Genomic DNA, 63,093 nt, shown 5'->3' with positions numbered 1-63,093 from the left:
GCTGTGAGATTCTAAAACTATGTGTATTTCCTCTGGATGATTCCATTTAGTTATATAAAATTGTGCATACTAATCTAAAAAAAAGATTGCTCAAGGAAAAACAGCAAACAGCCTGTCTCCTACTTCCCAGTTGTTTTCCATTCCTGTTTTTCAGATGGGTCTTCTGCAGTCCAGAGGGGAAGGTAGTACTGTATTTCTGTTCTGTGGTGATGAGGCTGAAGTCTAGGAAGTGGTTTCCTCATAAAAGTTAGTCCAGAAATTCTAGACGGGGGAGAGGGAGGAAGAAGAGGGAGAAGAGGAGAGGAAAGAGTAGGGGTGTGGAGGAGAGGAGAGAAAAAGAAAAATTGTATGTACCAGAGACAGGCAGGGGAAAAGGTATAAAGGAGGATGGAAGGGAAATTGGAGACATCAGTGGTGGGAAATGTGCACTGGTAAAGGGTATTGTATATTGTATGACTTTAACTGTGGAAAAAAACAAATGTATTATGAACAATCTTATAGCCATGGTGTTTAAATAAAGTAATTAATAAAAAAGAAAATCAAAACAATTTTATACCACCACCAAATTGTCCCATCTTGAATACACTGTGGGCTTTGATCCCATCACCAAATTGGGGGCTCTAAACATAGCTGCCAAGAGGTGTCACTGCCGGGTCAGGTGGAAGCTGAATTTACGAGGTCCAAATTATCTTTTTTTCATTTGCTTTTGTCTCAAAACCATGTTCAGGGGTGGTGGGGGTACTGAGTGTATGTGCTGAGGATGGATTCTGGGACTCCTGCATGAGAAGGCTACTCTCCAGTTCACATTTTTGTTTTTGTTTTTGGGTCACACCCAGCGGTGCTCAGTGGTAACTCCTGGATCTAGGCTCAGAAGTTGCTCCTGGCAGGCTTGAGGGACCATATGGGATGCTGATAATTGAACCTGGGTCTGACCCAGGTTGGCCACATGCAAGGCAAATACCCTACCATTGTGCTATTGCTTGGGACCCTCCAAATTGCTTTTGAGGTGATGGGGGCACAAAACACTGCAGAACCCAGTGTCCCCATGGGATAAATGGTCCCAATGAGAGAGGATGTGTCTGCTCTGGTTCTAGGAAGAGAAAGAGAATTAGCGGAGATGGAGGAGGAAGAGGAACAGATGGTGGTGAAGTGAAAGCAGGAGGATGAGGAAGAGAAGGGGGGATGGGTAAAGGAAGATTAAGAGAAGGAAGATGGGGTGCCTGAAACTGTACTCCCCAATTTGCCAATCTAAGATGATCCCCCTCCCAAATGTTGTGATTTCATTTTCACCTCCTGGTGTTTTCCTGGTGGGTACAGGAGATATTAGAAAGTCCAGCTTAAGTGCTGACACTTGTGTGTGTTACCACTTGGGGTTTCTGGAAGATCCTCCTTTGGACACAGTAGGTTGATGTTCCAGGAAGACCCCACCTCCAGGGATCCAGTAATCCCTGCTGCTTCTGTGCTGGCTTTGACAATCTCCCAGACGAGGAAGGTTGTTCGCCATGGTCAGTCTGAGCTTAATTTTTGGGCTCTTCTGTACCTCACTGTGGTATTCCTTCCTCCAACTTCTTATTTATCCCACTTGAATGGTCAGAACTGCCCACACCTGGAAAGGGCGGGTAGAGAAGGCTGCATGGAGGAGAGAGAAGGGGATAAGAAAGAGAGTTAGAGAGAGAGAGAGAGGTAGGAGAGGCATCATCATCAGAGATTCAGCATTAGCAATTGAGCATCATCAAAGAAGCAGCAGCAGTCGCATCACCAAAGGGAGTCAGTCAGCGTTGAAGCCAGTTAGGAAGCCTGGAAAAAGCAGCTGAAAGGGAGACAGAGGCCAAGAGAGCCAGAGGGTGTAGAGAAGTAGCTGCTTGGAAAAGGCTTAGTATAGAGGCCATGTGAGGACCATGAAATAAAGCTGGCTGACTCCTGGCAATTCATCTGACTGCCTTGTGAATCTCTCCACCCTCACCCTGCAACCTTCAGACCTGCCAGACCATAGAGGCTGAGAGAGCCAGATTGAGCCCAGAAAGGCTTCACCATTCACCAACTCTAGGACTCTTTAATGTATATTAAGACAACAAGTGATGACCGAACCTTGGACTGACTTGAACCCTGGACCCAAGAAGAAGATTTAGCGATGGTGAGTGCTAATTGTGACTTGACCCTTTGGTGGATTATCACCATGACAGCCCCCTCAAGCTGGACTGAACTTGTTTTACCTCTCACTGAAACATCCGTGAACATGGCTCCTGTTCTGAATGGCTTCATGTTGCTCTGGTCCATCTATCTGCATTTCTTACTCTGAACTATGCGTGCCAGGCTCCCTAGAGATTCTCCTGCACACATGCCACAAGAGGGGAAGACTGCCTTCCCAGTGGTGATGAGTTCTTGATCTAAAGGCCTTCCCAGAACTAATAATTTATTGTTTACTACTGGCACTAAACCAGAGAGACCCCATATCCCAAGAATGATAAGCCAGCTCCCATCTCTACAGACTCAGAGTCCAAAAATGGCTCAACCAAGCACTGAGTCGGTAGACAAGCCAGTGCTAGCAATACAAGTCCTGGGCACTGTTAAATGGTTCAATATCCAGAATGGTTATGGATTTATCCACAGAAATGACACCAAAGAAGATGTCTTTGTTCACTGGACAGCTATTAGGAGAAACAATCCCAGGAAGTTTCTGTGTAGTGTTGGAGATGGGAGACTATGGCATTTGATGTTATCAAAAAAGAGAGGGGACCAAAAGCTGCTAATGTATCTGGACCTGGTGGAATACCAGTGAGAGGTAGCAGGTATGCTCCCAATCGACATAGGTTCTGTCAATTCAACCTCAGCTTCACTCAGCTGGCCCACCACCAGTGGTGGCAGAGGCCCCCTCAGGTCAGACAGAAGCAGGTAGTGAAGGGGAAAGAGTTGAAGACTCTGGGCAGCGTCCCAAATGCCACCATATACTCTTTTTCCTCTAAGAGGGGCACCTTTTGCGAGGATCTCGAACCCCTAACCTTTTTTTTATTTGAACACCTTGATTACATACATGATTGTGTTTGGGTTTCAGTCATGTAAAGAACACCACCCATCACCAGTGCAACATTCCCATCACCAATGTCCCAAATCTCCCTCCTCCCCACCCGACCCCTGCCTGTACTCTAAACAGGCTCTCCATTTCCCTCATACATTCTCAACCTTTAGCAGATTATTGAAGAGACCCCAGCAGCCTAACACAGAAGGTTATAATGGAGAAGATGGAGGATCCAAGACCAGCTGAAGACCAACAAAGAAGCTGCTTTTAGAGCTTCCTGCATCTGGGTTACCTCCAAAAAACCAACTTTTTTCTTGGCTAATCTTTTGACTATTTGTATGGGTCATTGCCTTACTACTTAAATTGTGCTTTAACTCTATGTATCATATTGTTTTGTTTTATGCCTTACTGCAGACAGAAAATTTTGTATCTAATTTTAATATTTGTTTACACAATTCTGTGGAAATGCATTTTAGAGTTTTCAAAGTTCTCAGCTATGATGGTGAATGTTTCCCAATTGCTATGTTATATTGTATATCTTACATAATAATTTTATACACACATACATCTCTGTTGTATCCCTGTTATAGACTTATCAATAGTGCTTCTGTAATAATACAAAAAAGGTGGAGAATGAGGGTATCCCCTCCCCCAACTTCTTATTTATCCCACCTGAATGATCAGAACTGCCCACACCTGGAAAGGGCGGGTAGAGAAGTCTACATGGAGGAGAGAGAAGGGGATAAGAAGGAGAGTTAGAGAGAGAAGGGTAGGAGAGGCATCATTATCAGAAATTGAGCATTAGCAATTGAGCATCATCAAAGCAGTAGCAGTCGCATCACCAAAGGGAGTCAGTCAGCCTGGAAGCCAGTTAGGAATTCTAGAAAAAGCAGCAGAAAGAGAGACAGAGGCCGAGAGAGCCAGAGGCTGTAGAGAAGTAGCTGCTAGGAAAAAGCTTCGCATAGAGGCCATGTGAAAAGGTACTATACATGGCGGTAGGGACTGTGAAATAAAGCTGGCTGACTTCTAGAACTTCATCTGACTGCTTTGGGAATTTCTCTGCCTTCACCCTGCAACCTTTAGACCGGCCAGGCTGTAGGGGCTGCGGGAGCTGGGTCGAGCCTAGAAAGGCCTCACCATCCCCAAACCAACTCTAGGACTCTTAATTTATATTAAGACAACATCTCACTGTGGATGTCTTCCTCTGTGGGTGTCCCCCACACCTCAACCTGTGCCTATACATTCATCATCTCCCCTCACTCCGACTCGGGGGACCCAGTCTCCTGGCTGCCCAAGGTGCTGATGGAGAATTTCCCGAGCCGAGTTTTAGCACCAAGGCCAGCGTCTGCGCGCTCACCCCAGGGCAGTTTTAAGAAACGCAGCTGCCCCCTCTCGGCCACCCGCGGGAGACAACGGGTGAACAAGATTCATTCCAGGAGGATCAGGGAACTGGAAAGTTTGCCTTGCACAGTCTCCCGGATTCCATCCTCGGCATCCCAAAAGGACTCCTGAGCCTGCCAGAAGTGATTTCTGAGCACAGAGCCACGAGTGACCCCTGAGAGTTGCTGTATGTAGCCCACAAACAAACAATAAACAGAAAGGATGAAAAGGGAAGAGTTGACAGGAATGGGAGTGTCACTGGACGCAGGGGCTCAACATCAAGCCCATGCTTGAGTTCCAGCCACTTGTCCATGTTTGGTGCCAGCACAGAAGGAAGATGGGGTTCTCCCACACCACCACCTGTGCAGGAACTCAGCAGGACCCAATTTGCAGCTGCTCTGAGCTTTGGGGGTGCTGAGCTGGAAGGAAGAAGTGTTTGCACAGAGTTAGTGGGGAGCTCTGAGACAGAACTGGGCTATTCTGAAAAGAGGGGAGATTGGCTGCAGAACATGCTAGCTGGAGGACTGTTAGGACCAGCCCTCTGTTGGTTCTCTCTCTCTCTCTCTCTCTCTCTCTCTCTCTCTCTCTCTCTCTCTCTCTCTCTCTCTCTCTCTCTCTCTCCTCTCTCTCCTCTCTCTCACTCTTGCTCTACCTATCTAACTTTATCTCTTACTCTACCCTTCTTTTATTGTTTTTTTTTTTTTTCAGAAAAGTTTTAAATGTAGGGGCCAGAGCGATGGCACAGTGGTAGGGCATTTACTTTGCATACTGCTGACCCAAATGGGCGGCAGTTCAAATCCTGGCCATCCCATATGGTCCCCCGAACCTGCCAGGAGCGATTTCTGAGTACAGAGCCAGGAGTAACCCCTTAGCATTGCCAGGTGTGGCCCAAAACGAAGAAGAAGAAAAAAATTTAAATGTAGGCACAGAGATTTACAAATGTGTTACAGTAAATTGAGGCATACAATGCCCCCCACCAAAGCCACCATCAGTCCCAGCTTCCTCCGGCCACTGTCTCAGGGTCCCTCCTACCCCTGTGGGGGTCCTCTTTCTGTCTCTCTGTCTCTGTATCTCTCTCACACACACATCTGAGTCAGCTTGTCTTTCTTCCCCTGCTAGCTTGTAAAATCACCCCATGCACCATATCTCCAAACCTAGGTGACCGAGTATGAATCAGGGTCATGCATGAAATAATCCAGGCCAGGCTGAGGGTGAAACACATACAGTCTCGCAGCCTTCTACCTCATATCTCCAGCAAACTGCCCCCCAGTACTTATTATTGAGTACAGAGACCACCCCTAGGTGGGACAGTAAGGGCATAGATAGCTCAGGCTAATCTGAGCCTGTGCTGCCCAGGTTTACATATAAAACAAATTTCGTTTTGGGTGAAACCAAGCTATAAACAAAAGGATGCAAAGAAACCAGGGGTGATCTTCGTTTTTGGTAAAATAAGGTGTCGCATAACAGTAGCTGACCCAAGCTTCAGGCCGACCTCTGCCCACACTCCCCTTACAAAGGTTCAGCCTAGAGGGGAACCCTCAGCAGCAACCACAACTCTGAGCACCTTCCACCATGGCTAAAACCTCCCCCAGCTCTGGGCCAGTCTGCAATGCCCCCAACCTGCTCTTTCCATTGCAACCAACTAAATGGCAAAGAGAAGCAAACATTTCCACAGGGGTGCTAGGGAGAGGCAAAGAAGGGACAGGTGCTGTGGGGTGAGAGGCCAGCAGGGATCATTGCCACCTTGTTAGGGCTGCCACGGTGGGGACCTGAAAAGGCCCCCAAAGCCTCCCTCTTTCCAGTTTCCTGGAAGTCTCTCTCCAAAGGACTGAGCGAGGTCTCTGTATCTTTGTGGGACTAAATAGCACCTTGTTGATTGTTGTGTATGTAAACATTTCCATGGGATTATTATGTTACTGACCCTACCCTGATTGGTGATTGTTCCTTACCCAAAGGGTGTGACCTGGCATTCTGCCCCCACCCTAGGGTGGTACCTGATTCTGCTTCCACCATTGGGTGGTATCTGATCCCACCATTGGGTGGTACCTGATTCTGGGGGATAAAAACAAAGGTCTGTGGAAGGCAGGGGCTTTTTTCAAGGGCTGATTTTGGGGCTTTTTGGCTTCAGCCATGATAGCTTCTGAAGCCTGACTGCCTGTTAGCTTTAAACCTGCTGCATTCACCTCAGAACCGCCAGCTGAACAGGGTGGCAGATGCATGGTCCGAGCTGGAGGAGAAAGATCTCATCCTCCTTTCCTCCATCAGTCAACCCCATCAAGGGCTGACTTGCAACAGTTGATAAATAAAAGAAATGGAGTGAAGGTGGCCCAGTCAGTGGAGTTTTTTTTTTTTTTTGGGGGGGGGGGTTAGGCCACACTCAGGAGCGCTCAGGGGTTATTCCTGGCTCTGCATTCAGAAATTGCTCCTGAAAAGGGATATGAATGAGTTAAAAAGTTTAAAAAGTCTCTGCATAGGCCCGGAGAGCCCCCAAAAGGTTAAGGTGACTGAACTGAAAATTCACTGAACCTGTACAACCTGTTATTGTATGTGATAAATGTCCCAAATCTTCCCTGAAATGTAAAAGTCACTAAACTTCCTGAAATTGACCGTCATGCTGTGTTCTGTAAAGTTTCCATTGTACTGGAGTATTATAAAATAATTGCTGGATTTGGGATCAGGGCTCTCAGCCTCTAGCCACATGCCCATGCTGGGTGCCCAAGCGTGTCTGTTTGCACAATAAACCCCTTGCTTTTGCATGAACTTCGAGTCGTGGTGTCATTGAACAGCTCTCCAGTCCTTTCACTCCTGGCAGGCTCGGGAAACCATATGGGTTCTGGGGATCGAACCCAGGTCCTTCCCGAGTTGGCTGCGTGCAAGGCAAATGCCCTACCTCTATCACTCTGGCCCAATCACAGAGGGCAAGTCCTGTGACAGCTCGAACAGCCCAGCCCAGCCCCTCCGGCCTCCACCACGCTCCTCCAGGTCACAAAGCATGTCGTGTCTCTGCTCGTCTTACATCCCTCAAACCTCCTCTCCTGCCCCCTCCTTTCCCTTCCTCTCTTTCCTTCTCCTCTCCTCCCCTCCCCACCTTCCTGTCCCCTCTTCTCATCTTCCCTCCTCTGCTCAGGGATTCCCAGGGTGTCAGTCCCATCACCCCACCATTCCATCACGAGGAAGCCAGACCATATTCTTGTTCTCTATCAACCCATCTCTACCCCTTTTCCCCACCTCATTCCTCCCTATTGAACCAGTCTCCCCTGGTCTCTGCACCCCTCAGCCTCTCCCGCACACACCTTCGGGCTCTTCCTGATGTTCACTTCTCAGCACGTCATCACACATCCCCAGCTTGGTGTTTCAGAGGGATTTATGTGCGTGTGTGTGTGTGTGTGTGTGTGTGTGTGTGTGTGTGAGAGAGAGAGAGAGAGAGAGAGAGAGAGAGAGAGAGAGAGAGAGAGAGAGAGAAAGAGAGAGAGAGCGCTGCAGGGGACACTCCCACAGCAATGCATACAAACATACATGTACATATAGACATATTCATGCATACATACATATCTACACAGACATAGGCACATACAGACAGGTACATGGAGACATACGCATGCATGCAGAAGCACACACAAACATGTGGGTGTACGTGTGTGAAGACAGGAGAAACAGGCACACATGCCTTTATACACAGAGACACGTGGACACACACACACACACACACAAACACACACGCACACGCACACACACGCACCCTGGCTTCGTTCTGGGGCCAGCTGCAAATCTGGAAGAAATCCCTCCTCCTCTGACAGCGCTTTCAGGAAATTCCAGGCCAGCAGGGGGAGGAGGGGGAGCAGGGGGAGGGAGGGCCCGCCCCCCTCCAGGCCCCTCTAGGCCCCTCCAGGCCCCTCCAGGCTCTCAGCCACCAAAGGGGCCCTCCACTCTGCCCCTCGCCTCCTCCTCAGTCCTGCGGACCCCAGGGGCAAACAACTGGGGACAACAGACAGTTTAGGGGTGGGGCAGGAGCCTCAACACCCCAGACTGGGCTGGGCTGTGCAGGGACCGCCACCTGGCACCGCCATGAAGAGGAGCTGACGCCGGCCCTGTGTGCTCGGGTGTAGGTGAGGAGACCTGGGCACTGAAGGGGCTGGAGGTGGATCCTGGGTCTGAGGGAGGAAGGGCTTCTTGGGATGGACCCCAGTGTTGAGAGGGGAGGAGGCTGAAGACTAGATCCCAGGGCTTGGGGAAAGGGGTGACCAGACTGAATCCCTAAATTTGAGGGAGGAGGCTGAGGGCTTGAACCCCTGTCTGAGGGAGGATGCTCGCTGGGGCCTGGAGCCCTGGGTCTGAGGGCGGAAGCTGGAGCTCCAGGCCCTATGGGTGCGGCCCGCACCCCTCCAACTCCTATGATAGGTGCTCCGGTTCTGCCTGCGCGGGAGGAAGAGGAGGAAGAAGGAAGCTGGAAGAGCACCGAAGAGGACGGGGGTCCCCCACCAGCAGAGCAGATCCACCAGTCGGGGCTCTTAGTGGATGCACAAGGTAGGTAAGGGCAGCGGTGGGACCATGCAGAGGGAGTCCAGGAAAAGGGGTGGCAGCCACGTGGCCCTGTGTCTTGGGTGCTGGAGGAAGGTCTCCTGGCAGGGGCACCCCCATCAAAGGCCTGGAACTGGTTGAACTGAATCCTGAGCCTGTGGTTCTGCGCCTGTCACAGCCAGAGGGGACTGAGGGGGACAGGGAGGACAGAGGGGATGGTGGCAGGGGGGCTTCATGCTGGCGCTGCTAGACCCCACCCTCTGCTCAGGCCACCATCCTTGCCACCCTCCACCCAGAGCAGTCAAAACATGCTTCTGTCCAGATGCCACGATGGGCTCCAGAGCCCCCTGACCCTGTCACCCACCTCCTGAGCAAACACATAGGGGGCATGAGCAGGGAGAACAGCCTAAGGGGATAGTTCCTGGGACCCCTTCAAAGTGGGGGTTAAACTGAGGCTGGGGGTAAACTGAACAACTCTGGGCACCTGGAAGGAGCAGAGAAGCTCAGGTGTTGGGGAAAGCTGGACCTTCCGGGTAACCAGGGGCAGGAACAGGACAGGGATGGGGAGGGGGAAGTATCTATTATAGGGTCTCACACTGTAGGTTTGGGTTCCTGAGCGAGTCTCGCTCCCCCTGGGGTCACTGGAGGCTGCCGAAGCCCCTCCTTGCATGTCTCGGGTTTGCTTTCAGCCTGGTGCAGGGCTGGGAGGCCCAGGGAGCCCCCAAGTTCCCGAAGACACCCTGCCCTACCTGGGCACCGCCTCATTATTTCCCAGATGCTCCCCCCAGGTTAGGACTGTTGGGGTGCAAGGCCAGACCACACAGCTGCCACTGTCTGTCTCAGTCTTGTCCCTGTCCCTTCTTCTCTGGGGGGAATCGTGGGGCCCTGTGCTTGTCCAGGGGACCCCTGTGTCAGAAGCCAAGACCCCTTTGTCAAAGGCCAGCTAGATCTGGGTGCAAACCGCTCTTCACAGAGAGGTGCCCTTTGATCTGTTCAGGGCTGAGGCTGAACAGGCTGCCAGGGGCCTGAATCCAGGCCTGAAAGGTACTGAGGGGAGCTGGGCCTTAGCTCCTCTGCACCCCAGAGTCTGTAGGGAGCCCTGTGTGGACATGGCTTGAGTCCCCCAGGCAGGGAATCGTGCTTTGAATTCTTTTAGCTTTAATCTTTATCTGCATGCAAGGCAAACACCATTTTGGTGGGGGGGGGGTGGGTCACACCCAGCAGCACTCAGGGGTTCCTTCTGGTTCTATGCTCAGAAATCGCTCCTGGCAGGCTCGGGGGACCATTTGGGATGCCGGGGTTCGAACCACGGTCCTTCTGTATGCAAGGCAAAAGCCCTACCTCCATACTATCTCTCTGGCCCCCTACTCTTTCCTTTTATTTTTGTTTTTGTTTTTGTTTTTGAGTCGACCCCCAAGGGTGCTCTGGGGTTACTCCTGGCTTTGCACTCAGGGGTCATTCCTAGTGGTGGTCGTCTTGGTACCCTAAGGGATGTTGGGGATCGAACCCTGGATGGTCGTGTGCAAGGCAAACAAATACCCTCCCTGCCCTGCTCTCGCTCCAGCCCCCTGGCTTTAAATTTTCAACCACTGACATTCCTCAGCGAATGTGGCTGCTTTCGCTCCTTTGTCGTGTCTTCTCCAACCTCAGTTTTCTTCCTTCCCCCACCCCTCACACCTCACCCACTGGGTGGGGAGATATTTTCCCCACACCCGCCCCAGATCCCAGTCGTAGGCCATGGCTGCTGGCGTGGCGACATGTGGACTTCGAGCTTTTTTATGTGCCTTTCCAGGCAGGTTCTGGGGTTAATCCCCACCCCACCCCCACTCCCACCAAAGCTGTTTGAAAGATAGGAGAAGAGAATGTTCCAGAGCATTCATTCCATCTCTCACAGCTGGCTAAGGGTGGGGCTTCCACGCAAATAGAAAGAAGAATTTTCTTTGTACTAACTCTGAGTCTTAAAACAACAAATACAAAGTCAACCAACGTCCCCTCCCCAAAGATTCTTGGAAACAGCCATGTTCCAGGACATGGTCATAACATCCCTTTCACCCCTCCCCACTTTATAGCACATGGGCCACTAATGCACTTATTGCATTCTCAACAACTCTTATTTTTTAAACTGTCTGTTCCTATTTTATGTATTTATTTTTGGTTTTGGGGCCCACACCCAACAGCATTCAGGGGCTAACTCCTGGCTCTGAGCTCAGAAATAACTATTGGTGGTGTTGGGGGACCATCTGGGATGCCAGGAATTGAACTTGGTCAGCGAGTGCAAAGCAAATGCCCTGCCGGCTATGCTATCACTTTGGCCCCTGTTTTTAATTTTATTTTTTTAACTTTTTGTTTTAATTTTAAACTTTACTGATTGATTAATTGATTGATTGATTGGTTTTTTGGCCACACCTGATGGTGCTCAGGGCTTTCTCCTGGCTCTGCACTCAGAATTTGACCCTGGCAGGCTGGGGGACTATATGGGATGCTGGGAATTGTCTTGCGTCCCTCCCAGGTCGGCCACATGCAAGACAAAAGCCCTACTGGTGTGCTATCCCTCCGGCCCCTATTTTTTTTGTTAGTTTGTTTGTTTTTGGGTCACACCCGGCAGCACTCAGAGGTTCCTCCTGGCTCTCTACACTCAGTAATTGCTCCTGGAAGGCTCGGGGGACCATATGGAATGCCGGGTGGAAACACTGTCCTTCTGCATACAAGGCAACGCCTTACCTCCATTCTATCTCTCTGGGTCTCGGCCCTATTTTTAATTTTGTTTACTGTAACACTGTGACTTGCTAAGTTGCTCATAATACAGTCATTTCAGGCATTCAATTTCCAACACCAATCCCACCACCAGTGAAATCTAGATAGATATGTTTTCACATTCTTGGGGCCTCCAATATTGTCCACAGTTCCAGACGGTCACAGTCCGCCTCATCCAAGATGGACTGTCTGGCCTAATCTGGGGCACACAGAGCAGGGGCTGGTGGTTCTTGCTTTGGTTTTTGTTGTTTTTGGCAGTTGGTCCACACCCAGCGGTGCTCAGGGGTTATTCCTGCCTCTGCACTCAGGGATCACTCTTGGCAGGCTATGAGGACCCTATGGGATGCCTGGGATTCAACCTGGGTAGGCTGCATGCAAGGCAAATGCTCTCCTAGCTGTGCTACTGCTCGGGTTCACTAGAGGGTCTATTGTTATTATTATTATTGCTTTTAGGGCCATACCCAGTGGCAGCTCAGGTCTTAACTCCTGGACCTATGCGCAGGAATCACTCCTGGCAGGCTTTGGGGAACCTGTGTGATACCAGGAATCCAACCCTGGTAGGCTGTGTGCAAGGCAAATGCTCTCCCCACTGTGCTGTCGTTTAGGCTTTGGTACCAGCCTTTTGAAAGCCCCATGTCCTTTCCTTTAGTGAATCCACAGGACAAACTGTTGGCTTGACTTTGAGCATTAAATCAGGAAGCTGTGAGCTCAAAAACAGACCATTAAGAAAACCTACAATTCTGAGGCTGGAGAGATAGCATAGTGGTAGGGCATTTGCCTTGCACACAGCTGATCCAGGATGAACACGGGTTCAATCCCCGGCATCCCACATAGTCTCCTGAGTCTGCCAGGAGCGATTTCTGAGTGCAGAGCCAGGAGTAACCTGAGTACCACCGGGCGTGACCCAAAGAAAACCCACAATTCTGCAAGCCTCGGGTTCCCCCCTGGCTGTAAAGTGGGTCTGGGCACAGAGAGGGATCTGAGAAGGATGGGGGGATGCAGGGCGTGCACTTGAGGTGTCGGGAAGTCACTCGTCCACCCTCAACCCACAGATGCCGGGGCTGAAGCAGCTGGGCCCGGTGCCACAGCAGCCCAAGAAGCGACTGGAGCGTGGGGCCCTGTCCAGCGCGTCCATCTCGGCCCCCCTAGGCGACTTTCGCCACACGCTGCACGTGGGGCGCGGCGGTGACACCTTTGGGGACACCTCCTTCCTGGGCCACCACCAGGCCAGGGGGTCGCCCCCCGAGGCCCAGCCTCAGCCCGGGGAGCCCCTGGCCGCTCCCCCGCCACCATCCGCCGCCGACCCACTACTGACCTTCCACCTGGACCTTGGGCCCTCCATGCTGGACGCTGTGCTGGGCGTCATGGACACGGGGCACCAGGGGGTCACGGCCCAGCCCCAAGGGGACCCCAGAACCGGCCTGCCACCTTCCCAGGCCTGCAGCCAGCAGCGGGAGCCGGAGCTGGAGCCCCACCAGCACAGCGTGACCAGCCTGTAGCATCCCGGATCCTATTCATAAATGCCCAGATCTGCGTCCCGATGACATCTCACTCTACACTGGGCTGCGGGGCTGTGGACACTCGGGGTGTCTCCTGCAGTCGTGGCAGCCCCCAGGAGGGCCTCGTGGTCCTGGCTAGTCTGCAGAGGCCCAGTTGGGCCCGACTGAACGTGCCCACCTGCAGCCTGTTCCCAGTCTCTTAGTGGTGGGATGTTTCCTGCATGCCCTGGAGCTCGAAGGACGCTGGAGGTATCAAAGGATGCTTTGCCCTGCTGGTTCTGTCCCCTGCATCTTCTTCCGCTCCCCTGAGCACCGCCAGGAGTGATTTCTATGTGCAGAGCCAGGAGGAACCCCTGGGCATGTGGCCCCCAAAAGAAAAGAACCACCACCACCACCAACAACAACAAGAAAAAACAAAACAAAATGAAGAATGCAGCCTGGAGGGCCAGTGGGCTGCAGGATGGCTGCTGGTCCCTTCCCTGACCAGCTCAAGGCCCAGCGAAGGCGGGGCTTCGCATGCAAACAGCTTCCGGGAGGCGGGGCTACACTTGCAAAGCCCCAACCAGGACTACAGGTGCAGCTACTCCGTTGGGGGCGGGGCTGGACATGCAAGTAACCAACCAGGAAGCGGGAATCTTGATGGGCTTAACACGGGCGCTTGGAGGCGGGGTTTGCATGCAAATTATTATCCGGGGACGTGGCTTAGTAAAAAAACAAAACAAAACGAGGAAGCGGGATCTCTTGGGCAAATGGGCTGCCAGTGGGCGGGCTTATGCAAATAATCAACGGGAGGCGGGGCTGCATATGCGAAACACCAACCAGAAGGGCAACTACTTAGGGCAGCTATTCCGCCGGGGCGGGGCTGAACATGCAAATAAAAGCCAGGGGGTGGGGCCGCGCACGCAAATCACATGCTGGGGGCGTGGTGTGGTATGTAAACGAAGAGGCGGGGCTTGGTTCCACATGCTGCTAGTCAACGCGCCTAGAACAGGAAGTCGGAGGCGGGGCTGAGAATGCAAATCAGGCCGCCGCGGACCTAATTTGCATTCTCAGCCCCGCCTCCTGGCAGGCTACATCGAAGGCGTGGTGGGCGTGGCTTCGTATGCAAATACAAGTCCGGGTGGGAGGGGACGAACCTGCAAGTAGAAACCGGCGCGCTGAACTGTCAAAGTGAAGTGTCCGAAGTGCGGCCTGGCACGCGGCCGACCCGGCTCCATCTAGGGCGCCCCGGGGTCCCCCGAGCACCGGCGGGAGCGGCTTCGGAGGGAGCGCAGAGCCCCGAGTGGCCCAAACCAAGCAGAACCCAGCTCTAAAGGGGGCCCAGACCGGGTCCCGGGGTCGCCTCGGAGGCGGCCCGGGCCAAGTGCCACCAGACGGACCTGGGCGGGGCCGGGCCGGGCCGGGCCGGGGCGAGGCGGCGAGGCGGCGAGGCGGGGTTCCGGCCCGGTGTGACGCCACCCGGCCCCGAGTCTCCCAGCCGCACCCGACGGCCATGGCGGCGGCGGTCGCTGAAGCCGAAGCCGAAGCCGAAGCCGGAGCCGGAGCCGGAGCCGGGTCTGGCCCGGAGCCCGCGCCGCCGCCCGCCTGCCGCTTCTTCCTGGAGGGCCGCTGCCGCTTCGGGGCGCGCTGCCGCCAGCCCCACCCCGGGGCGCCGCCGACGCCGCCTGGGCCGCCGCGGGAGCCCGCGGAGGCCCGGCCCGAGGCCGCGAGCGGGGCCAAGAAGCCGCCGCTGCGCACGGCCGCCGACGTGATCCGCCGCATCCGCTGGGACCCGCGCCTCGACCCGGCCGACTTCTCGGTGGGCTACCACGACCGCTTCCTGGGCGAGCGCGAGGAGCCCTTCGGCGCCTTCTGCTGGGACGCGCCGCTCGCCGCGCTCGGGCCCGGGGTCCTGGCCGTGCCGCAGCACCGGCTGCTCTTCTTCCGCCACCGCGGCCGCCTCGTGTGGGACCGCCGCTCGCGCACCGACCGCGTCTTCGGCTCCGGCTCGCCCGCCGGCCGCGGGCCCACCATCCTGGACGCGCTGGGCGGCCCGGAGGACGACCCGGAAGACGCTCGGGACGGCGGGGGCGTGCCCGGTGGGTCGGAGGACGACCTACAAGACGCTCGGGACGGCGGGGGCGTGCCCGGTGGGTCCGCGGGCCCAGGTGTTCGGGAAGGCGGGGATCTGCTGGGATCTACCGTGCGGCCGGTGGACGCTCAGGATGGCGAGAACGAGCCCCGTGGGTCGAAGGCACCAGAAGATGCGCAGGACGGCGGGGACGAGCCCGGTGGGCCACGGACAGCAGGTGCCCAGGGCTGCGGGGACCTGCTGGAATCAGGGCGACCGGCAGGTGCGCAGGACGATGGGGATGCGCCAGGAGCGAAGGGGCCAGCAGGTGGAGCGAGGGACCTTGGGGCCGCCCAGGGCCCCGACTCGGAGCAGGAGAAAGGCAGGACTGGGGAAGCGGGAGCCACGGAGTGGGGGCTCGAGGCCTGGCCCCAAGGCGGGGAGCGCCCGGCAGCTCCCCGGCAGCCGCGTCCCACGCACTTCCTGGCGCTCCGGGTGACCGAGCCGGGCCTGCAGGCCGCAGTGGCCGCGGCCCAAGAGCAGCTGGTGGCCGCCCGGCCCGACTGTGCGGCTTTCTTTGTGCCCGTGCAGGCCCTGCACCTGACCCTGGCCCTGCTGAGGCTGGCGGGCCCCGGGGAGGAGGCCGAGGCTGCGACCATCCTGAGAAGGGCGCTGGCCGAGCCAGGACTCGGGGCACCCCGAAGGCTGAGCTTCACAGACCTGGTGCTCTTGGGCCCTCATGTGTTGTGCGCGCCCCCCACACCCTCCCTGGAGGGCTTGGCCGAAGCTCTGTACCAGAGGCTGGAAGCCGCGGGGCTGAGAGTACTGCAGCCTCCCAGGGGGCTGAACCCCCACCTCACCCTGGCCAAGGTGCCCCGAGGCAGCCAAGTCTGCCTCCCAGAACCACAGCGCGGGCCAGGGCCACCAATGGGCCACCAGGCCCTGGCCACGCTCTGGCTGTGCCGCATGGGGAGGGCCCAAGACGCATACACAGCCTTGGCCGAGATCCCCCTGGGCTAGGCACCACTGGAGACCCCCCCCCACCCAGCACAAACAGCAGACAGCAGCTGTTTTTTCTCTCTCTCTCTCTCTCTTTAATTTTGGCTTCTCTCAAGCTTCCAAGTGGTGCTCAGCGCTCCAAGGAAAGAATGAAGGAAGGAAAGGGGGGAGGAGGGGAGGGCAGAGGGGCGTCGGGGAGAATCGGCCTGACAGTGCCGGGCAGCTGCGGGTGAGCTCATGGCACCCCTCCGGTTACATGGCAGGAGAGGGAGGGCGGGCCGAAAAGAAAAGGGAGGAAGAAGGAAAATAACTGAAATAAACACACACACAAAGAAAGGAGAACATGACGTGAGCTGGTGATCCATGAGCGGGAGGGAGGGAGGGCGGGAAACGGCTTTACCTGTGCTGAACCAGGGGGGCAAGGGAGGGGGTCAAAAAAACCGGAGACATCGGGGTAGGGGAGGAAGGACACGAGACAACTCAATACAACTGCAGGCGAGGCCGGCCGGTGAGTCCCACGCTGGCCTCCGGAGTCCTGAAGGGTCTGGCGCTGTGGGAGGCATCTCTCGGGTGGGGGGCCACAGGCAGGCTCAGTCTCTAGGCAGCTCCCCGCACCCACTGGCGGAGGCCACAGAGGGCAACAAAGAGTCTCTGGTGAAGCTGATGGCGGGGTGCAGGTGTTCCCCGCGGAGGGCGGCCGGTCCTCTTCCGCTGGCCCCCCAGCTTGGGACAGGCCAGCGTGCTGGGGGAGTCGGAGTACGAGCTCGAGAGAGAGAGAGAGAAAATACTGAGACAGCATTAGTGAATGTGCCAGGTGGACAGACAGCGACAGACACACAGTGCCCAGCCCCGCTGTCTCCTCCCACCCAGCCCTCGGAGGCAAAAATAAAAACGTAGAAAAATCTCTGTACAGACCCGCTGCAAGTGCGGGGCGGGATGGCAGCTCGTCCTGGAGCCCACTTCCCACAAATTAATTTACACCCCAAGTTCATGGCTCAAAAACAAAACGATCCGCACGGGCGGCGTGGAGGCGGCAGGAGCCCACCCACTGGCGGCTGCGCCAGGCTGGTCACGCACGGGAGGCGGCAGCTACGCCAGGCCCGGGGTACTGAGAAGGCGGGCAGCTACGCCGGGCCGATGGAGCTTGGAAGGCGGGCAGCTACGCCGGGCCCCTGGGTACTCAGAAGATGGGCAGCTGTGCCAGGCTGATCCGGCAGAGGCAACTGCTCGCACTGAGGCGGGAGACTGTGCCGGGCCTATCGGGACTCAAAAGGAGGGCAGCTGCGCCAGGCTGAGTCGGCAGTCGATGCTGGTGTTGTCCGGGCCAGTGTAGGCCAGGCCCAGGGGCTCTAGGAAGGCCTGGCAGGCAGCCTCGCCCTCGAAGGCCAGCTCAGCCTGCAGGTAGGAGACGGGCAGCGCAGGGCGGAAGCTAGGAAACAAGAGAGAAGGCGATGAGGGAGGCAGTGGGCAGGGGGGCCCCACCAGGCCCCATTCAGGCCCCCAGACTCTTCAGCTCCTGTGAGCTGACACACACCCCTCCACCCACCTCCCACCTTCGGGGCTCGGGGGGGCCCGGGGTGCGGTTGGTGGCTCAACCCCGGCAGCGCCCCCCCTCACCCTCACTTACCTGTGCAGGGCTGGGGAGGGGGAGGGAAGGGCTCGCTGTGCGAGGCACAGGTCAGCACCCACTCTGGCCTCCAGAAGGCTGAGCACCTACGGGGTGCCAGCCTGCCCCGGGCCCCGAACCCACCTGCCTGCAGGGCAGCGACCACTGGGTCCCTAACAGTGGAGCGTGACTCATGGGCTACACCCTGCCGGGGTCCTTAAGGCCCCTAATCCCAGCCTCTTCTGTGGGGGTGACTAGCCCCACAGTCTCTCCTGTGAGTGACTAGCTCCCAGAACAGCCTTCCCTATGGGGGTAACCAGACACCAAGCACAGCCTAGCCTGTGAGCAGCTCCCCTGAACACAGCTTTTCTGTGGGGGTGACCAGCCCCTAGTCTCCTCTGGGACCCCCAACCCCCATGAGCCTAGACTCCTGTGGGGGTGACCAGCCCCTCATATCTGAGGTGCGGCCCGAATACGCAGGTGAACAACGGCCCAGCGGTCCCAACAGACTCAGTTCAACCACAGTGACAGACCCGACGCGTATGACCACAGCCACTAGATGTCAGAGCGCCCTGGGCCCATCGCTTCCCAAGAAACTGAGTCCCCCAAGCCACATCTCCCCTGGCCCCTCACCGTGGCCGGTGCTAGGGCAGTGAGCAGGGAGGACCCCACCTTGGAAGCACAGTTCAGAGGGGCCGGAGGGGCCAACAACGGAAGCCATGGCAGGCCCCGTGACCAGGAGACCAGGTCACACCCGTGACCAGGAGAGCAAGTCAGCCACCGGGGGCCGCTCAGAGGGAGTAGGATGCAGGAGTAAGAAAGGGGGAGCAGGGCGCAGGCCTGGCAGCGCGGCGGCACATACGTTTTGATCATGGCCTTGAGGGCGGCCTTGCGCTCGCGGTCAGCGAACTTGTCCACGAGGTAGCCCGACATGCAGGGCGCGCGCTGGTAGAGGCGGAAGAAGCGGTGGTAGTTGCCCAGGGCCCAGGCGGCCCTCAGCGCCAAGGCGTGCGCCACGCAGGGGTCGGCCTTCAGGGCCCGAGTCAAGTAGGCCAGCTCGGTGGTGATGTCTGTGGAGAGCAGGGGTCAGTGGCGTCAGAGATGCCCGCGGGTGGGACAGGGGTCCCCGGGGCTGTGGCCTCTCACCTCCTGAGTTCTTCGTGAAGATGTAGTAGAGAATCCGGTAGGCGGTAAACTCGCCCACGTTGCCCGGCAGGTTCTCTGCGTAAAGCGACTTGAGCTGTGTCTGACACTGGTTAAACTCTTCATGGTCGCCCTGGAAGCCAAGGACGTGGGGTGTGAGGTCATGGGGGACATGAGGGACACCTGCCAGGGCAGCCACGGTAGCGGCTCACCTTCTCCAGGGCGATGCGAGCGTGGGTCTCGTACACCTCCACCGTGAACTCGGTGCGGATGCCTTGGACCTGTGGAGCAGTGGTCCAGGTGAGTGGACATGGGGCGTCAGGGGACACGGGGCGCCTGGGGCTGTGGGTCCCAAGTGCCAAACCCACCGTCAGGTCTTGCCGGATGGACTTCATCTGCTCACACGCGAACGCGTAGTCCTGCTTCTCCTTCCAATGCGACTTCACCATGCACAGCGACTTCTTGAGGACCTGCAGCACAGGGACACTGCTCAGGGACCCAGGTGTGCCTGCCTCAGCTCTGCCTCGGCCCATGGGGCTTCCCAAGCTGGCCGCATCCCCTTTCTGCCCCATCCCCGTCCCTGCACTCACCGTCACGGGGCGCACAGTGGATGGGTCGGGGGCGCAGGTGAGGCGCAGGTAATTCTTGGTGATGTCAGAGCAGGTGCCCACGATCTGCAGCTCCTGCCAGTCGGGGTCAGCGGCAACATCCAGGTTGCCTACGCGAAGCACCAGGGGCCCGAGACGCAAGCGGCGGGTGTGTGCGTGCTGAAAGCGGGCGGCGCGCTTCTGCCTCTTGAGCTCGCGCTCGGGGTCCTCGCACTCGGCCAGGGCCAGCTTCTTGCGGTTGCGCTTGCTGGGCGCAAGGTCGTGCCTGGGAGGGCGCAGGGACAGGCCTGGATGTCGTGCCAGCCGCCCTCCTCCCGGCACCGCACCCACCCCAGCCCCGGCCCCGGCCCGACGCTCAAGCTCACCTCTTCCCACGCTGCGCCCGGCCCCGGCCACGATCCATGTGGGCGCCCCGACCGCCCCGTCCCTTGGGTGGCGGGTTCCTGCGGCCCACAGGCCGGCACTCGGGCCCCGAGTCGGAGGTGTCCGAGTCCGTGTGTGAGTCACTAAGGGGAAGTAAGGGACAGTGAGGCGACATGAGGTGACCAAGCCCACACCCTGCCCCCTACCCCGGTCGGTCGGGCACTGACCTGCGGCGGAAATGGCGGGTCGGGGAGCGGGAGGAGGAGCGGGAGCGGGACTCTGTGCTGGAGGAGGAGCTGTTGTCCTTCATGAACACATTGCGGTTGCCAAACTTGGCGAAGCTGCTGCCCCGGGCTCGGCCAGCACCCCCAGCCCCGGGAGCCCCTCGCTGAGACTGGGCACCCCCGCCCCGTGCCGCGGGGCCTGCCCCCCTGGGCGGGTGGAGGCCGCTAGGAGCCTCCCACCGCTTCTTCTTGGGGCTCTCGGCCACAGGCTCCCGAGTCAGCCTGGGGACACAGCAGGGCAGGGCTATCACCAACCCGGCGCCCGCCCGGCCTCCCCGCCAGCACGGGGCACTTACCCGGCCACGCTGCCACGGCACGGCACACCGGGCTCCCCCCACCCCTCCCCAGCCAGGCAGGTCCCACCGCCCCGAAGGCCTCACCCCGGCAGGGGCTCTCGGCTCCAGTCAATGGTGTAGGCCGAGCCGTCCTGCAGCCGAGCCTGCAGCAGCTCCTTGAGCAGCTTCTCGGTGCGGTCCTTGTCCTCCTCTGACTCGCAGGCGGTGAAGCAGCGCTCGACGTACTCCTTCATGTCCTGCGGCCAGTCGTCCGGCTTCCCCGACAGCGGGCCCCTGTGGCAGGCGGGGTTCAGCAGGGCCCCAGGCCGTCCTGCCCTACCTGCCTTCCCTTCCCTCCTGCAGGGCCAGAAGCGGGACTCACCTGTGGCTCTGGGCCTTCTCGGGGTTCGGCGGGGGTCCGAAGGTGCTGTGCTGGCCGTCTGAGGGGGAGCCGAAGCTCTGGCTAGTGACAGCAAAGGGCCGTTTCTGGATGTTGAATTTGAGTCCGCCGGTGCCTGGGGCAGCTGAAGGCAGCAGAGCAGAGGTCAGGCCTCGAGACCACTTGGAGCCACGCTCCCCACACACACAGGCAGAGCCTGGGCCCGCTAGTGCCCCGCACCAGGCCCACTCACGCTTCATGCGATTCCACAGCTGCTGGCCCTTCTTGGGCTTTGCAGGCTCCGAGTATGCGTGAGGTGGCCCGTACGCAGGGCCTGAGGTGGGGCCGGCCTGGCTGTGCTGTGTGGCTGGCGCCGTCCCAGGCTGGGGTCCGCTGCTCAGTGCCCGGGCCCCGTGCGGGGGGTTGGCAGGTTGTGGAGGCTGGGCGGTGGGCAGCTGCTGAGGGGGCGCCGGGTAGGCCATGCCATCATCCATGCCAGGAACAGGGGGCTGTAGGGGGAGTGGGCACTGAAGGCAGCTGGACTTGCTCCAGGAGCCCCGGCTCTGCCCCGCCACTGAAGCTCCCAGGGAAGACCTTCTCTGGGGCTCCACACCCGGCCACTCCGATGAGACCCCAGAGCGAGTAGTAGAGGTCACAGGACTGTCTTGACCCCTTCCTCTCCGCACACAGGAATGGGAGTGTGAGCAGGGTTGCACCTGGGACAGGTGGCCCTGGGAAAGCGCCCCTTCCGCTAGGCACTTACCTGGTTCAGGCCCCCCTGGTGCTGGGGCGCTGCTGGCTGCTGGGGGTTGGCAGAGCCGTAGGAGCTGGTCATCCCGTACTGCGAGGGGGAGCCGTAGCTCGGGTACATGCTCTGCTAAGAAACATGAGGGCTGAGGCTCAGGGCCCCACACGTGCCTTCCCCGCTCCCCCACCACCACATACGTGCGCCTCAGCCACCTGAACGGGAGATACAGGCAATGAACATCTCAGCGCCCAGCCCCCCGAAGGGTCCCTCTGCTAGCAAGCGGCCAGCGAAGGACCCAGCCTGCTCACCATGGGGTAGTAGTAGCCGTATGGGTAGGCATAGTTGTACTGCTGGTACCACTGGTAGTACTGCTGCTGCTGCAGAGCAGATGCTTCGGCCTGGGTCACATACTGTGGGGAGAGGCCACAGACTCAGGGGGTGCCCGTGGCCCCAGGATCCCCACCCGGCCCCGACCCTCCGGCCCCCTCACCTGAGCGCCGGCCACAGGCCCATTGCTGCTGGTCTTGGCTGAGCTGCCGGCGGCCCCTGCCTTGCTGATGCTGGCCAGCGCCTGGCGGGCCTTCTCCCACTCCGGGTTCTCATGCATGGGCGCCTCCAGGCCATTCTCACGGCCCGCCCCGGCCACCATGCTGTACTGGGAGGGCCTGCAGGGGGGAAGGGGAAGGTCGAAGTTTCCCCAGGGCCCTCTGGCCTGCCCCGGGGCCCAGCCCTGTCTGTGGCGCATGCTCTCTGCTGGCTCACTGATGACTCACTGGTGACCAGCTTGGACTATGGTGTCACAGAGGAATGAACGAGGTCACCGGCCTGGTCACCACGGGGACCCAAAACAATGGGGCTCAAGGGGAGGACAGTGGGTGACGCCTCTCCCTAAACCCGCCACTTAACACCAAGGCCAGTGACTAATCGGCCAGTGCAGGCCTGAGTCACTGGACTCTGGGGCCAAACAAAGGCCGCGTGGGGACCTGCTCTCCAAAGAGCTGCTGGACACTGCCCGCACCACCACCTCCTTCCGCACCCCCAGAACCGGCTCCCGGATCCTGCCCTCCCCTCCGGCCTGTGCCCCACTAACCAATCCGTGCTACGCTGGTCACCCACGTTGGCCGCCATCTGGACCTTGGGGTGGAGGGGGTGGACCGCGGGAGCCAGGCTGCTTCCTCACTGCACAGGAGAGAAGAGAAAGAGATTAAGGGAAGCCCAGAGGGTGGAGACAGGCCACACACAGGGAAGGAGAAACGAAACTGGAAGAATCAGAGCACTGGGCTGGGAGTTTGAGGAAAACCCCACGTGTCCAGGGACAGACACCTCCTTCAGCAGACGTTAAAGGAATGTCCCCTAAGGAAAAGGGAACCTGGTTGCTGGAGAAATAAGGGCTCCCTCAGCAGAGTGGGGAGGTTCCTAGGGTGGGGTAAAAGCTGCCAGGGATCGGAAAATCCCTGAGGCAGTGAAAAATAAGAGGCCACTCCAAGGCGGAGAAACCCCGTGGCACAGGGAGGTAAAAAAAAAAAAAAAAAGGATTCCTCAACACAGAGACACCGAAGGAGCCTAGATTCCCCATTCTGAAAGACTGGAGAAGGTGAAGAGGGATGGAAAAGATGGCTCCCAGCTGAAGATCTGGAGGGGAAGAAACTCATGGGGACCTAAAGTGGGAGGTATGTGTGTGGGGGGGAACGACACAAAAAGCTGTGCCTGGGGGTTATCCAGAAACGTGGCAGGGAGGAAACACACAGCACAGCTGGTGAGAGAGAGCTCGTCTTACATGTGTCCCAGCCGGGTTGGAGGCCGGACACCGCATGGGGGTGTCCTGGGAAGCCCCCTCCAGGAGTGATCGTGGAGCTCAGAGCCCCGAGTCCCACCCGGGTATGGGTCCAGAAGGCCAGCAAAATAATCTGGGTTGCCTCAAGGGCCGGTCTCCCTCTCTCTCGAGGCAGGCAAAGGCCCTCCAGGGAGGGAGGAAGGCTTCACCCGGGTCCCAGGGACATGGGATCCTGGGCAGGGGAGAAGGGGAAACTGAGTCTGGGGTGTTCCAGTCTGCGCGGGCAAGCGGGGCTAGCTAGGGTGAAAGGTCCTGCGCGGCCCACGACGGCTACGAAGGAGCTGGGCCGCCCCGGGAGTCCCCTGGCAGGATGACAGAAGAGGGCACCGGGGAGGCACTAGGCCCGCCTGGGAGGGACCAGGGGCCGCCCGGGCCGCGCCGCGCATGCGCACGACGTCCCCGCGGAGAGGGCGGGGGGGGGGGATGGCGCGCGGCCCGCCGGTCGCCAGGGGCAACACCGGAACCCGCTGGAACGAGCCGGTCAATGGCAGGGCCGGGACGCTCAACGGCGCACGCGCGAGCTCAGGGGCCGCCGCGCCGGGAGGGGGAAGGGCAGGCCCACCCGTCCTGCGCATGCGCAGAGGCCGCGCCCGTTGGTGGAGGGGCCCCTGGACTTCGGAGCCGCCGCGTCCCCTCTCGGGTCCTCTCGCCCGCCGCCCTCTGCACCCACCTCGGCCGCTCGTCCCCTGGGACTCTTCAGCGGCGCCTCAAGTGTCTAGGGCGGCGGCGTGCGGCGGCGGACGACGTCGGCGGCGGCGCTGCTCGTCGCGACCCGCAGAGCTCCGCGCTTCCTAGGGCGGCGGCGTTCTCGCTGCTTGGGCGTCCTGACGTCTCGCGAGATTTCCTCTTCACCCCCCCCCTCGCTCTCGTCGCGGCGCAGCCAATGAGCGCCCGCGCTCGCCGCTAAGGCCCGCCCTCCCCCGCCTACGCAGCGACGCCGCGCACGTCCGGGCAAGCCGGAAGTCGGGGCGGGGACGGTGGCCCCGCGGGGACATTTCAAGCCGGTTGGGCGAGCTGAGCCTTGCGCGCAGGCCTGCAGCCTGGTTTGGCTGCCTGGGTGGAGGCCATTGTGGGTCCTGAGTGTCACCCTGGGCAGGGGGGAGTCGTGAGATCACCCCAGCGAGCCAGGGGCACCCCTGGGTGGGAGAATCAGGCCGTGAGCCTATGCTGGAAAGGATCCCCCACTCAGTCTCTGGTTAGCCCTGCGCACAGCCCTGGGATCAGGGCCTCAGCCCCTTGCAACTGGGTGTGGGTTAGGGCCAAAGCCCTGGACTCAGGAGCACTGGGGCGTGGGTTAGGGCCTCATGCAGCCACTCAGCAAACTCTCAGCTTTCCTTCCCTTCCCAGCTCCAGCCTGGGCGATGCAAACCAGCCAGACAGACAGGGGAGCAGTCCCAGCCATTAGGAACGAGTGATCGCCTTATAGCCAAAGGACTCTATCTCCTCTCCCACCTGGTTCCTAAAATACTTCTGCATTCAAGAATCACTCCTGGCACCGCTTGGGAAACACAGTGGGATGCTGGGGATCAAACCTGGGACGGCTGCGTGCAAGGCAAACACCCTCCCCTCTGTTATCCCAGAGGGGAGGCCCCAACCATTTGCTTTTTCTTTTTTTTTTTGGTTTGGGGGCCACACTCTACGGCGTTTAGGGGTTACTCTCGGCTCTTTACTCAGGAATCACTCCCGGCAGGTTTGGGGGACCTTATGAGATGCTAGGGGATCGAACTCAGGTCTGCTGCATGCAAAGCAAACGCTCTCCTCACTGTGCTATCGCTCCTGTCCCAACAACTGCTTGGGGGTGAGGGGTGTTTTTCTGGGTAGTGCTCAGGGGTTTCTCCTGGGGCTCTGGACTCAGAAATTGCTCCTGGCTGGGGGGACGATATGAAATGCTGGGGATTGAACTCGTGTTCATCCTGTGTCAGCTGCGTGCAAGGCAAACACCCTACCACTGTTCTATCACTGAAGCCCCAACAACTGACTTTTATTTTTGTTACTCTGAAGAGCTCGGTTGAAAATTTTCCATCTTTTTTTTTTTTTTTTAATCCAGCTTTTCTAGACTAATTTGAGATACACAGTGTGGAGAACATCCATAGCCCCCTCGTTCTGTGGCATCACCCAGGGCTGAGTTCTGAGACTGCCAAATAAGAAAACCAGAGCCAATGGTTGGCAACCTGAACTTGAGCTCGCCCTGGGGGTGCATCGCCCACACCCCGACTCTGGAGTTCAGCCTGGGAATACACTGCAGGCAGGTTGCTTGGGCATTGCAAGTGGTTGCATTTTGCTCTTTAGCCAAGCCTGCGCAGTCTGGGAAAAGAATAAACACTATCAGCTGCCCTCTCTATGGTTAAATATATCCTCTTGTTCTCTGCTAAACCTCCCACCTTTCTTTGTTCCTCATTTTTTTTTCCTGCTTTCTCTTGGCTTTAGCATTGGGAGAGGAGGAGGAACAGCAGCAGTCGAGTTTGGGAACGGTTTGAGGTGATGTGGAACTGAAGGTAGGGTACAGATGGCCCCCTCGCCCACCCCCACACCCCCACTACCTCCCCCTCTTGTAGCACCAGTCCAGAAGTGTCCCGGAACATTGGTTCCAAACAGATAAACCCGTGCTCAAGGCCTTGTTACCGTCCATTTCCACAGCGACCCCATTCAGGTTCGTGCACACAGTGGACTTGGAGACGTCCCTGTCGTGTTGGGGTCGAACGTGGTAGTTCTACAGCCCTGAAAAATCCCTTGTGCTCCCAAGTCATCCTTCTACCCCATTGCCTACTGCTCTTTTTTCTGAGTGTCAGGGATTGGGACACCTGCTGTTTTTATTTGTATTTATTATTATTTTTTGGTTTGGGGGTCATACTCCTGGCAGACTTGGGGGACCCTGTGAGATGCCGGGGATCAAACCCTAATCAGCCTCAGGCAAGGCAGAAGCCCTCCCGGCTGTGTTATTGAGCCAGCCCCAACATTCTGTTGTTTTTAGCAGCTATTCCTAACTCCATGCTCAGGAGTGACTCCTACTGGTGTTCTGGGAACCACTGTTTGGTACCAAGGATTGAACCAGGTGTATCCAAAAAGGGCACATGCGGTAGGGCTTTGCTTTGCATGCTGTCGAGCTGGGACAGGCCCAGGTTCAATCCCTAGCATCCCATAGGGTCCCCCAAGCCTACCAGGAGCAATTCCTGAGTTCAGAGGCAGGAGTAAACCCTGATCACTGCTAGGTGTGGACCATAGCCAAAAATAAATAAATAAATAAATAAATAAATAAATAAAATCAAAGAGGGCACATGTCAAGCCAGTGCCTTACCTCCTCCTGAGTTTTGTAAAAAGAAAGCCAGGCTCCAGAGGGCACTGTTGTGCCTGCATGTCACCCACACATGGGCAGCCCCTGAGCATTGCACCCCTCAGCAGCCAATGGCCTCCATGTTCTCGAAGTGGGGACTGGCCATTCTGGTCTTGCTGGGCAAAGGGTCCTGGTTTTCTTTCCCAGTTGTGCCACAGTTGGGGTCTGATGAGGTGCCCCTTCTCAACTTGAGACAGTTTTTGTTTTAGTTTGAAATTGTCTTGTCTGGATGGAGTTTTGCAGACCTCCTGTGCGATGTGCTAACTGCCCTTCAGCAGCGCTGCCTCCTGAGTTTTCTCTCAATCTCATGTCATTTTCTTGGCAGAGTGGTCGGGAGCTTTTATTCTGATTGGTTTTGTGCTGCCTTTGCTTTCCGGCAGTGCTTGGGGTACTGGGCAGTGCCAGGAATCACATGCACCCAGTTCTTCATTCCAAGGCATGATGTCCCCTCTGAGCCATCTTTCCAGAAAATTCAGCTCCTGATCTGTTCTAAAAAGTCGGTTACAAGTTCACGCGCATTTCCCCACAGTCCAAGACAGCCAGTCTGTCTTGGTCTTTCGCTGTCACACCTGTGAGCAGCCGTGGAAGTTGACAGTTTGTGAAAGCTGCAGGAGAGGTGCAGGGTTTGGGTATCACTTTGGCCCTGGCGTATGCAACCGTCCTGGGGACCCCTAGTTTGAGAGGTCTGAGCTTCTCCCGCTAGCTGACCGAAGAGCTGTCACTTTGCTTTCTAGCTGTGGACCCCATACTGGTTTAAAGACACATCCTGGGGGTGGGTGGTCCTCACCTTTTAAGATGGTGGGGTTCTCACCTGTTCACAAAGCGTGTTGGAGCGCCCCTATGAGGCCAGAGGTGTTACTGTGGTTAACATGCACCCACCTGTTGAAGGTTGGGAGATTGGGAGGCCCTGGAACACTGTGGGGTTGTCTGGACACTCCTGAATATCACATCCCCAGGCCCCACACTGACCCTCCAGTCCTGTTGGCTGAGGGCTGCTAGTGGGGCCTTTTGAAAACCACTTGGGAAACCCAAAGGAGCAAATAGAAAAGCCCCAGTACATAGATGCATCATAGGTTAACCTGAACGCCCCTAAGGCCTTTGCAATGCATGATCGGATGGGAGAGGACCATGGGGCCTTCCCATGCCTGGGTCTGGCTGCATTCGCCTCCCCACCTGGTCTTTGCTCCAGGAAGCAATCGACAGGGCCATGTGGTTCTTTGAGGTTCAGCTCCTGAAATGAATCTGTGGGGACAGCCATACCACCTCTGTCCTCCTGCATTCAGCAACACCTCTGAGCCCTAGCACCCCTTCAGGAGGGGTTCCTGCCCTGCACGGGGTCTGTGCCACACTCCTGAGTTTCTCACACACCTGCACACCCCCTGCCATATACATGCCCCAGAGAAGCCTGTACAGAGCTGGTCTCGTCAAGAGTTTCTCTGTGTAAGGCTCAGCACTTCCATATCTGTATCCAATGCGTGCCTCAGTTTCCCTCCCAGAGCTCCAGCTCAAAACTCACCAGCCTCTGGACTTGCTGCTCCCATGGTATTGTGTATGTAAACATTTTAATGAGATTATTATGTTACTGACCCTACCCTGATCGGTGATTGTTCCCTACCCTAGGGTGTGACCTGGCATTCTGCTCCCACCATAGGGTGGTACCTGATTCTGGGGTATAAAAGCAAGGGTCTGTGGAAGGCGAGGGCTTTTTTCCTGGGGCTGATTCTGGGGCTTTTTGACTTCAGCCTCTTCCACGGAATAAAAGCTGTTTTCTTCAAAAAAAGAAAAAAAAAAAAAACCCAGAAACAGCTGAACAGGGTAACAGACGCGTGGTCCAAGCTGAGGAGAAAGGCCTCATCCTCCATCCCTCCATCAGTCAACCCCATCAAGGGCAGTATTGCAACACCATGGGTAGAGCCAAGTACATCCTGCACTGAAGGTACAATGAGATGTGCCCTCAACTGTCCTTCTGATACCACCCCCCGAGTGGTACCCACACAGGCTGCAGAGATGGGCAGAGCCAAGTGGGGGCCATGCCGGAGACTCAGGCAGCTTCAGGGTCCTGAGAAGTGGGTCAGAGCAGGGCACCCAGAGCCCTTAGAAATCACCTCCATCTTTCTCCATGCCCAACAGAGAATGACCCCCATTGGCCATCCAGTGTGGGAGGACATGCCCATGGGGGTCCTTATGGCAGCAGTGTGGGGTACAGGGGACTCCAGGCCCGGACATGTGTGTGGGGCTCAGGTAGCAGATGGCACAAGGGTGCCCCACCTGGTGAGCAAATGAGTCAGGACACGAAGGGACTGGAAGGTGCAGACTGGGTCCTGCCGCTGCCAGCTTCGGCCTCTCATCTCATCTCCTTCTTCCTGGATCTGGTCTTGGAGTTGGTTCTGTTCAGAACCCCACAGCCTCCTAGTCCTCCTGGTGGTAAGGAGTACCCCCTTCCTGAGTTCACAGGGGTCTCACAAGGGAGCTTTTTTTTTTTTTTTTTGGTTGTTGGCTCACACCCAGTGGCACTCTCAGTGGTTCCTCCTGGCTCTTAGCTCAGGGATCACTCCCAGCAGGCTCTGGGGACCATATGGGATGCCGGGGATCGAACCTGGGTCGGCCACATGGAAGATAAATGCCCTCCCTGCTGTGCTATCACTCTGAGCCCACACCACATGGGGGTAAGGGCTTTCTTCTTGAGGTTTACACTAGCCTGTCTGTGCTAAGGAAGACCTTGGCCTGGGGCCAGCGGGCATTTACTGCTGCCCACAGACAAAACAGTCCATGCCGGAGAGAAGTTGTGAGTCCTGGATGGGGCAAGAGATCGCAGGGGGGTTAAGGCACCTGCCCTGCTCTGGCTGACCCAGGGTCTATCTCCAGCACCCCATAAGGTCCCCAATCCCTGCCAGAAAGCTGCCCTGAGCACAGAGCCAGGAGTCCACTCTAAGCACCACTAGGTGAGGTCCAGAAATAAAAAGAACAGAGAAGTAACCCCTGAGCACTGCCAGGTGTGGCCCAAAAACCAAAAAAAAAAAAAAAAAAAGAACAGGGGCCAGAATGATAGCACAGCAGTAGGGCATTTGCCTTACCTGTGGCCAACCCAAAAATGGACCCAGTTGTATTCCTGGCATCTCATATGGTCCCCTGAGACTTCCAGGAGGGATTTCTGAACGCAGAACCAGGAGTAACCCCTGAGCAATGCCAGATGTGGCCAAAAATAAAAAATAAATAAAAAAATAAAAAAATAATCAAAAACCACTGTCTGGGTGCTTTGATCTTGGAGCGAATATGGGAGGCTGAGCCTTTCTGCCCAGGCCACAAACCGCCTTCAACTCACAGTTGGTTAGAGAAGTTCCCTGTTCTCAGACCTGGGGAGGGGGGGCTTGCCCCAAATTTGCCCCCTCCCCTGCAACCACACTAACCCTCCTTCCTCCCATCCTCCAAGCTCCTCGCACAACAACATCGTCTCCAGGACATGTGGTCCCAGCCAGCTCCCTGCTGGATCCGAGTCTAGACCTGAGTCTAGACCCTCGCTGCTTTGGGTCCGAGGAAGTGGCTGCTACTCCGGGAAGGGGCGTCTGCAGGGGGGCGAGTGTCAGGCCAGCTGTCTGTCTGTCTGGATGCACAAGGACCCGGTTCCTTTCCCAGCACCACCATCTGGGCCCACGAGCCCTGAAGGGCCCCAGCACCTTGGGGTGGCCGCAGGGGGTTCTGGTTACTAGAGCCCCTGAGCACACCTTTGAAGCCCCCCAACAAGGCTTCTTGGGGGGCTCTCAGGGACAGGACAGACAGGCTGCGGCTGGTAAAATAAAGTCCCTTTTATTCAAGTCGCCGCTCCCGCATCACTGCTGCTTGTGGCCGTGGGGGGCCGGGGTGGGCCCTGGGGGGCTCTTCCAACTAGGCCCGGGGCTGCCCTTCACCCCACTTGTGGCATCGGGAGGCAGCTGTGTGTTGGGGGTATCCGTGGCCAGGGACCTCATTAGTGGGGTGCCCGGTGAGGCTGGTTAGTGGGGTCTTCTCCGGCTGCCGGGGAGGGCCCTGCGGAGAGAGCAGACGGGCCGTGCCGCTGGGGGGGTCCCAGGAGAAGAGGGGGTTCAGGGAGAAGCCAAAGGGGTGCTCTGGGGCTCACCGGAGAGGGGGCACAGAGTCGGGCCTGACGCGGAGGAGGGGCTCAGATAGACGACTGCCACTGCACGAAGCGCTTGGACTCCTGGGGGACAGGAGAGGGTGTGGGGTGAGACTTGGGGGGCAGAGGGGAACCCCCCCTCCTCTGCCCCGGCTGCCCAGCACTTCACCTGAGGGTTGAAAGGGTCGTCATCATCTGTGTCATCATACTCGTCACTGGGGTGCGGTGCGGGGAGTGGCAGAGAAGCAGGACGGGGGAGCCGTCAGGAGGCTGTCCCCCCCAGCGGGGCCCGAGGGTGCGCCCCGCCCCCTGCCCCCAGGCCCCGGCCCTGGGCGCTCCTGACCTGGGCGGGAAGAGGACCCAGGCCCGTGGCAGGCTGCAGAGGGCAGCGGCCAGGGCAGCGGCGGCCAGCAGCGAGAAGAGCGTCAGGAACAGCTGCCCCTCCAGGGTGTCCTCGCACACGCCACGCAGCGCTGCGCCGTAGTCCTGGGGAAGGGGCTGTCAGTGCCTGCCTCAGTTTACCCCCAACCCGACACTCCCCCACCATCACAGGGACTGCCACGCTGCCGGGAGGGACCCTGGAATCACGTCCAGGCTGACACCCAGACGCACAACCCCACCCCCTCCTGCTCTAAGCAAAAGACCCAGGGCAGGCATGAGCCAGGGAGAAAGAAGCCCCAGGTTTCTGGGTTCCCATCAATGGGGTCAGCGGAGGAAGGAGCCAGGCCTGGGGATGAGGCTTCTTGGGGCCTCGAGGTCAAGCCCCAACTCTGACCCCATCAGCCAGGTTCGGGACCAAGGAAGGCTTGATTGGATTGGGGTTTAAGGGACTCCCTGGGTGGTGGGGAGACAGATGGGGGCAGATAGGCCTAGCAGTGGTTTTCAAACTATGGTCCGCGGGCCACATATTGTATTTGTATCTGTTTTATTTCTTCATTGCAAAATAAGATATATGCAGTGTGCATAAGAATTCGTTCATAAGTTTTGTTTTTACTATAGTCAGACCCTCCAATGGTCTGAGGGACAATGAACTGGCCCCCTGTTTAGAAAGTTTGAGGACACCTGGGAGGATGGGAGAGCCATGGGGTGTCAGGGAGCATCGAGACACAGGTGTCTGCGTCAGCGTGAGCCCAGGGAGGATGCAGGACTTGCTGGTGGGATGTTTGTGGGAGCCCCTAGGGACTGTGGGTGTTTCTGGGACCAGTCCCAGCAGTAGGTGGGGAGGTTCTGCCAGGGCAGGTGGCTATGTTCTGACCCCTGGATGCCCCAGACCTGCAAGGCAGAGCTCTGCTTCTGCAGCCACATACACGCATCAGCTGAGGCCTTTGGCACAGAGAGAGGTGGAGCCCAGAGCGGGCAAGCCACTTGCCCAGCGCCACACAGCATCCTTTGCCCACTCTTCTCCGAGACCCCTTCCCTAGCCCTTTCCCAGAGGTCTTGGATAGTGTCTGGCTCCCAGCATTCCCTGGAGCACTTGAGCAAGGCTATCCGAAGGGGCCATCCTCCATATCAGCTCCTGCCACTTTGGGTCTTGGGGCCCCAGATGGGAGCTAGCCCAGTGCAGTGACCTCCCAGGTGGGGCTCCCGAGTGGCAGCTCTGTGGAAGATACCTGGAGGCTCTATTAGGGGGGCCTGGCCTGTGGGTGCAGATTTTCAGGGGGGTCGAGGGCAAGACCAGCCAGCCAGTCTTGGGGGACTGGGTTCTCTGTCTCTCATCTTGAGGTCTGAGTCCAGGCTCATTCCCTCCTTAGAGCATGAGTGCCTGGGGGCTAGGGACCCTGCATACACCCAGGTGGCCCAGTGCAAAGATACCCCACAGTACCGGGGAGTAGGTGAAGCCTCCCAAGGGGAAGGGAATGATCTGGGTGGTTGTAGATGGGAGGTTGCATGTCGGGGCACCTGGTCCCCTGCACACCCACCCAGAGTTGCTCAGGGGCTAGACTGCAGCTCTGTGCAACATCCTGGGCTGAAGGCTGAGGTTTGGGGCTGGCCCCCAAGTGGTATGGCTCAGGGTTTCTCTACAAAAGGGAGAACTGCAGGGATGAAGAACAGTTCTGTGGCTGCTGAGAGTTCTGCAGGAGATGAGGGGGTCCCAGGAGGGGCTCCACAGGGGAAATAGTTTGGGGGAGTGGCCAAGTGGGGGGTCACCTTGTTCAGACTGCGACAGTGCAGCAATGCCACCAGCTGGTGGAAGTTCCCTTCCGTCACATTCAGGGTCTCCTCCAGTGACAGCAGAGGCTTCTGTGGTGGGAGGGGCTTGTCATCCCACAGGCACCGCCCACAAATCCTGGCCCCGCCCCTTTGGCCACACCCACTTCAACACTCCTGTCCATCCTCAATGGCTCACCAATTCCCAAAGCCCCGCCCACAACAGAGCCCTGTCTCTAGGACTACGCCCACATCAACGGACACGCCCCCAGCTTCTGGCCCCGCCCCTCATCTCATAGGCCTGGCCACAGCCAATGGCTTCTTAGCTCAAAAGCCCCGCCCACAAACGCCGCCCCGCGATAACCCCGCCCATCCTTATCAATAGATCCACTACGCCTTTTCCTAAGGCCACGCCCATTAGCTTTGATCTGCTGAGGCCTGCCCATACGCTCAGACCCCGCCCCACCCATTGGCCCAACAGCCAATAGCTGCCAAGCTCCAAAGGCCACGCCCACATCCGCCAACACGCCCCTCCCACGCCAACAGCCCCGCCCTTGTAGCCACGCCCACCACCTTGGATCTACCTCCAGGACCCGCCCACACCCTCTGGGATTTGTCCCTAAGCTCCCAGGCCCTGCACAGGGTCCCTGGGTTTGAGGGGTCCCCAACCACCTTTCTCTTCTGACTTGGGGTGCTGTGGGAGCCTGCAGCAAACCAACCCACCTGTGCAGAAGGGAACTGGGGGACGGCTTCTCGCTCCAGGCCCTGCAGCTGTGAATGGATGTTGGCCAGAGCTCGCTGGGACAGAGTCAGCCTCTGCAGGGACAGGGGAGGGTGGAGCAGTGGTAACGCTCCAGGCACCCCAAAGCCTCCCAGGTTCCAGACCCTCCTCCCCCAGGCCCACCCACTGAATTCCTGACCTGTTGGAAGGGGTTGGAGACTGCATGGTTGCAGAGGAAGTAATAGCCCAGGATGTCTGCAGGGGTGAGAGGGGAGGTCACGGTGAGCAGGGCCCCAGTGGGCCCCCCAGGGAGGCAGAAAGGGCCCAGTGATCTGGATTCACACTTCTGGGCAGCCCTGGAGTCTCTGGCGGGTCCCCACAATGCCTGGAACCCCTGTACCCTTGGCTGAATTCCCTCCCCCTTTGGGGCAGACCCCCCCAGCCATCCCTCCCACAGACACCCCTTTGGGCCCAGGGAAGGTGCAGAGCAGAGCAGAGGACTTCCCCATGGCGAGACCCCAGACCTGCACCGTGCATGGTCACCTGAGCTGAGCCCCGTCTCCTCCTGGGTCACATTCAGGAGGTAAGTGTCGGGACTGGAGCAGAAGTCACTGAGGCCCTGTGCATGAGAAGAAGAAGGGAGCTCAGAAACACCCCGTTCAAGGCCTGAACCCCCTTCTCCCTCAGACCCATGACATGGGGGCCCAGCCTCCTCTCTCAGACTCTGCAGTCCTGGCCCCAGCCTCATCTCTTAGACCCAGGACTCCAAGACTTCAGCTTCCTCCCTCAGACCTAGAACTCTGGACCCCTGTCCACCTCTCTCAGACCCAACAGTTTTGGCCCCCAGCCTCCTCCCTCAGACCCAGGACAGCATCAGACCCCACCACACCCAGGACCCACCAAACCCCGGGGTCTGGAGGTCGGAACTGGGCACTCACCACTGCTGTGGCCGCCTCCAGGCCCATAGAGCCCCAGCTCAGGACAAGAACCAAGAGGCTCATCACCATCATCCTGGGAGGTGGGGACAGAAGTCCCTAAGCTTCTGGGTTTCAAAATCTCACCTCCCACCTTCCCTTCCCGCAGCCCCAGAGACATGGATTGGGGCAGAGAAAGGGTGGACGGACTGTGAGGCACTATTGGTTTTGACTGCCCTGCCCAGCCTTCCCCTAACATCTGGTCCCGTTTCCTGCCCCTATCTCCCCAGAACCTGTGCTGACTGGGAATCAACCCTGGGTCTTCTCTGGGGTGGGCTCTGGGGTCTTAATACTGGGGGATCAGGAGGTGAGATGGGTGCTAGGAGTGGGGCCAGCCAGAGAACCTAGAGCTCAGGCTGCAAAGTGGGGTGTCCAGGGGTACCCTGGGGCAGTGCCAATCTCAGCTCCAGCCAATCCTCAGTGTGTGTGTGTGTGTGCCTGCGCCTCACTGTCAGAGGGAAGAAGGACCTCGCCTCCCCTGTGAGGGTCCTGCGGGTGAGCCCCTTAAAGTCCTAGATGAGATGCATGGGACAGGGATGGGTGGGGTCTTTGGTCATGTCTTCAAGGTGCTGGGCTTGGCCCCATTGGAGATATCCCCTCATTCTCTGCCTAGCCCCATGACCCTGCTGTCAGGGTCTCTCCCCTACTCCCCCTAGGAGGGACCCAGGGCCGGGGCAGGACTGCTCACTCACACGGCCACCAGCCACTTGCTCTGCTTGGCCAGGCCCAGCAGCGTGAAGAGGCAGACGAGGAGCTGGAGCAGCAGCAGGAGCACATAGGCCAGCCACCTAGGGACAGGGCAAGGCATGCAGCTCAGGGACCCCCCTCTCTGCAGCCCCGACCCCCACATACCCTATGCAAGTAGAGTGGAGGGGCCCCTGAGTATCCCCCAAACTCAGGCCAGAGACATACAGAAGTGCCCCACACCTGTACTCCTCCACAAAGCTGACGTCTTCAGCCACTTGCAGGGGGCTCAAGGGGACCCCCCGCCAGAAGGCCAGTCCCTGGAGCTGCAGAGACAAGGCTTCCACCTGCCTCCGGGTCCCCCGGGCCGCGGCCACCAGCTCCGTGCGTGGGGCCACCAGCTCCTCCAAGGAGGTCAGCTCGACCCGCACGGCCTCACCCAACCTCTCCACGGTCTCCAGCACCTATTGGGGTGCAGGGGGCAGGAGTCAGGGCATGCTGGAGAGAGGGCAGGGTTGGGTTAGGTGTCCTCTAGGGTTCGGTTAGGATGTCCTCTTGGAACTGGGGTGCTAGAAGACCCAGCAAGGGGAAGAAGCCTTTCTGCTTCTGGGTTCAGCGACAGGTTCTGATCCTAGCATTTGGGGTTCAGCCTGGGATCCAGAGTCAGAGCAGGGCATGTGTGTAGGGGGTGCGCCTCGCTCCTAAATTCTAGAACCCTGGGACTGAGGGTCACAGGTGGAAGTGAGGCTCCCTCACTTGGGGGGACGGGTCACTCCTCAAGGCCAGGGGCTGGGGATCCCCAAATTTGAGCTCTGCAACCCTGTGCCTGGGTGTGGGCTGGGTAAGATTCCGGGGAGCCCCTTACCAGGTCGTCGATGACACTGAGCGTGTGGTTGGCATGCAGCAGGGCCGCGCTGAGCTGTGACACCCCATCACTGGTCTCGCTGTTGCCATAAAAACCGATGCCAATCCCGGCGCTGCAGGGAGGGAGGAAGCCGCGGTTCTCTGGATCATCTGGGACCCCGCCCCACCCCGCCCCATTGGTCCCTGCAACATTAGGCCCCACCCTGGCCCCGCCCACCCCATTGGCCTCTGCTCCATTGGTTCCCGCCCCATCCCTGTGGCCCCGCCCTATTCCATTGGTCTCCACCTAATGGTCCCCGCCACGCCCCCTCTCCATTGTCTCCGCCCCATTTTCCACCCAGCCTCTATCTCATTGGTCCCTGCTCCGTTGGTCCCCGCCCTCGCTTCATAGCCCCGCCCCAACTCTATCTCTTGGTCTCTGCTCTCTGCCCCGCCCACCCCATTCCATTGGTTCCCTGCTCCATTGGTCCCCGCCCTATCCCTATCCCATTGGTCTCTGCTCAATGGTTCCCGCCCCATCCATAGTCTCCGCCCATCTCTCTCATTGGTTCCCGCCCATAGCCACACCCCACGCCCAATACGTCGATCTCTGCTCTATGCCCCGCCCCTAGCCCCACCCACCCCATCCCATTGGTTCCTTGTTCCATTGGTTCCCGCCCCACCCCTATCCCATTGGTCTCTGCCCAATAATCCCTGCCCCACCTCTATCACATCGGTCTCTGCTCTCTGCCCCATCCCTAGCCCCGCCCCACCTCATCCCATTGGTTCCTTGCTCCATTGGTTCCCGCCCCACCCCTATCCCATTGGTCTCTGCTCAATGGTTCCCGCCCCCTCCATAGTCTCCGCCCGCCCCTCTCTCATTGGTCCCCGCCCCTAGCCACGCCCCACGCCCACCACGGCGGTCTCTGCTCTCTGCCCCGCCCCTAGCCACGCCCTACCTCTCCCATTGGCCCGTGCTCCACTGGTCCCCGCCCTGTTCCTATCCCATTGGTTCGTGCTGTTTTTCCCCGTCCAATCCCTATCCCATTGGTCTCTGCCCAATAATCCCCGCTCCACCTCTATCACATCGGTCTCTGCTCTCTGCCCCGCCCCTAGCCCCGCCCCGTCTCATCCCATTGGTTCCTTGCTCCATTGGTTCCCGCCCCGCCCCTACCCCATTGGTCTCTGCCTTCACTCTTCCTGCCCGCCCCACCATTGAGCCCCGCCCCTTCCTAGCCACCGGGCCCCGCCCACCACGTCTCATTGGCTCCCCACGCTCCGTCCCCGCCCCCTTGGTTCCCGCCCCGCCCCTCGCCCCGTCGGTCGGCGCCGGCGTGGGAAAGGAGCCGCTTTAGCGGGCCGGGTGGTTGCCATGGGGACGGGAGGGCAGCACCGACGGAGACGTCATTGTGATGCTAATGGGGGGTGGCGTGGCGGGGCGGGGAAGGGGCGCCCAGTTGAACTCCTGCCTGGGATCCCAGCGGCAGGACTGGGGCCTGGCCTAGTGCCAGGGTGGGACATTCCCCCACCCCAGAAGCTGGGTTTGGGGTGCCACCTTCTGTTTCCCCTCCCATCCACCCCAGCTTCCTAGGGGCTCACTGGTGTGTCTGCACCGTATCTCAAGGCCTGCTCCCCCACCCCGAGTCCCGGGCCAGCTGGTCGGGCACCGAGGGACTGTGAGACCCAAGGCCAGGACACAGAGCCCCATTGTGCGCCTCAATGTCCCCCCCGCGGCCCTCTGGGAGGCAGCCAGAGACCACAGGGCGGGGGAGTCCCACCCTCGCCTGGGATCTGACACCCACGGGGCCCCCCCCGGCCCATTGTCCAGGCCCACAAAGCTGCTCTTGTTCCGCCTCGGAGCCTCCCCCAGGGCCTTTGTCCACCTCCCCGTGTCTGCCCCCACTTGCCCACTGGCTCAGGACCTGCATGGCGGTGGATCGGGCGTACCCAAGCCCTTGCCCAATACACCCCGACAAGAGGGTTGCTCCTGCTGCTCCTGGGGCACCACCACCCGGCTTTCAGTGCCCCCGGGGTGGCTCTCTGTTCTGTGCCATGGGACCCGGTACCCAGAGCTGACCTTGGAAAGTGCCCTCTATTGCCTGTTTGCTTCCCCTCAGCTCCCAAATCCGGCCCCACCATCGCTCTGCAACCTGGGCCCCTTGTCTGGGTCATAGGTGCCCAGGCCAGGGGTGCCCAGACCCTGCTGTCCTGAGGTCTGGCCACTTGGGAAATGCCCTGGCGAGTAGCAGTCAGAGCTCTTGGGCAGCTGCTGGGGACTGCGAGCCCATTTCACAGATGGAACTGAGGCTCCTCAGAGGCCTCTGCCCCCCACTCCCCCCGCGCAGAATCCCTGGACACCGCGCCCCAGCCCGGGACCCCATTACCAGCCGACGAGAAGGGCAGCAATGCAGCTCCAGGTGGCACAGCTGGTGCCTGGGGAGGGGCTCTGGGGCGTGGGGGGCTGTGGCGGGCGGCAGCAGCAGAAGCGGATGAGGCAGACGGCGATGGAGATGAGGCTCAGGCCCAGGCCCAGGCCTGCCAGGGCCGCCACCAGCAGCAGGGCCTGGGGGAAAGCAGGGGGCAGGGACCAGACTTAGAGGGGCTCATGGGGGCTTCCTCCCAGCCCAGTTTATAGATGGGGCCTGGCTGGCTCAAAACCAAGATCTTATAAGACCAGGCGCACCAGAAGCTCCGGGGTGCGGGTTCACTCTGCGCCCTGACCCTCCACCCCAACAGTTTCCTGCTGCCCCTGGGAGCCTGCCTCAATTTCCTTTCCCGCCAGCAGGAAGTTGGAAAAGGGCACCTGCCAGGCCCTGACTGCACCAACAGAGGATGCAGAACTGTGGGGAATGGTGGGGGAACGATGGAGGGACCGGGTGCTGAGTGAGGCCCCGGCCCCCTCCTCCCCAGCACTTCACCCTCCTCTCTGTGCACCCACCCAACCAGGCACCCAAGAATGGCAGGGATGGGGTGGGAGAGGGAGAGGAGTGTGGAGGAGAGGGGCATGCCAGGAGCAGAGCCTGAGTCTAGATAGAGTCCAGGTGGCGCCCCGTGTTTCCAGGCAGGAGTCCATCCACCAGAGTGGGCAGTGGCTGTGTGTGTGTGTCTGTGTGTGTGTGTCTGTGTGTGTGTCTGTGTGTGTGTGTCTGTGTGTGTGTGTGTCTGTGTGTGTGCGTATGTGTGTGTGTGTCTGTGTGTGTCCCTGGGTGCAGGTGAACCTGTCCATGTGCTCCTGCGTGCGTGTCGCCTGCATGGGTGAGTGAGTGTGAGCGGTGGATCTGTGGGTGTGTGTGCCTGTGGGAGGGTGTGTCTGTGCGTCAGCGCGCCCGTTTCTGCCTGTCCACGTCAGGGCGCATGTCTGGGTATGCAGCTATAGTGTTACCTGAAATAGGTACCTGAGCACGCATGTCCCTCTGTGACCATGTATCTGTCTGTCTCCTGGATGTCTGCACGAACACACAGGAGCATGCCTGCAGCATGTCATTATATGAGTGGACACGCTTGTATGTGTGGTATACAATGCGTGTACAACATATCCGGCCATGCACACAGCTTGGGCATGCCCTGCGTGTTCAGAGCTGTCCGTATGTGTCTGTATGTGTCTGGAGCGTGCTCATCTGTCTAGGTCACGTCTGTCCCTCTGTGCTTGTGCCTATTCTGCCTGATGTTGGAGACCCCCAGGAGTGCTGGGGTAGGGGGTTCTCAGAACTGAGGCCACCCGGGGTGGGTGCGGAGCGGTAGGAGGAGGGCAGAGGCGGCGCCCACCCCGTGGTGTCCTGTCCTGGAGTCCCCGAGTCCCTTTCCCGTGGGCCCTTCCTTCGGGCGGGTGCAGCGCGGGCGGGCAGCCCTGGTTGTGTAACCGGCTGCGGGCGCGGGGTGCGCCCAGCTCCCCTCGCTGGTGGGAGCCGGCTTGGGTCTTGGGGAGTGGGGTCCGGGGCGGGAGGAGCCCCGCGCGCGGCATGGCCGTGACCCACATAGCCGCGAGGACGAGGACGCGGCGGCATCTGAGCGGCGTGCTGGGAGGGGGACCCACCCCCGCCCGCTGCTCCCCAGTCGTCCGGAGGACACTCAGCCGGGCCCGGAGGGGTCTGACCCCCTCACTCCGCATCCCCCAAGGTCCAGGCCAGGCACAGCCCGCACACCCCGAGCCCGCCCAGCCCAGCCCGGCTCCCCGTTAATCTCCAAGTCGGGATCGCAGCGATCTGGGTCAGGGCCCCTTCCCGGGCGGGGGCTCCGGCCTCGGGACACGGCCCCCCCCCTGCACCCCGCAGCTAATGCCCCGGCCACTCCGAAGCTCAGGCACCCGTTACCCCACATCAGCGCCCCCCAAAATCTCCCACCGCGCGTTGCCCCCCGCAAAACCCCGCACCGGGCGCCCTGGGATGGGACGGGACGCAGCCTGCGCCCCTTCTTGCCCAGGCGGCCCCCCACCTTGCACCGTCCTCACCACCGGTGCCACGTCCCGGTGGGTCCCCAGGGAACCAGGACGCGCTCAGTCCCGGCCAGCCGGGATCCTGGGGGGTCCGGAATCCGGGGTCCGGGCGCAGGGAGCGCTCCTGGGCTAGCCAGGCACGGTGGGGCGCGGTGGGATGGGATGGTTTGGGGGGTCTTGGCAGTGCATCCCGGGGTCCCACGACCCCCGATCTCCCCTCCCCGAGCCCGGCCGGGGTCCCCCCTCCCCGCCCGCCCTGCGCCCCCCGACCCACGCGCGCTCCCATCCCCACCTGCTGGTACTCGGGCTTGGCGGGCGCAAAGGCGCTGGGCACGGCGCGGAGCTGGAAGTCGGCGCGGGGCAGCTGGTGGAGCAGGTGCACCCAGGCCGAGGGCCGGTAGCCGGGGGGCGCCCCCATGGCCTGCACCCAGCCCACCCACCACCCCCCGGGGCGCAGCAGCGGGGCCGGGCCGGGCTGCGCGGGAGCCGGGCCGAGCGCGCGCGGGGTCTGGCGGGGCGCGGGGGAGCCGGGCGCTGGGGAGGCGAGGAGAGGCGAGGGCGCGGGGCGGAGATTGGGGGCGGCGCATCGGGTCTGCGGGTGCTGCCTCTGGCGGTCGTGGGGGGCCACTGCACAAGCCCCTGCCAGAGCCCCCGGGGCCGCCTCACCTGTCCGAGTGGATGCAGGTAGGCAGGCACAGGCCAGGAGCTGACCATTGGGGCGCAAGGGCGCACCCGCTGTGCCTTTCTGCTCAGACCCTCCAGGGGACTCCTCCTTTTGCTTCAGGACCCCCCTGTCCCCCATCTTTAAAAGGAGGGATCCCTCTCTGGTTTGAAAAATGCTATTCCGCCCGGTCCCCATATGTCAATTCTCAAAGGACACCCTCCCCATGCCAAGTGCCCCAGAAGGTGCCCCCAACACACGCAGGGGCTTGTGAGCTGGCACCGAGCTCTCTGAATCTGCTCTGGGTTCCTGGGGGGTGGGTAAGGGGCTCCCCAACCCCAGTGACAGGGTCGGATTTGCTACCTGGAAGGGGACCCCCCACCCTGCAGCTCCCTGTGGATGGAATGGGTGGGAGGAAGAAAGGGGGTCCATGTTCCAACCGGTACCCTAATGTCTGGGCCCCAATTGGTGAGAAAGGACTGGTGGGGTGGGGGCCTCGGGGGGAGGATTAAGATGGTGATAGTGGTGCTAATGGGAATGGGGTGATGTTGAGGAAGGTGAAAGGTATGGGGATGTGGCAATGATTTGGGTGCTGGCGATGGTAATTACGGTAACAGGTGTTGGCGAGGAAGGTGATGGAATTATGGAGATGTGGGCAGTGACTGAGACAGGTGGTGGAGGCGATGGAGGTGATGGTTGGTGCTCCTGAACCCAGCCATGTGTGTCGTGTGACGCGGTGAGCTCCTGTGGGAGCTGCTTCCATCCGTCCCTCCCCCTCCAGCTCCCCCAGCCCCGCTGTGCGTCTATATATATCACGCAGCCTCCCTGCCGCCTCCTGCTCGTTTGAGTCACCCTCCCCCGGCACCAACCACCAGGGCTGCCGAGAAGCACCCCGGGGTCCGCCTGGTGGGTGCAAAGACCACCCCATGAAGGCTACTTTGGAGTCTGGTTCCTGCCTGTAAGATGGAGGGGGGCTAGTCTGTCCCCAAAGGGCTGGATAATCTTCACCTGTGCCGACCAGGTGGGCTTGCTAAGGGGGAGAAGAATTTCACAGCCTGTGTGTGTGTGTGTGTGTCTTTCTTTGGGTGTGTCTGTGTGTCTTGTATGTGTGTCTCGTATGTCTGTCTGTGTACATCTGTGTGCTTCTGTCTCTGTTGTGTCTGCATGTGGAGGGCATGTCTCAACCACCCCTACGGCTGCCGCTCAGCAAGAGGCTGGATGGGTGCCTGTTGCCTTGAGGGGTCCAGTCATCCCCCCACATCTGCACTTGGCCAGGCCTTCAGAGGACTGAGAGGGGCTGTTTCCACCCACACTAGGACATTGTGTCCTTTCCCAGGACACTCATGACACCCCTCATGGCCACTTCGACTCCATGGTGAAGGTCTCGAGGGATAAGACCCACCTGCATTTTGGGCAATGCTGGGATTTTATTTGGGGGGGAACCATACCCAGTGGTGCTCAGGGGTTACTCGTAGCTCTGGGCTCAGAAATAACTCCTGTTGGGCTCCGGTACCCTATAGGATGCTGGGGATCGAACTCAAGTTGGCCACGTCCAAGGCAAACACCCTCCTTGATGTGCTAACACTTCAGGCCCTGCACTGGGGCACCCAGGGGGTCACATCTGCTCTCCTTAGTCCCCTCCCCAGTCCCCCCACAGGTGGCACATCAGGGTCGTCCTGGGAGCTTTCCCAGGGCTCTCAGTTGAGGATCCCAGCAGTGCCACTTCCATGGTGTTGACTCAGGTTCGGTGGGCCTGAGGCCCCTCGTCTCATGGCCCAGGTGCTGCTCCATAGCTCTTTGCAGTCCAGGCCAGACACGGGCACCCAATCCCATGACAAGGCAGAAACCCAGGGATTTTTTTAAGAGGCAAAATCCCCTGACTTTTAAATGCTAAAACGAATTCAATGTTAAAATAAATAAATAAAAGACTCCTCTGTAGGCCAAATAAATCCTGCCGTGGGTTGGACCGGCTGCTCCCTCAGCTCTAGTCTAGCCAAACAGTGCCGGCAGGGATGGGCCCAGTCTGGAAGAGGCCACAGAGAGGCCTGGAAGAGAGAGGCGGAGAGATGGCCTGGCCACCGCCTTCGGGAAGGCTTTCAGAGCAGCGTCTCAGGGGAGGACAGAGGCAATTCACGGTGGACAGGCTCACTCGGGCTCCCTGTGACTCAGACCCTTGAAGACCCCCCACCCCAGTTGGTTCAGGAGTTGTGGCTATGCATCATGTTGTGTCATGGAAAGAATTGGGGTCACCCTGAAGATTCGAACTATTCACCATATAATTCACCTCAAAATAAGACAGGGGTCCTAAGGGGCCTGGTGCCAGCTCAGGGAGCAGGAGTGCAGAGTCCTCTGTACTCAGAAACTCTGGGCTTGAACCCAGTACCGCACAGCAACCCCCAAGCAACAACCTCACAGTTTTTGGGTCACACCTGGCAGCGCTCAGGGGTTCCTCCTGGCTCTATGCTCAGAAATCACTCCTGGCAGACTCAGGGGACCATATGGGATGCCGGGATTTGAACCACCATCCTTCTGCATGCAAGACAAATGCCCTACCTCCATGCCATCTCTCCAGCCCCTCTGAGAGACTTTTTAACACGCAATAATGTCACTGCTTGCCGTTAGCATGCAGTGTCTCCCCTGCACCTCCAAAATGTACCCATCTGGCTTGTTCCCTTTCACCACCTTCACTCCTTTCCCACACATCTGTTCTTGCCTCCCAAAGCTGATTAATTTTGCTTTAATTTTTTTGGGCCACACCTGGCAGTACTTAGAGGTTACTCCTGGCTCTGCACTCAGGGATCACTTCTGGTGGTGCTCAGGTAGACTGTTTGGGATGCCGTGGATCGAACCCAGGTCAGCTATGTTATGGCTCCAGCCCCTGCCCAGGATCTGGCTTTGCCTTTTCCCTGGGCCCCCTTGCAGTGAGCTCAGGCAGCATCCCCCCATTTTGCTTGCTCCCTTCTGATGGGAGGCGGGAAACGTTGCGGGAGTGAGTGCTGGGGCGGGTATGAGCCAGTCAGCCAGCAGCAGAATGCAGAGAAACGTCTGGAAGTGGGACTGCGGGTCACGTGCTTGATCTATTTTTATTTTCTGTAGGAACCTCCATAAGGCTCAGCCAGTCGTGGGGGTGGGACCAGTTCACACTCCATGAGCAGTGCCCCGGGGTTCCCCTGTTTTGTGCTCCCCCCATGGCTCACACTTCATCCACCTTCTCATGAGCCACTCGGGGAGGTGGGAGGACATTTGGGGACAGTTTGAGCAAACGCACAGCTCACTGGTGATCCCCACGGCCAGGAGCTTGTGAACGTTGAGGCTAAAGGGGCTCAGCCCCTTGAACCCCACAAACAGAGTCGGACCCCGCAAAGCACATGTGAAGCCCCACCACTGGGGGCCAGAGTAACAGCACAGCAGGGAGGGCATGTGCTTTGCGTCCAGGTTCAATCTCTGGCGTCCCATAGGATCCCTTGAGCCCGCCAGGAATCATTTCCAAACACAGTCAGGAGTAACCCCTGAGAATCACAAGGTGTGGTCCAAAAGGTGTTTTCCTGTCAACTGATTGTCACCATGGTGACAATTTGTCATGGCAACAGCTGGGGGCCACCGTACATGTGTATTGTAAATTCACCCCACACTGGTGAACAAGTCTGAATCAGGGTCACGCATGAAATAATCCAAACCAGGCTGAGGGCGAAATACATGTAGCCTGGCAGTCTTCTACCTGGTATATTGTCCAAGCCGCCTGCCAGAACTGCAGTTTTTTGTTTTTTTTTTTGTTTTTTGGGTCACACCCGGCGGCACTCAGGGGTTACTCCTGGCTGTCTGCTCAGAAATAGCTCCTGGCAGGCACGGGGACCATATGGGACACCGGGATTCGAACCAACCACCTTTGGTCCTGGATCGACTGCTTGCAAGGCAAACGTCGCTGTGCTATCTCTCCGGGCCCAGAACTGCAGCTTTTATTGAGTCCAGAGACCACCCCTGGGTGGGGCAGAAAGGACAGAGAAAGGACAGATAGCTCAGGCTCTCCTGAGCCAGTCCCACCCAGGTTTACACTTTCTGTTTTGGGGGGCAAATCCAAGTTGTAGACAAACATACAAAGGAACCATGGATGATCTTTGTTTTAGGTAGAATAAGGTGTGACCTAACAATGTACAATTCTGGTTCTGGGAACAAGGATCCTGCAGAGATGAGGTTAACTGTGCCATGACAGGCGGGACAAACGCTTCCCATTCTTTGCATGGCTTATTTGTGCATGTCAGCAAACCTAAACGAAAACATGAATTTAAACACTGTTCACTTTTTACTATAAATGATAGGAGAGGATGGGGAACACTCTGGTTATGGGGGAGTGACACCCAGCTTCTCTCTGTCCTCCCACACTCACACCACATCCTGAATCCTCCCAACAGTGCACCCATCTGCCCTCCCCTTCCTCTTCCAACTCATTTCCCCCTAACTTTTCCTCCTCCTCTTACTCCTCCACTCCTCACCCCTTTCTCTTCCTTTCTGTAAGGTGAATCTAGGTAAAAGCCTAAGCAAAGGTATTTACCCCAACTTCCTTTTTCCCTAACATCTTTTCTTGTTTTGTTGTTGTTGTTGTTGTTGTTTTGGGGGGGGTTTGGGCCACACCCGGCAGTGTTCAGGGATTACTCCTGGTCATCTGCTCAGAAATAGCTCCTGGCAGGCAGGACGCCAGAATTCTAACCAATCACTTTAGGTCCTGGGCAAATACCACCATGCTATCTCTCTGGTCCCTATTGTTTTTGTTTTTGGCCACACCCAGCAGCTCTCAGGGGTTACTCCTGGCTCTGCACTCAGAAATTGCCCCTGGCAGTCTTGGGGACCATATGGGATCCAGGAACCAAACCCAGGTCTGCTGCTACATGCAAGGCCAGCCCTGCTGCTGTGCTATCACTCTGGCCATAACCTCTTCTTTTGATATGTAAAAGCCCACTGGAGTGGGACTTAAGAAAGAAGTCTGAGACTTAGAGGAATCTGGGGGCCAGAGAGCTAGCATAGTGGTAGGGCATTTGCCTTGCATGCGGTCGACCCTGGATGGCCCCAGTTCGATTCTTGCTATCCCATATGGTCCACCTGAGCCTGCCAGGAATGATTTCTGACTGCAGAGCCAGGAGTAACCCTGGGTGTGGGTTTTGGGTGTGGCCTCCAAACCAATAAACAAACAAATAAAGGAGCTTGGCTTTGGCCCCCAAACCAACAAATAAATAAATAAATAAATAAAGGAGCTCGGCTTTGGAACACATGGCAGAGAGAGGCCATGAGGCAGAAAGGCCATAAGGAGGGGCCGGAGAGATAGCATGGAGGTAAGGCATTTGCCTTTCATGCAGGAGGTCATCAGTTCGAATCTCGGCACACCATATGGTCCCCCGTGCCTGCCAGGAGCAATTTCTGAGCCTGGAGCCAGGAATAACCCCTGAGCACTGCTAGGTGTGACCCAAAAACCAAAAAAAAAAAAAAAAAAAAAAAGGCCATAAGGAAAAAGCAGACTAACTCTGATCAATCTTTTGACTGGCTTGGTATTATTTCTCCATTGCTTCCCAGCTTCATCAGACCCGTCTGCCTAAGGGCTTAGAAACACGGTGCCTGGGGAGGTCTCACCCACAAATGAATATATTTTTATTTTACAGATTCCCTACCCCTCCTCCCCTCCCTCTCTCATCCTCCTCCTTCTCCTCCTCCTGCTCCTCCCCCATGTGAGTGTCCCCAGGCCTCAGTCACTTCAGACTTGCTGGCAACTCTTTGGGTTCAGCTCTTCTCATCACCCACATCCTTTCCTCCCCCAGAGCCCAAGGCCCTCAGGCAGGCGTGAGAGCCAAGTTCTTGGCAGACTCCCCCAGCTGGCCCTGGACTCCCTTTTGGAGGGGCGCACTCAGTGTTGCTCAGGGCTGACTCCTGGCTTTGTGCTCAGGGGTTCATATGGGGTGCTATTTTTGCAAATTGGTTTAAGTTTGAGGGGCCTCCCCGGGGACGCTGGGGGCTGATGAGGTGACAGGCAGTACCAGGGACCAAACCCAGGGCCTTTTATATGGAGCTGTCCTGGTCCCAGAAGTGTTTGCAAACAGAGGAGAGGAAGAAAATCTGCAAAGTCCCAAATGCGAGGAAGACTCTACACAGGTTCAGCTCAGGACTGGCTTCTGGAAAGTTTGGGGCAAGTGGAGATTGCCCGGCTGAGGCCTGTGTTTTGCTCTGAGGTTGAACTGGACGCTTGAGAGCTTCACTCAGCAAAAGGAACCAGAAAATAGGAACGAAAAAAAAAAAAAAAAAAAAAAAAAAAGAAAAAGAAAATGTTTAACTCAGAGGCTCATTTCCCCACTTTGGCCAGCAGAGAGAACCAAAGCCCCGCTATCACCGTTGCTCCAGGGGCGGGTGCAGCCAGGGTAGGACTGGGACAAGAGGGCCTAGGACTCTGGGAACCACCACCTTCCCCCGACCCAGTGTGAGCCTCTACATGGAGACAGAAGCGCCCAGGTTGCTCTGCTTTATTCTGCAGAGTAAAAAGGGCCCTGCCTGCTCCAAAAGGTACCTTGAAAAGATTGGCGGCCAGAGAGATGTCACAGTGGTTAGGGCGCTTACTTTGCAGGTGGCCCCTGGGTTCGATTCCCGGTATCCCGTGTGGTCTCCTGAGTGCCACCAGGAGTGATCCCTGAGCACAGAGCCAGGAGTCAGCTCTGAGCACTGCCGGGTGTGGCCACCCCGTACCTTGTCCCCCACCTTGTCTCTTTGTCTCCCCCGGGATCCTTGAGACACAGCTGAACTGTCCTGCTCTGCCCCAGTCACCTCCCTGCTTATCTCCAGTCCTTGCCCAAGGGATGTCGAATCTGGCACCTTCTGGGGTCTCGTGAGGTGACCAGCAGTTCTGGGAATGGGGGCTGGGACTCTGGTCCACCCTCCAGACTGAGCCAAGGGCCACTTTGGCCTGTAAGGTCCACAATGGGCCTCTCTTTGGGGTGCGCCATCCCCCTCAGAGTCCCCCAAAGAATTTCTGAAATGACATCCAGACTGGGGCCAGAGCCATAGCACAGCAGGGAGGGCATCTGCCTTGCAAGCAGGGTTGATCCCTGGCATCGCAGGGGTCCCCCAAGCACCACCGTAAAGTGAACTCTTCCCCCAATTTTCTTGCCCTAACCTTTTCTTTTGGAATGGATTACAGGGCCTCCCCCATCCTGCTGGGTGGGAGTTCTGGATAATAGAGGAGTGCTGGCTTTGGGTTCAAGGAGACTGAGCACATGGCAGATAGCAGGACATGGCAGAGAGAGGCCATGGAATAAAGCAGACTAACTCCGATTCATTATTTGACTGGTTGGTATATTATTTTTATTTTTTTGGGTTTTGGGTCACAACCAGCAGCACAACCAGCCAGGGGTTACTCCTGGCTCTGAGCTCAGAAATTGCTCCTGGTAGGCTTGGGGGGAGGGCATATGGGATGCCGGGTCTGTCCTGGGTTGGCCGTGTGCAAGGCAAACGCCCTACCGCTGTGCTATCTCTCTGGCCCCATGCTTGATGTATTATTTCTCCACCACTACCCTGCTTCATCAGACCCATTCCCCTTGGTGCCTGGGAAGCTCCCACCAAACCTGTGGCTATATTATTTATTTATTTATTTATTTATTTATTTATTTATTTATTTTGGTTTTTGGGTCACACCCGGCATTACTCAGGAATTACTCCTGGCTCTATGCTCAGAAGTCACTCCTGGCAGGCTCGGGGGACCACATGGGATGCCAGGATTCAAACCGGGGTCCATCCTGTGTTGGCTGCATGCAAGGCAAATGCCTTATCGCTATGTTATTGCTCCAGCCCCTTATATATTTATTTTATTGTTATTATTTTTTTACATACCACCAGGAGCGATTCCTGAGCACAGAGCCAGGAGTAAGCCCTAAGTGCTGCCAGGTGTAGCCCCAATACATTTTTTTTTAAAGTAAGAGGTGTTGGGGCTCCAGTGCCTGAGGTTTCTTGCTACAAACTCCTCACATCTGTCCTCATCAGGCCTGGGGGGCCCCCTGACTTCCTTCTCTCTTTGCTTCTTGGAACCAGAAGTTGTCTGTCTTGCATGTCCTCCAAGGGTGGCAGAGATCGTGTGTGCATAAGTGTGTTTGTCTGTATGTGTTTATATGCGTATATATTTGTGTTCTGTGTATGAGTTTTTATGTGTTTATGCGTATGTGTGTTTGTGTGTACACATGTGCTTGTGTATATGTGTGTTTGCACCTCCTGCTGCTTTTTCTTTTTCCGGAGCACATGTCTTGGGAACCACATTGTCTTTTACACAGGCTCCACTTCCCTCTCTTAAGCCCATGCCTCTGGTCCCTCGGCCCCTCTGTCTACAGCTCTGGCTCAAGGCAAGTTGAACTCTGCTCCATAAACGAATAAATGTTCTTCCGGCACTCAGGGGTCACATGTGGAAGGCTCAGGGACCCTGTGGGATGCTGGAGATCAAACCTGGGTCAGCTGCGCGCAAGGTGAATGCCCTCCTTGCTATGCTATGGCTCTGGTCCCTCTAAGATATTTTTTACAAAACATTGAAAAAGGGAACTAAGTCACCCTCCTGAAAGCAGGGCACAGGGTCAGGGGAAGACTCAGAAGGTGAAATGTGGTTTACAAGTTGGTCAAGCCATCTGTTTCAATGTATGGACAGGGGGGGAGCACAAGGCTGTGGGAGGGGTGATCATAGAAAGTTCAGGTGCCAGGGTGCTAGGGTGCCGGATTCCCAGTGTTCTTGCCTATCACTTCCCACTATCTAATAATCTTGTCAGAAGGCCCACTGTGACGCCTTCCCTCAGTGTGGATGGCCGACCAAGATTTCTAATAGTGAAGGTGAAAGAGAAATCTCATCAGAAGGCCCACTGAAAAGGTTTTCCTCAGTGTGGATAGCTGATCAAGATTTCTGTGAGGGAAGCTGTTATTCTGTATGCTTAGTAACAAACATTTATTTGGGCTAACTATGAATCTCCCTTCTGCTGTATTGTTGTCTTAATATAAACTAATTAGTCCTAGTGTTGGGGTGGGGACGGTGAGGCCTTTCTGGGCTTGACCCGGCTCCCACAGCCCCTAGACTCTGGCAGGTCTGAAGGTTGCAGAGTGAGGGCAGAGAGATTCACAAAGCAGTTGGATGAAGTTCCAGGAGTCAGCCAGTTTTATTTCACAGTCCCTTCTGCCATGCCCACCTCTTCATGACCTCTATATTAAGCCTTTTCCTAGCAGCTACTTTTCTACTCCTACTGGTCTCTCTCGACCTCTGTCTCTCTTTCTGCTGCTTTTTCCAGGCTTCCTACCTAACTGGCTTCCAGGCTGACCAACTAAATCCCTTTGGTGATGCGACTGCTGCTGCTGCTGCTTTGATAATGCTGAATCTGATGCTGAATTGGTGGTACTGGATCTTATGCCGAATCTCTGATGATGATGCCTCTGCTCCACTTCTCTCAATAACTCTCCTTCTTATTCCCTCCCCCTCCCACTCCCCCGTGCAGGCTCGTCTTCTTATTTATCCCACCTGAATAATCAGAACTGTCCACACCTGGAATGGGCGGGTAGAAAATTCACAGGTAGTCAGGCTTCAGGAGATATCAGCTTTATTCAGTGGATAAGGCTGAAGTGTGTATAGAGTCGAACCTTTTACCTCCAAACATAAGGATTTTTATAGGCAAATATAGCCTTGACTAATGTCTCTTTCCCTGGAAAACTCAGCACCAAAAGATACCCAAATACAACTTTATTTCTCTTTGTCTTCTATATGCCTTTGCAGTTTTTTTTTTTATTTAAACACCTTGATTACATACATGATTGCGTTTGGGTTTCAGTCATGTAAAGAATACCCCCCATCACCAGTGCAACAATCCCATCACCAATGTCCCAAGTCTCCCTCCTCCCCACCTGACCCCCCACCCGTACTCTAAACAGGCTCTCCATTTCCCTCATACAAACAGAAAGGAATTTCTGTCTTTTGGACATATCTAAAGGACTTTGAGCATTTGCTAACTAAGAGCATTTGCTAACTAATTCTTGCCTCAGAACTTACATCCAAAGTTTTGTCCAGGAAATAGTAATGGGCTATTGAGAAAACTTTCACTAGGTAGATTTGCATCCCTTTCAGATAAGCTTGTTTTTTCTAAAAACGATTTCTTAGTCAGATCTTAGGAAGTTAGTTATCTGTATTAGGCCCTAAAACAAAATTTGTTCTCTCAGAAAAAAGGAAAAACTGGCTCCTTGCAAAATCCCCTAATAAGGATTAACATCGAGGACTAGCTGGGCAGGAAATGCTTTAAGATACTAAGCTTTATTTTCTCCTTTTTTAAATTTTTATTTAACTTTTTCATTTTTTAAATTTATTTTTGGTTTTTGGGCCACACCGGTGATGCTCAGGGGTTACTCCTGGCCATGCACTCAGAAATCGCTCCTGGCTTTGGGGGGACGATTTGGGACGCTGGGGCATAAACCGTGGTCCATCCTAGGCTAGCAGACTCAAGGCAGATAGATGCCTTACCACTTGTGCCACCACTCTGGCCCCTTCTTTTCTTCTTTGAACTCTGAATTCTTTCTTGAACTATATCTACTCATCAGGAGCCATGTGAATTGTTCTGTTTTTACATTTACAATTAAGTTATATTGTAATTCAACATAGGAGAGCATTCTTTTCATACCATAGAAAAACTGTGTCTGGCAAAAGTCCCCCTTTTATACCACAGATTTTTTACATTAAAATCAGAACACTTTGTTTTCCCACAAAGCCTTGTGTGGTCTCTCATTTTCTTCATATTTTGTCGTCGTCTGTGCATCCACTTTCCTAAGAGAGTTCAAAGAAGTTTTTTTTTTTTTTGGGCCACACCTGGCGTTGCTCAGGGGTTACTCCTGGCTGTCTGCTCAGAAATAGCTCCTGGCAGGCACGGGGGACCATATGGGACACTGGGATTTGAACCAACCACCTTTGGTCCTGGATTAGCTGCTTGCAAGGCAAACGCCGCTGTGCTATCTCTCCGGGCCCCAAGAGTTCAAAGAAGTTTCCTAATAACCATACCGAAGCTAGCCTACAGTACCTGCCTGTCCATGTGTGGAGATCACAGCACCCCTGGAACCTTTCTCGGACAGAGCCTCTCCAACACAGGATCCCCCCTAGGGCCAGACACCCTAGACACCCCCTCCCAGACACTCCCATATCCCATCCACTGGAGAAACTTTGGGACTCAGTGGTTCTCCCAGGATTCTTAGATGGTCTTTTCCCTACAACTTCCTACACAATAGCCAGGTTTGAGCAAAGCACAGGGTACAGGGGTGGGAGGGGTGACCATCCCCTTGGCTGGGCTGATGCTCAGAGAAACAAATGGTCAAAGCCACAGAAATGTCTCACAAGCCTCACAGGGAAATGGGGAGAAACATCCCCCAGATTAGGTGAAGAGGAAGGATAGCCAGATGCTTGGTCCTTGAAGCCCAGACAGATGAGTGGTACCATGGTGACTCCAGTTCTGTATGGCAGGTACAGGTCACACAGCCCAGATTTTGGGGGCCAGAGGCCCCGGATGTGGAAGAAGGCAGGTTCCATGAGTCTCCTTCATGTGTCTTCTTCAGTGGCTGTGACACTAAGCCTTCCACAAATGCTACAACATGGCCTTGGGTGCTGAGTGGGACTTCTTGGCACTTCCTAGTAAGGGTGAGAGCACGGATGGGCCTTGCCCAATCTGCTGAAGACCCATCAGGCCACAGATGGGGGAGGCTCTTCAGATGGAGTGTCTTGCCTGGCCTGGCGGGCTCTGCTCCATCATCCTAGACAGAGTCCCCAGATCAAATTCGGGTCAGTTGGGTGCAAGGCAAGTGCCCTTCATGCTGTGCTTTCACTCCAACCCTGGCAACTGTTTTTTTAAATTTAATTAAAATTTTGTGTTTGTTTTTTGGCCACACCCAGTGACACTCAGGAATTACTCCTGGATCTGCGCCCAAAAATCACTCTTGGTTGGCTCTGAGGACCACATGAGATGCCGGGATTAGAACCACCATACATCCTGGATTGGCTGTGTGCAAGGCAAGCACCCTATCACTGTGCTATCTCTTTGGTCCTGGGTTTTGTTTGTTTTTTTTTTTTTTTTTGGGCCACACCCGTTTGACGCTCAGGGGTTACTCCTGGCTATGTGCTCAGAAATCGCCCCTGGCTTGGGGGGACCATATGGGACGCCGGGGGATCGAACCGCGGTCCTTCCTTGGCTAGCGCTTGTAAGGCAGACACCTTACCTCCAGCGCCACCTACCCGGCCCTGGGTTTTGGTTTTTAATTTTAATTAAATCACCTTGAGATACAGAGTTAAAAGTTTTTGATGGTTGAGTTTTAGTCATACAGTGCTCCAGCACTCATCCCTTCACCAGTGCCATATCCTGACACCAATGTCTTCATTTTCTCTCCTGTTCACCACCCACACCCCGACTGCCTCTCTGGTGGACACTTTTCTTCTCTCTCTCTTCCCCTTTAGACACTGTGGTTTGCAATATTATTATTGAAAGGGTATCCTCACTATCACTTTACCTCCTTTCAGCACTCAGATCTAGTCCAAAGTGATCATTTCCAACTATCATCATCATAGTAGTCCCTTCTCTGTCCCAACTACACCCCCCCCCCCATCATTCCTACTGTCTTTGGGTCTTATTCTAAAAGTCTGGCTTGTTTTTTTGTTTATATCCTGCATATGAGATCTGTCATTCTATGTCTGTCCCTCCCCCTCTGGCTCATTTCACTCAGCATGATATTCTCCGTATCCATCCATGTATAAGCGAATTTCATGACTTTATTTTTCCTAACAGCTGCATAATATTCCACTGTGTAGATATACCGCAGTTTCTTTATCCACCATTAGTCTAGGGCACTTGGCTTGTTTCCAGATTCTGGCTGTTGTGAACTTCAACAAACATAGGGGTGCAGAAGGCTTTAATACATGGCATTTTTGGGATCCCTGGGGTTCATTCTCAGGAGCAGTATTGCTGGGTTGAAGGGAAGCTGAAAGTTGAAGTGTTTTTAATGCAAAATGTCCTTATTGTTTATCCAAGTGGATATCTTTCTCTCCTTTAAGGACATACTCCTCTACTTTAAGGAAAGTAAAAATCAGAAGGCCTTCTGGGCCCCCCAGTGCAGATGGCTGAGAAATAAACTCAAAGAGAGGTCACCTCCTTGAAAAGTGAGGGTGATATTTCTCAAGCTTAGTAACAGTTGCAAACACTTATTTGGCCTGATAAGAATCTCCCTGCTGCTGTGCTAAGTATGTATATAGTTGTACATTCATCTCCAGATGACAAAATTGATACACACAGATATGGCCTTGATTAAATATTACTTTACCTAAAAAATCAGCATCAAGAGAAACATAAAAATAACTTTGTAATGCTCAAAGTGAAGTTTGTCTTTTCAAAGATGTGCTGCATCTTTTTTTTTTTGTTTTTGGGCCACACCCGGCGGTGCTCAGGGGTTACTCCTGGCTGTCTGCTCAGAAATAGATCCTGGCAGGCATGGGGGACCCTATGGGACACTGGGATTTGAACCAACCACCTTTGGTCCTGGATCGGCTGTTTGCAAGGCAAACGCCACCGTGCTATCTCTCTGGGCCCGATGTGCTGTATTTTGAAGCAGTCTTTTCACTCAGATGAAAGAAACCCTTCATAGGAACTTCTGAAAAATGTGATAATCTTTAAATTGATATCAGAATTGACACCCAGTGTCCAGCCTGGAAGCAAGAAACTTTGAGATGTTAAAATTTATCCTTTTGAGGGGCCAAAGAGATAGCATGGAGGTAAGGAGTTTGCCTTTCATGCAGAATGTCATTGGTTATAATCCCGGCATCCCATATGGTCCCCTGTGCCTGCCAGGAGCAATTTCTGAGCAAGGAGCAAGGAGTAACCCCTGAACACTGCTGGGTGTGACCCCAAAACGAAACAAAAATTTACCCTTTTGAGTCCAGAGGAGCCTCTGCTCAACTCCTCTCTGTCTTTTAATTGGAGCTTATTCAGAAGCTTTTTAACCCACAATAAAGGCCTGGGAATTGTCTGTTGTGAAGAAACCTATAGATCAAGCAGTCTGTACTGATATGTTTTTTTGCTAACAAGAAAGTACAAATTTTTAACCTTGCAGGAAAGCAGATGTAGGCAGTCTCTCACACGTAACATTCATGTTTAAATACATCAATGTAACATTCAATAAACACAACTCAGATTCACCCCCATAACTAAGTGCATCTCCATTATTCGTCAAATCCTGAACCCGCTTTCCATCGAACTACGAGAATTCCCTGACGTGTCCAGATCAAGATGGCCAAAACACTCCCCACCTCCAGCAGGGAACAAGAGGCTCCTTCTCCCCACATCTGTACCAGCTTTGGCTCTTCTTCTTCTAGAGATCTAGAGATGTGGCAACTCTTTCTTCATCAGGAAACTAAACTCCCCACTTAATATTTTAAAATACTGATCAAATGAGAGAGAATCGGATGTGGAAATTCTGTTTCACAGCAAACACCAGTAAGAGAGGAACCCCCTTGGCATGGTTGGGGTGCAGTTTCCAAATGGAAAACATTAGCCAAGAATAGAAGCAATCCATGGCTCCATACTGCTGGCTTGGTAAAAATATATAGATATAATAAATAGATATAAGCCTCCCTTGTTGCTTTAGAATGAGGAAATGAAAATGAAAAAAAAAAAAAAAACTCCTCAGACATCTTTCAAAAAGAAAAGGGACATTCAGAAGATAAAAATATGAACATTTCCTGATGGAGTGAGTCACCAGGGAAATAGAAACTGACCACAGGAAGCCTCTGGCCCTTAAAGCTCATCTGTGAGAAAGGGCTGGGCTAGATGGGGAGACCAGATAGGAGAGCTTGGCAGGCAGGACAAGGCTGCTGCTTTGGAGAAACAGTTTGGCCATGTTCTTGTCCCAGTCAAATTGAGAGGCTGAAGGGAGGTAGTGAGGGTGTTTTCCTTGCATGAGGCAGACCTGAGTTCAATCCCCGACATCCCATATGGTGCTAACTATATTTAAACACCCTGGTTACAAGGCTGCTCCTCATACAGATTTTTTGCAAATTTGTTCATGATTCAGTTTCAGTCATATAGTTGTCCAAAATCATCCTTCCCCTGTGTACATATCCTGCCATCAATGCTCCCAAATTTCTTTCCCACCCTCCTCCCTGGTTGCCTCTGGGGCAGACATATTTCCTCTCTCTCTCTTCCCTTTTTTTCTTTCAGACACTGTGGTTTGCAATATTGTTACTGAGGGGTATCCTGCCTATTACTTTCCCTCCTTTCAGCACCCAGTTCTCATCTAGAGTTTTCATTCCCAACTCCCATTGTCATAGTAGTCTCTTCTCTGCTCTAACTGCACTCTCCTTCTCTTTGTGCCAGGAGAATTTTTTATTGGTTTTGGGCCACACTGAGCAGTGTGGAATCACTTCTGGCAGGTTTAGGGGACCCCATGGGATGCTAGAGATTGAACCTGGATCATCTGTGTGTAAGGCACACACTTTCCCCATTGTGCTATGGCTCTGGGCCCTACTAGGAGCAATTTATCAGAGTGCAGAGCTAAGAGTAACCTCTGAACACTGCTGGGTGTGGCCCCAAAACAAAACCAAGCAAAAAAAAAAAAGTGTTGAATAAACTCCAGGGTTTTTACCAACACAAAGGCCCATAAGTGCCCAGCATTGGACATGGTCACAGCCATCCTGCCCATGCCAGCCAGCCAGGGCACTGCAAGACAGCTTTTTAAAGAAGGCAGGACAAGAAAATATGACTTGTGATGAAGAAAAGGCCCCAGAAAGAGCCTATGGGCCCGTGGTAAAACAGGAGCCTGGACCACCGAGAGATAGGAGAGACTTGGGCCCAGGGAGATGCCAACAGACGGGTCACCTGGAACTGCTGTGCTGGTCCCTGGCACCTCATGGTTTCCCTGAACACTGCTGGGTGTGTCAACCTTCATAAAAACAATGCACACCAGACAATGCTCAACAGCACAGATGAGCACTTTAACCTTTGAGTGAGGTGAGAAGCCAAGAAGGTGCCATTGGTGCAGTGACCGGAAACAAGGGGACAGCCACGATGACTCATGATGCCGCCATCTGACAGTCTGTTTATGCTTCTGTCTGTGTATGATCCTTCAATAAAGGAAATTCAAGGGCTGGATAGCACAGTGGGAAGGGTTTTGCCTTGCCTTGCTCATAGCCAACCCAAGTTCAATTTCCGACACCCCATATGATCCACTAAGCAACGCTATGAGTCAGCTGTGAGCACCATCCGGCGTGGCCCCAAAACAAAATAAAAAATGAAAACAACACCCCCAAGACAAAGAAATGCTGTGATGGTATTTCTAGATATATGGACTGATTGTCTGTTCCAAATTCTTTTTTTTTTTTTTTTTTTAGTTTTTGGGTGACACCCAGTGGCGCTCAGGGGTTACTCCTGGCTCTGTGCTCAGAAATTGCTCCTGGCAGGCTCAGGGGACCATATGAGATACCGGTATTCGAACCATTGTCTGTCCATGGTCGGCTGCATGCAAGGCAAATGCCCTACCGCTATGCTATCTCTCCGGTCCCTCTATTCCAAATCAATTGGAATAATTCAAGTTTTATTCTCGAGTCTGTGGATTTTGTTGTTTGAGAGGCACACCTAGTGGTGCTCAGGGATCACTCCTGGTAATGCGTGGGGGACTAAATGAGGTGCTGGTGGTTGAACCCCAGATAGTCATGTGCAGAGCAAGTCCCTCGATCCTTTTCTTTCTCTCTGGCCCTCAGAATTTCTTTGTATGTTTGTTTTTCGGCCACACCCAGAAGTTCCCAGGCATTACTCCTGGATCTATACTCAAAAATTTCTCCTGGCAGGCTCGGAGAGCCATATGAGATGTCAAAGATCAAACCTGGGTCTATCCCAGGTTGGCAGTGCAAGGCAAATGCCCTACCGCTGTACTATCACTTTGGTTCCAGAATATTCTTTAAATTTTTAAAAATAATATATGTATTTTTGATTTTGGGGTTACACTTGATGGTGCTCAGAGGTTATTCCTGGATCTTCTCTCAAAAATTACTCCTGGTAGGCTTGGGGTACCATATGGGATGCCAGGATTTGAACCACTGTTGGTCCTGGGTCGGCTGCTTACAAGGCAAACGCCCTACCACTGTGCTGTCTCTCTGGCCTCCTACCACAAATAAATCTTTTAAGTGATGATATGAGTTCAGGATTTGGTCAAAGAGATTGGTCCACTATGGAGCAGTGACTGGGGGGAAGAGGTTAAGTGGAATAGCTTGGGGTTCTGGAAAAAATAAAGCTTTCCCAGAGACTGGGAACCCCTGTTTTGCATATGAAAACCGGAAGTTAGATCCCCAGTCCCACATGATCTCTTGAGCAATAAGATAAAATAAAATAAAACACAGCCCCCATAAAAGACCCCTTTCAGGAAGCTGCATTTTTGTCTCAGTCCAGCCCAGGGCAGGGGGTAAGGTGGCCCTCAGTTCATCTGGGGTTAAACAGTCCTAATGGTCAGGTCATAAATAGCTCCCCACATCCTGAATGGGTCACCACTTTCTGCCTCCCTGATGGGGAGCATCATTACACACTTCCCTCTGGCACCTGCCTGTTTTCATTTCCCAAGAAGTAGAAGAGGGGGAGACAGATAGAGGAAGAGAGAGATAGAGGAAGGGAAGGAGAGACAGGGAGGGAGAGAGGCAGGGGGAGAGAAAGGAAAGAGGATGGGAGAGAAGAAAGCAGAGGAAGGGGGAGAAAGGGAGAGGGAGAAATGGAGAGGAGAGGAAGTGGAAGAGAAGAGAGAGGAAGGAAGGACAGAGAGAGGGTGAGAGGAGAGGGAAAGGAGAGAAAAGGAGAGAAAAAGAGAGAGCCAGAGGGAGTCAGCAAGAAGCATTTGGAAGAAACATGTGGCAAGGGCCGGTGTAAAATCATGCCACGAGCCATGTCTCCAAGCCCAGGTGAATGAGTCTAAATCAGGGTCATACATGAAATAATCCAGACCAGTCTGGCCATCTTCTACCTCGTATAAAGAGCAAGCTGCCTGCCCAAAGTGCCATTTTTATTGAATCCAAAGACCACCCTTGGGTGGGGCAGAAAGGACCCTGTAAGGACAGATAGCTCAGGCTATACTGAGCCATTCCCCCCAGGTTTACAGGTAAGACCATCTCTGTTTTGGGGGGATAAAACCAAGTTTAAAAAACACACAAAGGAACAAGGGAGGATCTTTGCTTTAGGTAAAATAAAGTGTAACCTAACAGGCCATCTCTGGGGGTGAGCACAAGGTCTCATCATCTGGAGCCCACGAGAACCCACAGGCCCCAACTTCGATAATTCAACCTAAAGATGTGTTTGCAGATCATGTGTGTGTCTGCAAATCACGGTGCCCACAGGAAAATAAAATAATTGAAATGTGTGTCAAGATCTCCGGATAGGGAGTGGGATAGGACCTGGGAATGAACATTGTTCCTGGATTTGTCATGAGTAACTGTGCATCTTTATTTGTAAATAGAAACTTAAAAAATCACTGTGCTAAGCAGGTTTTTTTGCCAAAATTGCTGATTTAAGGAGGGTTTTCCTGAAGGCTTAGTTTGATAATTTGGGTAAAAAAAAAAAATCAAGGAAGTTGGGGTGGGAGCAACAGTACAAGTAGGGAAGGCGTTTGCTTTGCATGTGGCTGATCTGGGATTGATCCCCAGCATCCTAGGTGGTCCCCCGACCTTACCAGGAGTTATTCTTGAGCCAGAAGCAACCCCTGAGTGCTGCTATGTGTAATCTACTTAAAAAATTTAATTCAGGAAATTGATTATCTTGCTTAGTAAGAATTTCAGGGAAGGGGCAGGAGTGATGGAGTGATAGGACAGCCGGGAGGACTCTGGCCTTGCATGTGGCCAACTCCGGTGTGATCCCCAGCCTCCTATGCAGGGGGTCCCTTGAGCACTGCCAGGAGTCATCCCTGAGCACCACTGGGTGTGTCCCCCAAATTGAAACTCAAGAAAAAGTCATAATGTTGCACTTGCCCTCCTGGGAACACCCCCTGCATGGTTCTGCCCCTGCAGGAGGGGGGCTCCCCTCAGACATGAGGAAATGTCTGTGAGTGCTGGTCTTGCCTAGCACCAGCAGCTGCCTTGAGGGGAGACAGACACCCCATCATCGCGTGACCCAACTGATGCCAGGTCTGGGATGGGACGAGGAGGGGCGGCAGGGAGGCGGCTGGAGGTGGTGTGGTCTCAGGGGACTGGTGGGGCCTTCTCTGTGAGCCACAAAGCAGGAAGGGGGAACGACGGGGGGGGGGCGGAGACGGGGACAGATGTTCCCCTTTTTCAGGGCTCAGCTGGTGCGGAAAGACCCATCCAGACTCTTGTCCTGGGTGTGGCTTCAGCACGCAGGGCTGTGGGGTATCCCATGGCCCCCCAGCAGGATATCGTCCTGAGCCTTGGTGAGTCCTAGAGGGAGCAGGGGGTGTGGAAGTACAGGGGTGCGGGATATCACCTCCCTGCAGTGCCAACTCCCACCCAGGAGATGCTGGGGCCTTGGTGGGGGCTCAGAGTGCCACCTCAGCTGGGAGAAGAGCCTGGGTGGGGTTCAGGCCCTGAGAGGGATGAGGGTGTGAGTCAGACCCAGGGAACTTAGGTGGGGGCAGAGGGTGGGCCTGTTCTCACGGGGTGTCTCTTCCAGTGCTCTGCCTGGCTCAGCTGCGTTCAGGGGCACAGGAAGGTGAGTCTCGGGGCCTCTCTTTTCTGTCGGTCGGGGAGCGCAGATGCTATTTGTCGTGGGCATGGGGTGAGGTCTGTTGGCATGTAGTACCCACAAACGCATCCCAGTCCCTGGTTCTGCTCCAGCCTGCTGCAGAGGCCCTCACCCCACAGCCACACAGCCACGGAAGCTCTGGCAGCAGGTCTGGAAGGGTGAAGCATGTTAGTGGGACTGTGTGTGTCTGTGGGTGCATTGTGTGTCCGTGTGTGTACTTGTGTGTGTGTCCTCCTTTTGGAGGACAGTGGGGGTACAGGACCCTGGAGCTCCTGCAGGCACTTCCTCCACCCCCTTCAGGCTTGTTTCTCACAAAGGGTACTAACTTCCCTTGGCCCTGGGACTCTGAACCCTGCACCCTGTTCCCAGCGCTGGCCGGAGCCTCTCACTTCTTTTCTTCTACCTCTCTGCACCCCCATTTCCCACACTGGCTCCTCTGGGCTATTGCCCCTATTCTTTCACCACTGCTCAGCTCTGGCCTCTCTTCCTGTGACCTCCAGAGGTCACAGGTGCCTCCTCCCTCTGAACCACAGAGGTTGTAGGTATTTTCTGCCTCTATCATTCAGAAGGGCCCAGACACCTCCTCCCTCTGACACATGGAGAGGTACAGGTGCCTCCTCCCTCTGACCTGCAGGGAGCCTCAGCCCTGCCAGATCCATGTTCTACACACCGGCCATCTCCCTGGTGCTGTCCTGGGCCCCAGGGCGATTTTGGACCCTGCATGCCCCCTGAAGCCATCACTACCCCCCTCCCCCCCACAATCCCACAGGGCCTGGTGGCTCTGGTCTGAGGACTGGAAGGATGAGAGGTGCTGGTGAGACTCCAAAGCCTGGAGACCATCTCTGCTTCTGGGCTAGAGATTTTTTCATTTCTGTTTTGTGGTGATTACAGTGTTCCCTGAGGGGGGAGGTGCTTCCACTGTGAAGCCAAGTGCTCATATATTGGGGTTCTGCTTCTGAGAGTGGAACCCTGATCCCCAGATCTGCCCCAGAGCAGTGAGTGATGCCTCCTGGGTCTTGGAATGAAGCCCAAACCTGACCAAGTGAAGGCGTCGGAGCAGGACCCACTGCCCAGGACAGGGCAGGACTGCTGTGCGGGTCTGCAGGGCCACTGGGCAGGAGTGGAAGGTTCTAGATGGACAAGGGGAGGGCTGTCCTGCTCTGTACACGCATAGAGACAGATTCATACCTAGACAAAGAGCACACTATATATACTCATAACATGTATGCAAACTCACATTCAGCATGACCACACACACATGTTCACACAGACACTCACACACTCACAAATAGTCATATAGTTTCATACCTTCATATGCACTCAGACTGTCACCCCCTCACACAGCCACACTCACACTCAGGCCCTTACAGGATGACACACCTGATTTGGACACCGAGAGCTGATCTGTGGGCTCCTCCTCCTCAGCGCCTCCAGACCTGCTCTCCCCCCTCCTAGGACTCCACCCCGCAGTCGACATCTCAGTCCAGCCGGGCCCTAAGGTGCCCCTGGGCCGGCCTGTGACCATCGTGTGCAGTGGACCTACATGGGCCACCTTGTTCCGGGTGGAGAGGACACACAGAAGAGATGGCATAAAGGAGACACATATGCCCTGTGACAGCCTGGACCTGGACTGTAGCTCCCCGGACCGGACACCTATGAACTGTGGTTATGTGGATCAGACTAATGTGTCCAGGGATGGCTCAGATAAGACCGAGGCCCGGTTCCCCATCCAGGCGGTGTGTGAAGGTTCTGCGGGAAGGTACCGCTGCAGCTACTATTACAATAACCAGTGGTCTGTGTCCAGTGAACTGGATCTGGTGGTGACCTCCAAAGAAGACTTTGATCCGAACTCAGGTTTGTTCCAGGTCCCAACCCTATCAGCTGTCCTGTCACGGGCCCCCATGCCAGCACAATCGTCCATCTGTGTCATGGACGCCTGTCCTGGGTGCCTGACATGATGACCTGGACACTGGGCCCTGTTCAGGGGTCTGGG

General features: G+C 56.0%; 4 protein-coding genes across 5 annotated transcripts; 2 read left to right on the top strand and 2 right to left on the bottom strand.

Annotated features, from left to right (window-relative positions):
* The first annotated feature begins 12,720 nt into the window (after nucleotides 1-12,720).
* CDC42EP5 (CDC42 effector protein 5) lies at nucleotides 12,721-13,167 on the top strand. The gene has a single exon (XM_049787640.1). It carries the CDS (start codon nucleotides 12,721-12,723, stop codon nucleotides 13,165-13,167), a length of 447 nt encoding a protein of 148 aa, XP_049643597.1.
* Nucleotides 13,168-13,208: 41 nt separating this feature from the next.
* On the top strand, nucleotides 13,209-16,506 carry LENG9 (leukocyte receptor cluster member 9). Its single transcript, XM_049787639.1, has 3 exons — nucleotides 13,209-13,361; nucleotides 14,221-14,267; nucleotides 14,353-16,506. Exons 1-3 carry the CDS (start codon nucleotides 13,209-13,211, stop codon nucleotides 16,235-16,237), a joined length of 2,085 nt encoding a protein of 694 aa, XP_049643596.1. The 3' UTR covers nucleotides 16,238-16,506.
* LENG8 (leukocyte receptor cluster member 8) lies at nucleotides 16,288-24,290 on the bottom strand. The gene is made up of 16 exons (XM_049787122.1): nucleotides 24,127-24,290; nucleotides 22,713-22,801; nucleotides 22,113-22,287; nucleotides 21,931-22,032; nucleotides 21,638-21,751; nucleotides 21,128-21,383; nucleotides 20,878-21,019; nucleotides 20,601-20,789; nucleotides 20,164-20,442; nucleotides 19,939-20,079; nucleotides 19,556-19,838; nucleotides 19,334-19,435; nucleotides 19,178-19,246; nucleotides 18,969-19,098; nucleotides 18,685-18,892; nucleotides 16,288-17,645 (listed from the first exon to the last, which is right to left on the bottom strand). The coding sequence occupies exons 2-16, from the start codon at nucleotides 22,748-22,750 to the stop codon at nucleotides 17,483-17,485; spliced, it is 2,391 nt and encodes a 796-aa protein (XP_049643079.1). The 5' UTR covers nucleotides 22,751-22,801; nucleotides 24,127-24,290; the 3' UTR covers nucleotides 16,288-17,482.
* A 6,285-nt stretch (nucleotides 24,291-30,575) lies between these two features.
* TTYH1 (tweety family member 1) lies at nucleotides 30,576-41,207 on the bottom strand. 2 transcript variants are annotated; one of them, XM_049787047.1, is made up of 14 exons: nucleotides 40,993-41,207; nucleotides 38,653-38,831; nucleotides 36,291-36,402; nucleotides 35,669-35,889; nucleotides 35,434-35,529; nucleotides 34,706-34,778; nucleotides 34,311-34,386; nucleotides 33,967-34,022; nucleotides 33,770-33,862; nucleotides 33,047-33,139; nucleotides 31,242-31,384; nucleotides 31,068-31,113; nucleotides 30,902-30,982; nucleotides 30,576-30,810 (listed from the first exon to the last, which is right to left on the bottom strand). In XM_049787047.1, the coding sequence occupies exons 1-13, from the start codon at nucleotides 41,116-41,118 to the stop codon at nucleotides 30,944-30,946; spliced, it is 1,353 nt and encodes a 450-aa protein (XP_049643004.1). In that variant the 5' UTR covers nucleotides 41,119-41,207; the 3' UTR covers nucleotides 30,576-30,810; nucleotides 30,902-30,943. The 2 variants fall into 2 exon arrangements, with proteins under 2 accessions (XP_049643004.1, XP_049643003.1); XM_049787046.1 differs by lacking the exon at nucleotides 31,068-31,113.
* Between the last annotated feature and the right edge of the window lie 21,886 nt (nucleotides 41,208-63,093).

The sequence above is a fragment of the Suncus etruscus genome, chromosome 14, assembly GCF_024139225.1.
Source record: "Suncus etruscus isolate mSunEtr1 chromosome 14, mSunEtr1.pri.cur, whole genome shotgun sequence".
NCBI lineage: Eukaryota > Metazoa > Chordata > Mammalia > Eulipotyphla > Soricidae > Suncus > Suncus etruscus.
This window is presented reverse-complemented; position numbering and strand designations above follow the sequence as displayed.

What these genes read in the sequence shown, in the direction of transcription:
- CDC42EP5 (XM_049787640.1), top strand. Translation starts at nt 12,721, where the DNA reads ATGCCGGGGCTGAAGCAGCTGGGCCCGGTGCCACAGCAGCCCAAGAAG.
- LENG9 (XM_049787639.1), top strand. Translation starts at nt 13,209, where the DNA reads ATGACATCTCACTCTACACTGGGCTGCGGGGCTGTGGACACTCGGGGT. An exon ending in CCACCTGCAGCCTGTTCCCA is followed by an intron (nt 13,362 to 14,220) that starts GTCTCTTAGTGG and finishes TTGCATTCTCAG; the next exon opens with CCCCGCCTCCTGGCAGGCTA. An exon ending in GGCGTGGTGGGCGTGGCTTC is followed by an intron (nt 14,268 to 14,352) that starts GTATGCAAATAC and finishes AAGTGTCCGAAG; the next exon opens with TGCGGCCTGGCACGCGGCCG.
- LENG8 (XM_049787122.1), bottom strand. Translation starts at nt 22,750, where the DNA reads ATGGCGGCCAACGTGGGTGACCAGCGTAGCACGGATTG. An exon ending in ACCAGGGGGGCCTGAACCAG is followed by an intron (nt 21,384 to 21,637) that starts GTAAGTGCCTAG and finishes CTCCCCCTACAG; the next exon opens with CCCCCTGTTCCTGGCATGGA. An exon ending in GAGAAGGCCCAGAGCCACAG is followed by an intron (nt 20,790 to 20,877) that starts GTGAGTCCCGCT and finishes CGCCTGCCACAG; the next exon opens with GGGCCCGCTGTCGGGGAAGC.
- TTYH1 (XM_049787046.1), bottom strand. Translation starts at nt 41,118, where the DNA reads ATGGGGGCGCCCCCCGGCTACCGGCCCTCGGCCTGGGTGCACCTGCTC. An exon ending in AGCAAGTGGCTGGTGGCCGT is followed by an intron (nt 34,779 to 35,433) that starts GTGAGTGAGCAG and finishes CCCACCTCCCAG; the next exon opens with GATGATGGTGATGAGCCTCT. An exon ending in TCTCCAACCCCTTCCAACAG is followed by an intron (nt 33,863 to 33,966) that starts GTCAGGAATTCA and finishes CTGTCCCTGCAG; the next exon opens with AGGCTGACTCTGTCCCAGCG.